The 72,089-nt window shown below is 40.4% G+C and overlaps 1 protein-coding gene across 1 annotated transcript; it reads left to right on the top strand.

Annotated features, from left to right (window-relative positions):
- Window positions 1-35,379: 35,379 nt before the first annotated feature.
- Window positions 35,380-37,967, top strand: LOC127574525 (transcription factor 21). The gene is made up of 2 exons (XM_052023567.1): window positions 35,380-35,817; window positions 37,881-37,967. Exons 1-2 carry the CDS (start codon window positions 35,380-35,382, stop codon window positions 37,965-37,967), a joined length of 525 nt encoding a protein of 174 aa, XP_051879527.1.
- The last annotated feature ends 34,122 nt before the right edge of the window (window positions 37,968-72,089 follow it).

The raw sequence follows: 72,089 nt of genomic DNA, 5'->3' as shown, positions 1-72,089 counted from the left end.
ATGTTAGAAATGGCAAATATGTATTAATAATATGTCCTTTGGACAGAATATCTTGAAGCATGATATAAGGTCAGAGGGCTAAGGCATACAGGAGAGAAGAAACATTGGGGACAGAGAGGAGTGACAGACTCATGGCATTGTTCATGGAAAGTGATTGTCATGCACAGACTTTAAAGGTCAATAAATCACCCTTTGATGATTCTGCTATTCTCTGGTTTCCCATAACCAATATCTTCCAGACATATGAACGGGAAATCTTCGGTGTAGGAACGAAAAGTTTGCATTTGATTTCCAAGGACAGTTATTCATTTTATACTGCCTATTTGTTTACCAGGTGAATATCAATCATTTTCTTGCATACTTTTCTTATTAGGTTAATGCATATTAAAAAGCAGTGTGAGAATTTTATTTTCTCTCAAGCCCTTAAAAGCTAAGTTTAGACAGATCTGTCGGGTGTTGCAGCGTTGGATCGGATGATAAATCTCCTGCAACCAATCTATTCAGCTCCGTGACTATACCTTCAATTTGTCCCAGAGTCTAAATTCTTTTTTTTTACTGGCTCCATTTTGCTAGTAATGTGGTTTCAGTTATTCTATTCCAAAATATAACTGTGGGAGAGTGATCTGTGATTATTTGTGGCTCAGTCCAAGAATTATGTTAAAGCTACAATAAAGAGCATTCTTATGTAGCTAATACATGAAGTTAATGTTAGAGTCATAATAAATAGATAGTCCTCTGAAATTGCATTGCCACCCCAGATCAGATTTCTTGTATATGCTGGGGAATATAATAAATATGTATTTTTTGTGGCATTCCCTTTGTTATGTAATTAGGAATGGACAGGTGAAACTCAAAGCAAGTTCTTAGACCTTGGTTTCAGTGAGAAAGTAACAAGACCCTAGAACCAGAATATATCACTTGGACAGAAGGCTTTGACACAAAACTGTTTAGAAAGTGTGTCTCATACTTAATCAATAATGTGATGGAAACATTTTAGAATGGAAGAAGACGCAGCTAAAAAACTGAGAATACTCTGACAAAGGATTTGAGTATCACTACTGAACTAGCCTCACAGAGACAGGCCCTTCCATCACATGCTCCACCATTGCAGATATTGTAAAGGGAATCAGATCATTATGAGGCCAAGCCCAGCCAAGGAAGTAAGAGGGGAGAAAGGTGTAGGAGAGGGGTCAGGATCGGAAGGAGGTTCAAGATTGCTTGGTAGTCAGGGAAGTAGGCAGGGTCTCCTCAAGTAGTGCAGAAGCAAGCCTCACAAAATTGTGAAGCCCTGATTCTGCACTAATGCCTTGCAAATATCATGGACCAGACCTCTGTGTACACGTTGCCAACTGTCCTGTGAGGCCTAGGACTTCCCAGTAAAGAAAGGAAAGTTTTCTGTCCCATGTGACTTTCATACAGGATATCAGTTTTCCTGGAACTCCATGGGAAGCTATGGGTTTGTGGTCAGAAGTCACCAGGCCAGCCCCATCTGCAGCAACTGGTGATGGTCACACAGTTTACTGAGAACTCAGGTGTGCTTGGACCAGTGTGCTGTGGAGGTTGCGGCTGTAGACCAAGGTAGGACTGCACATCCCCACTGTAAAGGCCATATCCCCAGGGGTCAGCCAATGCAGTCCTTGACCCTGGGGCTGGCATCGGAACCCATACTGGGCCTGGCACCAAGACCAGAGAACGGGGACCATGCTGAGTCTTGTCTTCAAGACCTGAGTCCAGGTCAAGTTCGATATCAGCTGAAGATGTGGGGCAGCCATTCTGTGGGCACAGACCTGTTGTTATAGATTTGGGTTACCTTGGTTCTGGAGGATAGTCACCATAGGTTGAATATTTTCCCATTAGTTATGAACATTAGCTCCATTCCGGTGGTAAGTTTATCGGAGGTAAGATGCGACGTTGCAGCAAGAAAAATTGAGAAAATTATTGGGGCAATGCACACCCTTTGTTGACAGTGCTCTTCACTGATTTGGCTCTACTGTATTCCCATTGATTCGTGTCATGGCTTGCATGCCATCATAGATCCAGTGTAGTATGTTTGTGTGTCACTGTATGACATGGGGCTACAATACTGCTGGGCACAGGTCTGTCACTGCATATTGATGAGTGAAAACTGGTAGATACAAACCTGTCACTGTATAACGATGGGGTACAGTACTGGTGGGCCCACATCTGTGATCATATTATAGTGGGGTACAGTACTGATGAATACAGATCTGTCATTGTACAATATTGAGATATATAGAGACCTGATGGGCACAGACCTGTCACCATATAACACTGGTGTAGGGTACTGATAGGAATAAAACTATCACAACACAGGGGTACACTACTTATAAGAACAAATCTGTCACTATATAGCACTGGTGTACAGTACTGATAGAAATAGATCTATCATTATATAATGCTGGAGTAGACCACTGATAAGAACAGATCTATCACTTATATCATACTGGTGTAGAGTGCTGGAGGACACAGGTCTCTTGCTAACACTAACTGCTGATTGCAATTCTCCTAAAGTGCGAAACAGGCAGAATGGGTTATAAACTTCTTTGGATTACCATTCCTGCTTCCATATTTTCACTGCTGCTGGAGACAGGCAGATGTGTGTAATCCTGAAAGACAAAGCTGGTACCATGAAGTACAACGATGATTAATGGTGAAGGTGGGGGATTGTGTCCAGCTTCCTGGTTTATTGAAGTGGGAAATGTTTGTCCTCTGAGAGGAAGATGTGAACAGCTAGCTTTTAAAATAAAATGTATAACTTTTATGGATTTTTTCTGAATGGCCTGGATGGTTGCCTTTGTAATCTCTGAATCTAATTGCACACACGTTGAGTTCTTTGCTTTTAAGAAGTGGCAAACTTCAAGAAAATGTAAATGGCAGATACTGTGTAATATTTTTCTTTCACTTTCATTTATTTAGTGTCATTTCATACATTTCGTAAAATGTCCTTGGTTACAGGAAGCAGTTTGGCTCATTGAATCTGTGCTGTTTCCAGTATTTTCAGTTTTACATTGGGACATGTTAAAGCTGGAGCCACATGTTCTGTGCACAATAATATGTCTCACCCTCAAACTCCACTCACGTCCTGTCCCTTACAGTTTGGATATAATTTTTGCAATCCTATGTGTGGATGAAAATCCTGTACCTCTGGGCTCATCCATGTGTTAGTGTATTAGGATCTGGAAGGAAAATCGTGGGCTTGGTGCAGCTCACTGCAAGTCAATGATTTATCAAAGCATTTACTTTTCATTGACAGATTGTATCATACACACAATTCCAGGCAGTGTTCTCCTAAAATAATGATTCTGATCTGTTTTTATAACAATCTAGTAGATCCACATTCACCGACCACTACCTTTATATTCCAGATTAGGTAATTAACTGAACGAATTCCCCAGCTGCTGGAGTGGGATTTGAGTTTCTATGTTTCATTAGGCTAGGTTTTCAGAAGAACAACTCAGTAGCAGGATCATTATGCTACTGCACTTAAATATTTTGATAAACTAAAAGGACATAAAACTGTATCATGCTGATTTGCATTTCTGAGTTTCTAGGAGTGACTGTGGCAAATAAACTCAAACGAGTGGATGTACCAAATGAGAATGGTTTTGCTAGGCTTTAGAGAGCAGTTTTAAGAATTTTCTTCCATTTTTAAACTGAATCATACCCTGCTTATCTTCATTTGGCTTTGAATTTCATCAGTTTTCTATGTTTTTTCACCTACCATTGCATTCAAAAAATTAAGAGCAACATTTTAACAGCCTTAAACTGCAGCTTGATTTTTTGTATTCAGTTGTTAAAAGATTATGTCACTCAATTCAAAGCGTCAACTCCTAATCTGGCCCGTCCTGTAGAATTCAGAAACCCTTGAGGTGCTGAACATTTCAGTCGAGATTATTCTTGGTAAATTAAGTGGTTAATCGGCTTCCTGAATTTCTTGCATGCTGTCTTGCCTTCTGATAATCTGCAGTCTATTGACTTACTTTTAAAGAGGATTCTTGGAAGAATAGCTTGAATATTAGATTCCTGGCCTATAATTGAAAATAAAATCACTGCCTAAATTAAAAAATGACCACTTTGCTACTTCAGTGCTCAGTGGGCACAGAAGAGGAAGGGGGACTAGTTGAATTGCTCCCAGATACAGTTGGACCAGACTTGAGGGGCTGACGGTGCTCCTTTTGCACTGCAGCCACCCTTTAGTTCTATTCATGAGTGTGCTTACATATAACTAATTCCTGTGCATTTTAAATTTGGCATATCTTTTTTAGAGAGGTTGTGGAATTATATCTTGGAGCCTGACTGTAGGAGCAAGTCTCTATTACAGCTGCACAAAAACAGATATAATTCTTAATATCAGGAGAAAATGTAATGATTCCACTGAAGTGAGGAGAGAGTTTGTGCATAACGAATGCAATCTCTTCTGTTCTCAGTATCAGTACTCCATTATAAGTTATTCTCACAGTGAAGATCATCAAATATTCACCGTGATAAATGAGGTTTGCAGGAATATCTGCTGAGAGCTAACGATGTTTATATCAGCTTACCATTGTGATTAGAAGTTTGCAAGAGAATCAGAAATGTAAGTGGGAGGTGAGCCAAATGCTTTAACAACCAGTACTTTTATAAGGTTTCAAAGAAATATTCCAGAATTTGCTTCACAAAAGCTAAAAATCAGAAAGAATTGTCATTGTCCTGTTACTGTGTTATTTCTCCCACATTGTTTATGTGAGACCAAACAGGAACTGCAATTAGGGAGGGTGCTTTAGAAGGAAACTTCAAGAAGTAGTTCTTTATTGAAAGATGGCAGGTTTTGCAAACCTCCAGCCTCTCTTTCCACCTTCACTCACTCCCCCACCCAACCTGCTCCTTCTGCCCATCATCCCTCACTTCTCCTTAGCCCACCTATTACCTACCATCTCCTGTCTCACTCCTCCCTCTCTCTTCTTCACCCGATATTTTCCCCCTCCACTCTGAGTCCTGATGCAGGGTCGCGACCCAAAACGTCAACAGTTCTTTTCCACTCACAGTTGCTGCTCAACCCACTGAGTTCCTCCAGCAGTTTGTTTCTTGCTCTAGATTCCAGCATTTGCAGTCTCTTGTGTCTGCATTGCCCATCCAGAAGGTTGAGCCATCTTCTTGAAATACAGCCATTGTTCTGTTGAAGTCACTGCCACAGTGCTACTGGGGAGTTAGCTCCAGGACTTAGACCCCGTGACATGAAAGGAATGGTTATATATTTTCAAGTCAGGGCTGTGTGCAACCTATTTGTTTATTTATTTGGGAACTAGGCACCACTGGCAATGCCAGCATTTATTGCCCTCCCTAACTGTTCTGGAGAAGGTGCTGGTGAACTGATCACTGAAGTCAGTCTGGTGAAGATACCCCCACAATTCTGTTGGACAGGGAGTTCCAGGATTGTGATCCATTGATAATGTCGAGCCGGTAATACCTTTACAAATCTAGGTGGTGTGCAACTTGGAGGGGAACCTGCAGGTTGCGGTATTCCGATGCATCTGCTGCCCTCTTAGTTCTTGGTAGGAGAGGTTGTGGATTTGGGAGATGCTGCTGGAGAAGACAAGCATTTTGTTGATGATACACACTGCAGTCTCTGTGCACTGCTGATGAATGAAATAAATGTTTAGGCTGGTGGAGGGAGCATCAAACTACCTGGCTATTTTGTACTGTATGGTGTCAAGTTTCTTTGGAGTTGTTAGAGCTGCTCTCATCCAGGCAAGTGGAGAGTACTCCCTTTGCCCTATCCATCTCTCCCCCAACCTCCTGCAGCTCGGGACTAACTAGTTTTGTCTTCTTACCAGTTCTGATAAAGGGTCTTTCCCTTGAAACATTAATTGCCTGACCTGCTGAGTGTTTCCTGCATTTTTGGTTTATAGTTCAGATTTCCAGCATCTGCAGTGTTTTGAATCTCAGTATTCTATCACACTCCTGACGTGTGCTTCATAGATAGTGGAAAGACTTTTGGAGTGAATCATTTGCTGCAAGATACCTAGCCTCTGACCAACTCTTGTATTCATGGTATTTATGTGGATGAACTAGTTGAGTTTCTGATCAATGGAAACTCTGCCGACATTGATGGTGGGATCTCGGCAATGGTAATATAGTTGAATGTCAAGAGCGGGTGGTTAGATTTTCTCTGCCTCACAGCACTAGAAATCTGGATTCAATCTTGACCTCAGGTGCTATCTGGAGTTTGCAGTTCTCCAGTGACTGCCTGAGTTTCCTCTGCGGGTCTGTTTTTCTCCCACGTCCCAAAGATATGCAGTTTGGGGGGGTAATTGCCTACTTTAAGTTCCCCCTAGTGTTCAGATGAGTGGTAGAACCAGGGGGAGGGGCTGCAGGGGTGTTGATGAAAATGTGAGGTGAATAAGAAAAGGGATTAATATAAGATTAGTGTACTTGGGTGGTCAATGGTTGGCGTGGACTTGGTGGGCCAAAAGACCTGTTTCTATGCCGTATCTTGATAACTCTGTTCATGATGGACATTGTCTAGCATTTTTATGGCATGAACGTTACTCGCCATTTTATGGCATGAACGTTACTTGCCATTTATCAGCCCGTGCCTGAATGTTAATTTGTTTTTTCTGCATGCAAGCATGGACAGCTTTATTTATTCAGGAGTCGTGAATGCAATTGTACATTGTGCTAACATCCCCACTTCTGACTTTATGATGGAAGGAAGGTCATTCATGAAACAGCTAAAAATAGTTGGGCCTAGGAAACACACTGAGGAATTCCTGCAGTGATGTCCTGACACTGGGATGATTGTTTTCCAACAACTACAACTATCATCCTTTGTGAGGGTTGTGACTCTAACCACTGGAGTATTGTTCCCCTGGGAGCCCCTTTCCTCCAGTTTTAGCAGCGCTCCTTGATGTCACACTCCTTCAAATGCTGCAATGTTGCCCAGGCAGTTACTCTATACTCTCAACCAACCTTTGGAATCCAGCTGTTTGCTTCTTGCTTGGGCCAAGGCTGTTATGAAATCTGAAGCCCAGTGGCCCTGATGAATTCAAAGTGGGCATCAGTGAGCAGGTTATTAGTAAGTAAGTGCCACTTTACAGCACTGTCAATGATGTCAGTGATTGAGAGTAAACTGATTTGGCTGTAATTAGCTGGAATGGATTTGTCCTGCTTTTTGGGAACAGGATTTTTTCACATTGTTGGTTAGATGCCAGTGTTATAACTGAACTGCAACAGCTTGGCTACAGGCAGAACTTGTTCTGGACCGTTAAGTCTTCAGTACAACTGCTGGGATGTCATCTTGCCCTATAGGTTTTGCTGTATCCAGTACTTTCAACTGATTCATGATATCATGCTGAATGATTGAAATTGGTTAAAGACTGCCTTCTGCGGTGGTGGGGATTTGAGGGGGGAACTGAGGTGGATCATGCACTTGGTACTTCTGGTTGGATGTGGTTGTCAATGACTCGGCTTTCACGATGTCTTGTGGATGGACTGATCTCCAAAGATGGTCCAGTAATCAGAGCCGGATTTGTAACTAAGATGGATGTGTGATGTGCATACAATAACAATGTGGGATCCTGAAAAAGCCATTGTGCACACCAGGTCTTTCAACTCCAGGCCTCTTTAAAATGACAGCAATGGAACTACTAGCTGAAGGCAGTTGGTAGGAGTGACACAGACGTTGTGAGGTGGGATTGGAATCAACCTCATATATTAATTTATGCCACTGAGGAGCATCTGATGGGAATTACGTGCAGGGATAGGTGGAGAAACATGAGGCAAGGAACATTTGGCGTATTCTTGTGCGATTAGAAGGAGCTCTTCCTGGCCATAGGTAAAAATTTAAAAAATGTAAAAATCACCTACTAGATCTTTTCTGCTGCTGAGACCTTCAGTTAAAATCCTGTTAGAATCCAAATGTGCCTTGAAAGCTGGCCTAGGTGCTTCTATAAACATGGGAGTAAATGGCAGCAGACTTGAATGCAAAATAAATACAATGGGTAGCAAAGGGTAAGGCACCATAGTAAACTCTTACTCCACCTTCTGACAGACCAGGCAGGGTTAAAATCAAGCTTGGATGTCCCTTGTGTCAAACTATATCTCTTATATTTCTTGCTCATTTACTCTCTCCTGCTTTCTCCCTCTTTTATTCTTTTTTTGCTTTCTAATTTTTTTTCTCAACTTTCTGACATACCATTAATCTTTGCAACTGCATGCCTTTTCTTTCAATTTAATACCATTTTAATTCACCATGGATGGATTATACTTCTCAGGAAGTCTTTATTTCTCATTGGAAAATATCATCATTGAAAATTATTACCTCAACTGTCTACCATTGCTTATTCATGCTTTCTTTTAGTATATTTTCCCAGTCCACTTTAACCATCTTTGCCTTCATACTTTCTTAATTCCCTTTACTTTCAGATCTGTGCTTCTCACTCTCAAACTGAAGTGCAAGTCTGTTGTGTTAAATTATTGCAACGCAAAAATAATTACAAATTGGCAAAGTGGTACCTAACTTTGTTTATTTTACAATGGTATGAAAGGAGCTTAAAAACTAGCTTCTCACATTTTATAATGACTAGAGATTTTCTCAATAGAACAGAAATAGAAAACCCTGGCTCATGACTCAATTTAACATAATGCAACATTGTAACACTTTACTAGTTGGTCATCAGGCTTCAGGGAGTGCCAAGTCATTCATTCCAAATAGAACCCAATATTCCATTTGACTGACAGCTTTCTGCATGTAATGGACAGTCATTTAAAAAGGCAAAGCTCAGATTACTGCTTCAGAGGAATTTATCAGTCTGAACTTTTCAAATCAGTGAGTTTGATTTAAGGAATTTTGCTTGGCCTGAAATGTCTGAACAGTATACTATAACTTCATCACCCTCTGCAAGAAGGAGTTCCTACACACCTCAGCCTTAAATGACTGGCTTCTTAAACACTGATAATTGGTGAGAAGAATTAATGAAGCAATTACATAAAAACTAATTATAGTCAGAATTTGTTTTGTGTAGAATTGATATTAATTTGTAATAATTTACACTTCAAAAGCCGATAGTTGATTGCCTGTACTGTTTAATAGCATAGAAGTTATTTAGACTTCATAGTCATGGACTCAACAACTTGGCCACTCTATGTGTCATCTGTGAACTTACTGATCATGCCACTTAAATCCACATCCAGATCATTCACATACATTATATTATGAACAGCAAGCGTCACAGCACTGATCCCTGTGGAACACCACTAGTAACAGGCATCCAATCACAAAAACAATCCTCTACCATCATCCACTGTCTCTTATGGCCAAGCCAATTTTGGACCCAATTTGCCAACTTGCCTTGGATCCCATGTGTCCTAATCTTTTGGAGCAGTCTCCCAGGTGGGACCTAACTGAAGTCAATGTAAACCACATCTACTGTTCTGCCCTCATCAATACACTTTGTTACCTACTCAAAAAATTCAATCAGATTGGTCAGACAAAATCTGCCCTTGACAAAGCCACGCTGGCCATCTCTGATTAGTTTCCGCTTGTACAAGTAGTTAGTAATCCTGTCTCCCCAGAATTTTTTTCCAATAGCTATCCTACTACTGATGTTAGGCTCGGAAGTCTGGAATTACCAAGCTTTTTCCTGCTACCCTTCTTGAAACGGGTGACCACACTTGTCATTCTCCAGTCATCTGGTACCTCACTTGCGGCCAGCGAAGATAAAAAAAGTCAAACCAGAGCCCCTTGTCTCCCATAATCTGGGATAAATTTCATCTGCCACTGGGGATTTGTCAACCTTTACATTTGCTCTCTTTAAACCTTTTACACAAAGATAATCCCAGTTAATGTTTGGGGAAATGAAATCCACTAGTACTATAACCCTACTTTTTATCACACCTCTCTTCTATTAGCCTACATATCTCTTCCTCTACCTCTGTTGACTGTTAGGAAGTTTGTAATATACTCTTGGTAAAGTGACAACACACATTTTGTTCCTAATCTCCACACATATGACCTCTTTAAGGATAATTTTAGGACATTCTTCCTCAATACTGAAGTAATTAATACTTGACTAACAGTGCAATACTACTTTCTTTTTTATACTTCACTCTTTCTCCCCTGAAGATTCAGTCCTGCCCGTCTTTCAACCATGTCTCAGTGATGGTAATGATATTGTAGACACCCTTGTTAATTGAATGTTTGAGTTCATCTACTTTACTGGTTAGACTCCTTGCATTAAAATTGATGCAACTTAGCTTTGTATTCCCCTCATGTTCATCTACCCTCTTGCTCTGCCTATTGCACTTACTGACTTTTGGTATTGGTATTGGTTTATTTTTGTCACTTGTACCGAGGTACAGTGAAAAACTTGTCTTGCATACCGTTCCTACAGATCAATTCATTACACAGTGCATTGAGGTAGTACAGGGTAAAAACAATAACAGAATACAGAGTGAAGTGTCACAGCTACAGGGAAGTGCATTGCAGATAGACAATAAGGTGCAAGGTCATAACAAGGAAGATTGTGAGGTCAAGAGGCCATCTCATTGTATAAGAGAACTGTTCAATAGTCTTATCACAGTGGGATAGAAGCTGTCCTTGATCCTGGTGGTATGTGACCTTAGGCTCCTGTATCTTCTGCCTGATGGGAGAGGGGAGAAGAGAGAATGACCTGGGTGGGTGGGGTCTTTGATTATGCTCGCTGCTTCACCAAGGCAGCAAGAGGTACAGACAGAGTCCATGGAGGGGAGGCTGGTTTTTATGTTGTGCTGGGCTGTGTCCACAACTCTCTGCAGTTTCTTGCAGTCCCAGGCAGAGCAGTTGCCATACCAAGCCATGATGCATCCAGATAGGATGATTTCTATGGTGTATCGATAAAAGTTGGTGAGTGTCAAAAGGGACATACCAGATTTCCCTAGCCTCCTGAGGAAGTAGAGGTGCCGGTGAGCTTTCTTGGCCGTCTACCTGGTTGGACCAGGACAGGCTATTGGTGATGTTCACTCCAAAGGAATTTGAAGTTCTCAACCCTCTCGACCTCAGCACCATTGATGCAGGCAGGTGCATGTACACCACTCCCTTTCCTGAAGTCAATGACCAGCTCTTTTGTTTTGCTGACATTGAGGGAAAGGTTGTTGTCATGACAGCATGTCACTAAACTCTCTATCTCCTTCCTGTACTCCGACTCATCATTATTTGAGATACGGCCTACTATGGTGGTAACATCTGCAAACTTGTAGATGGTGTTAGAGCAGAGTCTGGCCATGCAGTCATGAGTATATAGGGAGTAGAGTAGAGGGCTGAGGACGCAGTTTAAACTTACTCCCAATAGCACTAGCAGACTTCTCTGCTAGGATGTTCATCCCATTCCAATGTAGGTGCAATCTGTCCCTCTTATACAGGTGCTACCTTCACCAGAAATAGTCCCAATGACCCAGGAACCTCACCATCCCTTCAGCCGCACATTCATCTGACCTATCCTTCTACTCACTACCACGTGACACCAGAAATAATCCAGTGATTAGAAACTTTGAAGTTCTGTTCTTTAAATGGCTACCTAGCTCCCTAAACTCATGTGGTTCCTTAACGCTTCTCCTATCATCCTATCTGGATGCATCACAGCTTGATATGGCAACTGCTCCGCCCAAGACCGCAAGAAGCTGCAGAGAGTTGTGGACACAGCCCAGTGCATTACGGACACCAGTCTCCCCTCCTTGGACTCTGTCTTTACCTCTCGTTGTCTTGGTGTAGCAGCCAGCATAATCAAAGACCCCACCCACCTGGGACATTCTCTCTTCTGCCCTCTTCCATCAGGCAGAAGATACAGGAGCCTAAGGTCACATACCACCAGGCTCAAGGACAGCTTCTATCCCACTGTGATAAGACTATTGAACAGTTCCCTTATACGATGAGATGGACTATGACTTATGACCTCATGACCTCACGATCTACCTTGTTGTCACCTTGCACTTTATTGCACTGCACTTTCTCTGTAGCTGTGACACTTTACTCTGTACTGTTATTGTTTTTTTACTGTACTACATCAATGCACTCTGTACTAACTTAATGTAGCTGCACTGTGTAATGAATTGACCTGTAAGATCAGTTTGTGAGACAAGTTTTTCACTGTACCTCAGTACAAGTGACAATAATAAACCAATACCAATACCAATATGTTTTGGAGTTGTATGTACTAATTTCTAGTCCACTGATTATTAACAGCATTCTCTGTCATTATTTCAGAATTCCAGTTTCCATATAATTTTGCTTTTGTAATGCTGCCACTTTTTTCCAGAGTACCCAACTTGAAGAAGTTCTGGCTTTTCCACTGACAGGATTTCCATTTACGCCTTTTCCCTTTTTTCATCTTTGCTGTTTTCTTTTTGTCTTTTCTCCTTTGATCAGACTCCTACCAAAACTCACTTCTAAATCCCCTTCTTTTTCCTCAATGACTGCCTCTGGCTCTCCTTATTCCACGTGGATTCTGACTGGACTTCCATTCGGCATATTTCAGATCCATAGATTTCCAGATATTCAAAACTTTTTTTACCCTGAGTTCTGATGAAATGCCATCAGCTTGAGACTTCATCTCTGTTTCTCTCTTCACCAGTGCTGCCTCACCAGCTGAGTATTACCAGCATTTCTGTTTTATTTCAGATTTCTCACATTTGTATTCAAATTCTATCTCTTCTAATCAATCTTGACAATCTTGTCATGTGAACAACTGCATTATTTTCACTTGGTCGCGTCCATTAATATGTGATAAATGGCCATTGAGATGTCATGATCAGTAACCACATTATTTTGTGTGTGAATATACTAATGACAGTAAAAGAAAAGTCTTATGGAAACTGCTGTCATACATTAGGCACTCACATTAACCTCAATGGAAAACAAAATGGGCCACAATGTTAATTGGTCTGCTAATTCACATTTAGCCTGTTCAATGTTACTGACGTAGACCAATTATCCCACCAGGCAAATCCCTGGGGTAACTGCATCTAACAAATCCTGTAACTGATATGTGAATTCCTGATGGTGAAATTGGCACCGTCTAAGTCCAAAGTTGGAAAGAATTCCATTCCCTGACAAAATATATAAATAATTTATGTGCAACAGGACTGTCAATTAATAAATTGTGTTGGATATTGTAATAGTGGAAAAATAAGTAGCAGTTCCTCTAAAAAAACTTTATTTCCCTTGCTGCTCACCGAATCACAGGATGGTTACAGCACAAGAGGAGGCCATTTGGTCTCTCGAGTCCACATAGGCTGAACACAACAGCTTGAAATCATAATGGAATGCTGAAAAGATTCCCATAGAATATAGCACCAAACTCATATAAAGATATATTTTGTCTACTTGCACATCCCATGTGTAAATTTTCCCACGAGAGATAATGGGTCAATGGATATTATATCAAAGGTGTGATAAGGTTTGCTATCCATAATGAATAGAACATCCTACAGGAATTGTTGTCTTCTTATCCAATTTACAAAATATTGTTGTGACTTGCCAGGCTTTGAATCAAGAGCATAAATGCACAAAATTTACCTGATGGATTAACTAAATGAATCAAGGTGATAATTTATCAATTTCATCAAACCATCCAAGTATTGCTGATTCGAAACTTACATGAAAACTCCCTGGTCCAGTCTTTTCACTTAGTTGAAATGAGCCCAAGAGTTTGCAGCATTTTAAGTTCAATTGCATTCCATGCAGACTGAGTTTCCAGAATCTTTTGTGCTGCTCTGATAATGTCACACTGAAGCTGGTCTTGTCTATAATGATGTCTATTCTCCAGCTCAAATTAATCACCATTGGGAGTTTCCATCAATTGCTCACAGTCCTGGACCTCAGAAAGACTCTTCAAATTGTTTTTGTTTTAGGTACAAAAGGATCATAGACTCCTTTTAAAAGCTATTGATTTTACTTTACTAAAAAACTCACCCCTATACATCAAGATAACTACCAAATGATTTTGCATAATTTGTTGAAGTCATTTTATTTTGAAGCTGATTATTTGCAGGCAATGAGAAATCTTGTTTTTTGATTAAGCTATTTTCAGCTGTATTAGTAAAACTGCACCAAGCAGCCAATCTTAACGATATCAAGGAAAATTTTTATAGCAAAATCTTTTAAAATAAAAATTGCATTCTAAAATGCAGCCACACTGCACTGGTTCCTGGAGGATTTTGCGAGCAGTGATATTCAAACACGTTTGAGAAAAAATTCGAGGAAAAATAAACACTTCAGAATACCAGTGTAATCTTGAGAGCAGTTGGTGACTAGATCACTGATTGTGTCAAAAGTGGAAACTCTTGGCTCTATCATTCCTTAAATAAACGTTAAGGTTTCCTTGGTGCTACAACCATTCTAAATGTTTGCATTCTTAGTGTTTCCAATTATGAAAACCACTAGAAATATGTTTTTCTGAATTATATGTTTTTAGAAATGTATGTTCAGAAACAATCCAGAGGAAAGGATGAAGCAAAATGAATATTTTAGGAGAAATGATTGGACACAATCAGCTTTCTGTTCCTGTGTTCATTACAACATGATTAGAAACCTGGTCAGATTTCCCTAGGAATTCACTTTTCTAATTTAGTATGACTAACCTTTCCACTTGGATCACTTCTAAGTTTTTTTTCTTTCCAGTGTTCAGAAAACTCTCTCCAAAACATCCCTTGCTTTGCTTTGTGATTAAAAGACAACTGGCCACCACAAATGAAGAAAAACAAACAGTAAGTTCCTCAGAGATATTTTTGCCTTTGCTAACCAAATTGGGCAGATCACGCTGAAAGTAGCAGAGATAGAACATAGTTCAGAAGATGCACCAAATATTTTTGATTCAGATGGTTGAGAAAATGATATAGAAAAATGTATTGGGCTTACTGCTAGATTTTATAGAGACTGTAGAAGAACTCAATCTGATCAGTAATCACAATGGGCTAGAGGGAATTATTTGTAGAGTGACCAAGCTTGATAAGAATTAGGATTAACTTTAATTCCATCAGTATTTGTTTTAATTTTTCTTCTCCAGTAATTTCAAGCAAAGTCAATTTGTTTCTACTAATTATTCAAGTTTTGGGCATCATCCTGACTTCTTTATCATCTTCAAGATCCTTTATATACTTTAATACATCCAGGACCACTGAATGATCACCTAAAATAATTCACAAAGCAAAATGCAAAATGCAAAGGGCTAGGCCTATATGAGTGCAGCTAATTTAGCTCTCATACCATTAGGTCATACTAAATACAATACAATTTACATTTGGTTCAAGGCAAGCGTTCATCAAATACATTTATCATTTAAAATGCAACTGAAAATTGTGCATATCTAAATTACAAAGTCATTTTTATCTTGCTCTATCTTTTCTGTGGTATAACGTATCATTTCCCATTTGAGATTGTGAAAGATTGAAACTTGAGACCTTGTGTAACATGTCATTTCCCACTGCTTGCTGTTTGTTGAACTCGAGTAATTATTTCACTTGGAGCTGTTTGTGTGGTTCCATTTGTTACAGACCACCATAGCTTCAGTGCACTGCTGCAACCTACAATGTGCCAGTTACCAAAACAAGTAAATAAAAGAATGAATTTAATTGTTCATACAGATAAATCTCTTTATTCTAAATCAATAGAAAAAAAGCATATCAAGACCAAAGCAGTTGACTGACAAAGTGAACAGAATCTGAGTTTTAACACTGAGAGGTATCTATTACATGAGAACTTTCTTCTGGCGCCGGGAGGTATTTAGGCCGTTTTCTCTGCTATTCCACTGGGGAAAGTGTGCTGAAAGTTGTTGATACCTGAGCAACACAACCAGGTTTCAAAAAGTAAATGAGCTTGAACAATTATTATAAGTCATTTCCTCCAAGGTTATTGAATCTTGACTGTGTGGAAAACCAATGAATATTTTGACCAGAATTCTCTCCTGACATAAGATTGTTTTCTCAAGTGAAAGGGATAGAGAACAACTTTGAAAGTATGGCTCTATAAGTCAAAGGAGAATTATCTGTATGGAAAATAACACTGAGGAAATGCTTTGCAATTATTTCATTTGTTAATTTGAACATTGATAAATAATGCAGTTTCCATATTTTTTCAACTTAATCTTATAGCTGGCACAGCTGCTTCCACAGAATGATGTGATATAATCTTCTTTCTTGACTATCCTACCACCTTCCTGTCTACCTCAAAGAAGTCTCAATAGGATTTTCTACTTGAGTTACAAAGTTGTCAAAAACTACTTATAATTATAGAAAATTGATTCATTGGAAAAAAGGTTTTGTGATGTTTAACTATTTAGGTTATCCATTAGGAGAGAAGTTCAGTTCTCTTTGTTAGATTCCTACATTTAAAAAATGTTTGAGTTATGAAATGGGCTGGTTATACTTCACAGCTAGTACTGATGTAAAAGTGAGCACATTGTGTAGTACAAACCAGGCATGGAGTCACACTGAATTTAGACAAGGAATATATGACTGGGGTAATCTAACACTTGTTTCTCTTCACAATAAACTAGAGCACAATATGAAACAACAACAAAAAATTATTTTCAAAAAATTCTTATTTTGTAAATAAATTTTAAATATTCTTATTTCTCTTTTATATCACAAAAATGGCTTTCTACAAAAAAATTGAAAATTAATCTGTCACTTGAATAATTATCAGGTTATGAAGAACTTTATCTTCCCACAAAAGAAAATGACAATTATCTGGTCAAAATATTCATTGGTTTCCACACAGTCAAAATTCAACAACCTTGGAGGAAATGAATTATAATACTTGTTCAAGCTCATTTACAAAGTTGTCACGTCAACACAAGTTGGTTGGCCCAACATTATCTAAGCATTTTGTTATGGATTTGTATTTTTATACCAAATATCCACACGGCATCAGCATTTCCAGCTCTTTCCACTGGTGAGCTTCATTGGGACAGTGATCCAAATGTGTACTTTTTCTTGACCAAAATCTAATAAAGCATAGAAAACCCTTAGATCATAACAGAAACTCTTACTTTGTACAGTGGGTACCGGCATGTGATTTGGAAAATGACTGAATATACATTCTTAACAAATCAAAACTAGGCTTTGAACAAATGGTTTAAAATACATTTTTCTGAGGAATGAACAATAAATGGCACAACAGTTTTTCTCTTCCATACATAAAATAAAGTTTCTGGTCGAGGCTCTTCCAGATGAAGGGTCTTGACCCAAAACGCCAGCTGTCCATTTCCTTCCACAGATACTGCCTGGCCCATTGCGTTCCTCCAGCATCTTGTTGCTTCAGATTCCACCATCTTCAATCTTTTGTGACTCCAGGAAATAAAAGTAATAGTTTATTTCCCAATATGGCCACTAAACAATATATGCAGGAGGAATATAACCCTTCCTTCTCTAAGATTTCATCAGAGCTGTCAGTTAAGCTCACAACTTTAGATCAGGCCTTCATCCACGGGTTAAACTGGACCAAGATGACCTCACATATTTGTCATTTTCAGTAACCCATAAATTAACATACAGTCTGGCTAGCTAAATTAAGTAGCAAGATGCCATGAAGTGCTTTTAGGCACAATATATTGGAAAATTCTACAAAATTATATTAAAATACTTCCATTTGCAGAAAATACCAACCAAAAGTGATGAGCTTAACTCTGATCTATTTCAACCCTATATGTTGGTTCTACATTAAAAATCTATCAAAATGTAAAAAGGGACTAAAAATACTGTTCTTTAAGTAATGTTCTGAGGGGCAACTTTTCAAAAGGCACACTTGTTAGGAGCCTAATCCACAAAGGCAATTTTGGATACATGTCCCTCATAATTTTCCATATCTGGAATTTCCAGCAAGAAACGTTGCTTGAGGAGAGTGTGATTTTGTAAAATTCCTTTTATGGTATAATGATCTTAAAATACCTACTTTGCAGTTTCACTCATGTACAATATTATAAATGATTGCATAGTTGGCTTTACTATTAAACCATTATCCACAACACAAATCTATAAAGGAGAGTGTTTAAAAAATCCTTAAACAAAATTTGTGTAACAAATTAAGAAACAAATATTTAATGTTATTACCTTCAGCCTGAATTCCTTTATAACTGTATAAACAACCTCTTAAGAAACATTAGCAAGTTGTTACGAAAATGATGAGTTCTCTTAATCATATCTATTATGTACTTTTTTTATTTGGAGTTAGATATATTTTGTAGTAACATATATACTTTCACTGTGTATGGACCATAAGTGTTATCTTTCCCACAGGGTCATACTGAAAGTCCATCTATCCTTTTCAGCCATGTGCTTATTGCATTGGAACATGATCCTAACATTTAATTCTCAGAGTTGCTGTGGGGGGATATACCCTTAATAATTTTCTATATTTATTCAGCTGAGCCAGCTCAGTGGCCTTAGCTCATCAACAGGCATCATTCTATCCAATAAAGTCAGATCTAAGGCAGTAGCCTTGCGACCTTGGGTACTTGATCAATGTGCTTGCATTGGTTCAACAAAATCATAGTTAAATGCCTACTTAGAGAACATAAACAAATCAGAATGGCAGCACAAAACACATTGGTCATCCTAATGTTGACATCATGGAGTGGCAAAAGCAGAAATGACCTCATGACTCTCCACACAGTGATCGCACCCTTTTCCTGTAGCTGGGCAGAAGAAATATGAGAAGCTTGTTAGGAAATTAGAGGGAGAACGGAATTGTTCTGAGAGCTGGTCTAGACTCAACTAGCTGAATGGCATCCTTCTATCTCATAAGGAAACATGAAAGTAAAACCTTTCATTGGAGAATGGGATACATTTGCACATAAGAGATCCTGAGTGATTTTCTGTGATTATTGGCAGCTAGCTACAAAGGACAACAGACCTTTCTGGTTCCATGTCCTCAATCAGAAATAATGTGTGTGGTAGAGAGATGAAAAAAGAGGGAAGAAATTTCAAAATATTAGTAGTCAGAAAATAACTTCAGCACAATGTTAATAAAACAAAATCAGTGGCACGAAATACACAAAATCATTATGGTTACCATTCATAAAGTGACCAGAGTTTTAATCCTTTCAAGAGTCTGGAAATTCACTGGCAATTTCAGAGATATGATTGTCCCTGTGCAGTGTATGTACAACAGTTTTGGCTCTAGTCTACTATTTCTAAATTCAGTGCAATACCATCCAGGGCTAATGCAATGAGTTCTATGGAATTGGCCTTTCAAGAAGAAAGGCGTTTCCTTCTCATGCTGCCCCTGTGCAGAGGAAGCCATGGAAAATGGATAATTCTGAGCAGTCAGTGCAGGACGTCTCCCAATTCAGAACAGGGATTGGTCAAGATTGGACACTGCTGATCAGTGGCAGAGGCAGAGGGGTTGGCCTCCACGATTGTAGTTGCAGAGGTGATGAATCAGGGGCATACAATCAGCAACCTGAGGTAGAATTTTGGTGATTTTGGAAAGTCTGGACAGGTGCCGGGGTCTTGAGAGAATTGGAGCTGGTCAGGTGATCAAAGCCTGGGGTTTGGACGAGCAGTATGTGTGGGGAGCGTAAGCTGGCTGTGGGTGGAGATCAGAAACATGCCAGGAGGATGGGTTTAAGAGCCCGAAAACAGATAAGTAAATAATTGAAAGGACTCACTAAGTAGGGATCTCATCAATGGTTAAGACATCCTGAGGGAGAATCCCTTTAAAATTGGTCAGCTGCAGAGCAACCAGTTCACTTAAAACCTGATTGGGCTAAGAGTGCCAATGATAAGCCTGTCTTGGAACAAGGTGATCTAATTTGGACAGGAAAAAACATGATTACTTATGGGTTAAACATGGTAAATTGTTGATCCATTCAAGTGTAACTTGCATGAGGAAATGCAAAATTGAATTTTCAGAGTTGTAACAACCAGAGACCAGCTTAATCCCATTCCGTTTGAGCAAACATCAATTTTCTTAAGCACAGCAAATATAATTGCAGAGCTATGTAACAAAATTGTCTGTTGTTTAAACATGAACAAACTATTAATGCTGTACACAATGTAACTCATTCTGAAATTTGTTCACTGCTTTAACATGCATCAAGGATAACCCAATAAACAATCAGGTAAATATTAGAATTTCTGTCACTTAAATGGATGGAATGTCAATGTTTGAAGCTGTTTTTCAGCCCAAAACCATGTGAATTCCACTTCCAAAAGAAGTAGTGCGATGCATAAGAGTCAGAAAGATGGTGAGAAACATGTTGATTAAGAGAAAACATATCAGAATGTTGAATAGATTAACAAAATTGTTGTAATTATATATCGTATGCTAATATCTGAAAGCATCATTCTTGTCATTCGGGGATTCATATCAATGCTATACTGCTTAAACTAAACAAGAGAATTTTTCTGGAGCAACAAGCAATCTGCTGGATGAACTCAGCAGGTCAAGTAGCATCTGTGGGGGGAAAGTTTCGGGTCAAAACTCCGCATCAGAAAGAGAATTTTTCTGTTCACATGCTACTATTTTATTAGCCTAGATCAGTACAAAATTAATAAACAACACAATATTTCCTACATAGATGCGCCAAGAGAGGCGTGTAATCAGATTGCAATGTAAATACCTGGCATAACAGATCAATGAATTTTGAGCACAAATGCATTAAGCTCCTGGGCACTATGGTGCAGCAGTTAGTGGTGCTGCCTCACAATTTCAGGGTCCCAGGTTTAATCCTCCTCAGGTGCTGTCTGTGTGAACTTTGTGTGTTCTCCCTGTGACCACTTGAGTTTCCTCCAGGTGCTCTGGATTCCATTCACATCCCAAAGACATACTGGCAGATTAATTAGCTATTGTAAGTTACAACTTAACGTAGGTTAATGTCAAAACCAATCAAGAAGAGGGTTGATGGACACCTATGAATGAGAATAAGTTGTAGGGGTACAGGGAAATAAGTGACGGACTGATGGAATAACTTGCCTAGGAGCTGGCATGAACCTTATGAGCTGAATGGATTCCTTCTGTGTTGTTATAAGTTTAAGATAAGTTAATTACACCATGTCTGACTGTTTTTGTTGTTTTGTGCCCATCTGTTTCTAAATACAGTTGGGCTCAATATAGATCACTTTTTTCCAAAGCTGGAAAGGAGTAAACATAAATTCATGAAATTAGGTTGATTCAAAAAAAGATTAAAATCAAACACAGCATTTTAGATAAAGTAGTGAACTAAATATTTGTGATTGTGTTACAATGTTACATTTTGTGTTACCCATTTAAAAACAATTCTCACTGAGACTGACGCTATGTTTTCTACCTCTTTAAATGCATGTTCTAGAATCAGCATCAGTGGCATTAAAATTGAAAAGCTTTATGATTTTGTGTTTTAAATATGTTAATCAGACAAGGACAATCCTCAGACTGGATTATAACATAGATGCAGGTCAACAATTAAATGTCTTCTTCCCTGATGCTTTTATAACAGATAATGCTGCAAATGTGCAGCAAGTCCTTTGGAACCCTAAAAACAATGTGAACATTACAGCCACGAAATTGTTTCAGAAGTGGATCTGAAAATGAAATCTGCTTTTATCTCGCAGTTCCTAGAACTGTATCCGTCTTTTCTGATCCTAAAAGAGATAATATGGATTTCCATTAATTTCTGTTTGTACTTTATAAAGCAATTGCAAAATACTTAATTTTAATACCTCTGCTTAAAAAATATGAATAAACTGTCCTAGTAAAACTTAGTTCATCTGTCTAAGCAAGAGAGGACAAAAGAAGCATAGGGCTGAATCTTAGCTTCTAAAGTGTGTGGGTGGAATTGTGGCAAAGAGTAAATTTCCATAAATTTGTTGATGAGGAACCAAATACTCCTTGAATATGTCCACTTCTAGTTTTAAAAGATGCAGGACAAAGGGAAGACAGACAATCCATGTGGTGCCTGCCTTCATTTTTACAGTCATCCCAGGCCTAGGTAAAGAACATTCCTCCACAGACCCTGATCCTTCTGCACCACCCAAACCACCACTGGAATCTGTACCTTCCATCGGATTGCCATGACCACCAACTGCTCACTCATTCTTCGAGATCATTGATCTCCCTGACAACCGTCAGACCCATGCAACCACAATCCGTCAACCAAATCAGATCACCCGTTCTCCAAGAACTGAGATTCACGACTACCATTGGATCCTCCAGTGATCCAGATGCCCCTTCCCTATGATCAAATCTCACCCCACCATGACCAGGAGACTCACTCTCACACCCTGACCCCGGGGATTTCCATATGTTCCTCACATTTCCTTACACCAACCCCAAAGCACCTAACAGCTCTCACAGGCTTCCATCCTTTCACCTCATGTTTGCAGCCTCAATGCCATATTTTACCCAAGGTGAATGCTGGCCTATATATCCATGCCATTTTCATTGACATATTGGTCTATATATCCATGCTATTTTCATTGACATATTGGTCTATATATCCATGCTATTTTCATTGACATGTTGGTCTATTTATCCAAGCCATTTCCATTGACATGGCAATTTCATATTCAAGTTCAAATGTCGGGTTTTGTTACTGAATTCCTTCATCAACCAGTCAACGTGAAAATCTATTGAAAAGGTCACTGCCTGAGTCCAGCCGCCTTCCGCCCACCCCTCCTTGTACACCCACCACCTCAAATTCATCAGGTTCTGCAGCCCTTATCCATAACTTTGTTACTTCTACGCTTAAATATTCCAACATTTCCCCCTATTTTAACCTCTATATTTGATAGCTCCAAACTCTGCTCCAGGTGTCCTATCATCCGCTGTTGGTTTTTTTTTTCAATCCTGCATTTGCTGACTTATATTAGCCACTTAATAACTTTAATTTTAAATTCTCATCATAGTTTTCAAATCCACTTATAGCTTCAAAACCTTCTGTTCCTGTTTTAGTCATCTCCTTCGATCTCCCAGTTTTTGTGTTGCTCCAGAACCAGCCTTTCAATCGTACTTCATATTAGTCATTTTAATTATTGGGTTCTGGAATTCCCTTGAAAATTCTCTCTTTTTCTCACTCTCCTCCTTTAAAATGTTGCTTAAAATCTAAATTTTTGACTTTGCTTTTGAAAATATTCCTCTGAATTATATTGGGCTTATTTTTCACTGATATGACTTCAAAAATACAGTTTATTGTTATTGTTGTAGATATCATTTTTAAAAAATTGAACAAAGAGAATGTATACTTTTTGTCAAAATGTATTTTAAAGAGAAAACAAAAGATTAACATTTACCATCAGACAAATCTAGAAGGCTTTTTAAAGCAGTAAGAAGTTTGCAGAATTTCCAGCACTTACCCATAAAGTCTTATATACATTAGTTTCATCAACATTACAGAAAACTCTGTAGGCCCAGTTGTGCATGAAGTGTTACTAAAGCTTAAAATGGCAGAGAGAAAGCCAAGTTACATCTAAATATTGTGTAAGTGAAAACTAGTGTTCTTTTTTTCTCTATAAAGCTGTTACATTACTTGGAATATTTAAAGATTACTGAATATGTACCATTTCATTTCACCTGTTTTTTTCTATTGATCAGCTATATAGATGAGAATTAATTGACTTTGCCCTTGATAATTATACTCTGCAAATCAACAATTACAGGGATGGACTGGCCATCTGGCAAACTCAGAAATTTCTCAAGCACGTACATGGTTCTATAGTACTGTAATGTCAGTGCCTCATTTTCTCATCAGAATTCCAAGGAATCCTCTGGGGGAGCTAGCCCACCCTTGAACAGTTGACTTATCCATGCATCAGAGTCAAGATGAATAACCTCCACCACCACCCCCCCCCCCCATCCCTCCAGCTGAAGATTATATCCGACCCTTCAGTCTTATTGAGGTTTCTTCAAAGATGGTGACTGATATTTTGGTAAACAGTGATATTAATTTAATAATATCTACCTAAACATGTACCATAGATAATTAACAATGTTTTGTGTCATGCAGCTACAAAGAGCCACAATTTAAAAAGGCATACCAAAGATTAATCTTTAGTACACTTCACCTTTTTAAAATGGCTACATACCTCTGAACCAATTAAAAAAACAACAAAGAAAGTTGCACTGTTGTTTATACTAATAAATCTAGTGCAGCTGTAATTCCTGTTTCAGTTAAACAAATTGAAAAGTTTGGACTAGTAGTGTTGGCTGGAGCACTGGGAGAGCTTGAGTTCTTCAGATTTTCTTTGATCAATAAATGCCATTTAACCATTGCCTTTTAAAGGAGATAATGGAAATGTGAGCCTTTGCCTCAATCCCGTGTCGAAAGATTGCATAAATTCCATCTCATTATCTTGCACTCTTTAAACTGACTACATACTTAAAAACTTTGAAGCTTTAGGATGGATATCCAGATTGCCTTAAAATAAACTGGGCAACATTATGTTATCATTGTTTAATGCCCAGGCCCATAAACAATAAATGGTATAGCAGGAGTATTAGTGGCACTGAAATAAAATTATAAGGTATTAACAATCTTATTGGCTCTTTTGCTAAATGGCACTCTAATTCTACTATCAATTTGGTATTAAAATTAAATTATTTCAGGTGTTGGATTGGATTATAACTCTGGGACCACTTCCAATAGCTGTGCTGGGTCTTACATCAGGTGATTTCATACAATTTGAAAAATGTGCCAAGCACAGTGTTACTTCTGGATATGCAGAACTGTGTTTTCAGAGTGCTCATGGGAAGTTCTTCGTGTTTAGATAGGGTAGAATCTCCAACTCCTACTCTAGTAACATTAAAAACAAGCCAGTTGAGAGTGGAGGTTTGCACATGTCTCCATTCCTAAAAGCACACAGTTGTTTGAGCCATAGAGTCATATAGCGTGGAAACAGGCCCTTTGGCCCAACTGGTCCATACGAACCAAGATGCACATCTAAGCTAGTCCCACTTGCCCATGCTTGGCCCATATCCCTCTAAACCTTTCCTATCCATGTACTTAAATATTTTTAAGTGTTTGAAATGCTTTTGTTTGTTAATAATTGTTTCATTGAGTTTTAACAATTTTTGCATGTTTTTGAATGTCAGTGACATTCAGAAACATTTGATTTTTGACAGCTTGCTGCGGTAGCATGTGGTTTTGCTACTGAGCATCATGTTGGTGTGGGAGTAAAAGTTGATAATGGTGGATCTGCGAAAAGTAAATTTGTACTTACCCCATAGGTCAACAGCGAATACAAATAACCCACTGTCCACAGTGAAATCAAGTACAATAAAAGAAACAACAACTTGCATTTATTTAGTGAAAATTTCTTGAAATTCTTCATGTGCATAATCAAAGAAAATTGATGCCAAGGCACAGTCTAAGTGTAGAGAGTCTTAGAGGTGGAAAGGAGGTAGGAAGGCAGATTTTTGAAGGACATTTCTGCACTGAGACCCTTGATCACTGGTTGCTAATGGACGAGAATTAAGAGATACACCAGAAGTTCATTTTTAAGATCTACAGTAAATCCCTAACCATTGCAAATTCTGACAATGTAGATCAGAGGTTAATGTGTCTCAAGCAAAAAAATGCAGGAAATTTATCTTCAGCTGCTGAATTATGTAAGTCCTGACATATGACCAAATTCTATGTACTGATGGCACCAGGTTACTCCACTGTCAATCTACATTGGTAATCTATCCAAGCTAAACCTGTATTATTTACTCCTACGCTTGTCCAAACTCCAGCATAATAAGATTCTGATAACTAAAGGCTCTTAAACTTACTATCAATTAAATGTATCCCTTTCAAGGCCATACTAATCTTAATGCTATAGTCCCAAGCTAAGGTAAGCATTGTATTTTAAATTGAGGTTATTTTATTATCTGAGCTATAAATCATTGCACTTTTCCACCAGCTTTGAATATTAAACAAGAGCACACATTGACTCAAGAAATTGTCTCCTACTTAAACCTTTTAAGCATACAATGCCACATAATGTGGAAAGACCTGAAATGGTTCCTGGCTGCACTTGCTTGCATTGAAACACATGGTCAATACATATATTCCCAATGTATTTTTCAATCCATCTGCCAACTCTTTTACATAAAGTCCACACATCCAAAAGTATCTTTGTTTAATCAACCAGTAGTTGGACTACCTCCCAATTACTTCATTCAGATCATTTTGTAGATGTTTAAAACAAAAGGACCTAATATAGAGCCAGCTTATCATCATATTCTATCTAATCATTGTGCCAAACATCTACTCAGTAATCCACAAGGCACAGTCATAAACAAGGCTTTATACCATGAAACTTTTGAATATTTGCTGTTGTTTGTCCTCCAAGTTCAAAAATGACAATAATATAAATTGGTTCATTTTTGTAACCACTGGATTTGCATCTTGCAAGGCCTGGCCTCAGCACAGGCATTTACTACTGAGGATTAGGCTGACTTGAGAGCACCAGTCGACAATGGCGAATACACAAAAGATAAATTCATGTCTACGTCATAAATCAGCGACAACCTGGTGAAGGATCATGCACAAGGTACCAGGTGATGCCTTAGTCCTTTGGAGTTAGTCAATGAGCTGAGGAAATATTCTGAGGTAGGGCAGAAGCACAAGTAGTGTAAATCTTGCAACTATGCAAGCAGAACCTCTTGTTCAAATTGTCACAGATAGCTTGCCACTGACTCATGAGGTAGGCGTGAATTTACCTTTTGCATATCCCCAAACTCTGGACGAGTTAAGGGAGTGTCTGTAACATGTCTTCTGGATGTGGCCTTCTCATCATATTTGCGATTTCTCATTAGCCAGGCTCAGAATATTTGGCCACTTAAGAACCTCATACACTTTGCCTACCTAGCTTCTTTCATCAATAAACAATGGGCCTGACTCAAAAGGTCAGGTTGAAGATTTCAGGCTTCCTGTGTCAGAAACTAAGCTGAGCATCTCGTCATGTAACACCATGCAAATTATATATTGAACAAATTGTTAACCTACTGGCTGATAATATCCTTGTTCTAATTAACTGGCCTTCTTGAATATAGAAAGACTTGTACATGTTGCTCCTTTACGAACCTCAGGATGTTCAAAAGCACTTTGCAGCCAGTTAAATATTCTGTTTTAAATTGTGGGAAATGTACCAGGAAATTTGTTCACAGCAAGGTCCTAGAAACCACCACATTTAAATAATGACAGGATACAATGACTTATCAATGATGTTGGCTGAGAGAAATATATTGGGCAGGGCATTATGAGAGTTCTAATACTTTTCTTTAAATGTGTCATGAGATCCTCTACATCCAACTGAAGATAGGTAGGGGCTTATTTCAAGATCTTAGTCATCACTGTATTGCTCAATCACTATAAAACTGAAGTATCTGCCCAGATTTTGAACACGCAAATCTTTGAACTCATTTGCAAAAGTTTTAATAACTAAACCATTGCTGACAACATATTGTACCACATTGGCAAATTTCTAATCCATGAGAACAGTCTCAAACCTCAGTATCAATTCAATGTTTGTGATTTTTTTTAACAGCATAAAGTAAATCCTAAAAAGTCAAGCATTATCTGTTATTGCATATTCAATGTTAGCATAATTTCTGTGCAACACAACTGGTGCTTTAGTACCTATTGTTGTAAAGAAAACATTCCCGGAAGACCTACAAAATGCAAATACCATTGTAATTTTGGATCTGTAGATTGATTTGCATGTATCCAAATTGCTTTTGTTTTATTTAGCACTGTCTCTTTCCCCTTCTCTCTCTTGATCAAATAAATTCTTGCAACACATCAGAAAAACAAGAGTGCTTACTTGTCAGTGCTCCGTGTGTGAAATTCTGTCATTTCTAAAGTGGATTGTGATTATTACAATTTCTTGATTAACTTATATCTCCCTGAAAATCTGACGTGGCACATCTGATCACACACTGTGCTTCTGTGGATGAAATGATTTATGAGTCAGATGTGCATGGATGTCATAATTCCCAAACAAGGTTTAATTAGGTTACATTATTCTGAGTTGCACCTGTTGTGGGGAAAATTCAAACCATCTTTTAATAGTTCAGCTCCCTAAGGAAGTCCCAGTCTGGTACTTGGAATCTACTCAGATAGCTTCCTTCACCCACTTCCTTCCTCTCCCTCCAAACTACTGACACTACTCATCAATTGCTCTTGAACCCCGATCCCTGACCAACCCCCATCTCCCCCATCATTAACAACTTTGGCCCAGAGAGAAGTTCCAGCTCCAGTCCTGATCCTTGATTACTGGCCCCTCTCCTTTGAACCTCTAGTCACAGTCTCAGGCTTACTTGATTCTTTTCTCCATTTCTCGGCAATGGCACAACCTGCAAAAGCTAATTCAGAAGGTCCGTTCAGTAGTGCTTGATGCCTCAAGTCTCAGAAGCCGCTGAATTTTACTGTGCTAGGCTCATGAACAATTCCATACCTTGCAGTAAGCCTCCTTCAACCCATGTCTTCCACTTTTGTCTTATTCTCAACCTTGGAAACCTAATGATTTCTTCATGTATCAATCTGACTGAATCTTTGGTGCTCACATCTCTTAATTTTTGGTTATCTTCAAGCATCTGATGCCCTTTAAAAGAAATTTATGAATTCAGTTCAAAATAGATTTGCAGCAGATTCTAATATTTCAATACATTCCACCTGTTCCATTTTAAAGGTAGTTCTTTCTGAACTTTCATAGAATCCAAGAATCAGAATTGTTATGGCACAGATGGAGTCCATTTGCCAGCTCCTGGTAGAGCAAACCCGTCAGTCCCATTCCCCCACTGTTTTCTCCATTGTGCTGAAAATTATTTCCTCTCCAGTTCCCCTTTAAAAGCCCTGACTGCTTCTGCTTTCACCACCCTCACAGGCAGCGTTTTCCAGATCATAACTATTCTCTGTGTTAAAAAAAAACTTTCCCTTACATTACCCTTGTATATTTTGCCCAAAATGGCTAATTTATGCCCCAGTCCATGATCCATCTGCGGTGGGAACAGATTCCCTTCTAAAACAGTCATGAACTTATTTATTTTTTCTTTGTTATTATAAATTTGACTGTGTCTTTCTAATGGAAATAAATTATTAATATTGTAATTGTAATTGAAATCTTCTTTTCTTCTGTTTGAAAACTGGTTCAAGTTTCTCTTTATCACTGACATTCCTTATCCTCAGTAACATAGAAACATAGAAAACCTACAGCACGTACAGGCCCTTCAGCCCACAAGGCTATGCCGAACATGTCCCTACCTTAGAAATTACTAGGCTTACCCATAGCCCTCTATTTTTCTCAGCTCCATGTACCTATCCAAAAGTCTCTTAAAAGACCCTGTCGTATCCACCTCCACCACCGTTGCCGACAGCCCATTCCACGCACTCACCACTCCGAGTAGAAAACTTACCCCTGACATCTCCTCTGTACCTACTCCCCAGCTCCTTAAACCTGTGTCCTCTTGTGACAACCATTTCAGCCCTGGGAAAAAGCCTCTGACTATCTACCCGATCAATGCCTCTCATCATCTTATATACCTCTATCAGGTCCCCCCTGATCCTCCGTCACTCCAAGGAGAAAAGGCTGAGTTCACTCAACCTGTTTTCATAAGGCATGCTCCCCAATCCAGGCAACATCCTTGTAAATCTCCTCTGCACCCTCTCTATGGCTTCCTGTGCCCCTGTGCGTACATGTACTTGTGCATGTGACAATAAACTCGACTTTGACATCTGACATCCCGGGTGGATACTGCAGTAAAATGCAATGAAATTCAATGACTTACCTTCCTCCTCCTGGTTGCCCCTTTAGCTCCCGGCACAGATTCACAGACCACGCCTATTGCTTCCCTTGTGACCTGCGTCCAACATCTGAATGAACCTATGCTATGTCTAGGCTTTTTATTCCTAATGTTATCCCTTCAAAGATGTGCTTTATTCTCTACAGATACAACAACTACAGCTTAACTCAATGCATGGACTAATTTCACATCACATCCTTATTTTTACACTCTATACACCTAAGCACAATATCAGGGATTCAGGTCTATCCCCCACCCTGTCCCCCTTTATGTTTCACCCACAATGTTCTACACAAGGTTCTTCGTGCCTCCTTCATTTACAATAATCCCAATTACTTCCTCTCCCTTTTTCTACCTACCAGGTGTAATATCACCCTTCATGTTGCCCATCCTGCTGGCTGCATCTTATCAATTGTCAGACCCCTGCTTTCGCATTATCAGGCATAAACGGTTTTACGTCTTCCATTTCCAATGCAACAAAGTGTGAAACCGTATCCCATTCTACAAAACACCTATCAGCATTAGAAAATGATTAAGGCCATTAAGATTTTAAATCTTGGAACATGACAAAAAAACATAGATGCTGCAAATGGAGAAGAAAATTGAAAATGCTGGAAACACTGAGCATCTGTGGAAAAAGAAGCAGATTTAACATTTCAGGATGAAACCCTTTCATCAGAAGCTTCCTTCAGAAAGCTCGAAGCGTTCACTCTGTTCCTCCACCCACAGATGTTGCCTGACCTGCTGAGTGTTTTTGGCATTTTCTGTTCTTATTTCAACTTCTCAACATAAGAAAAATAGAAAAACCTACAGCACAATTCAGGCCCTTCAGCCCACAAAGCTGTGCTGAACATGTCCCTACCCTAGAAATTACTAGGCTTACACATAGCCCTCTATTTTTCTCAGCTCCATGTACCTATCCAACAGTCTCTTAAAAGACCTTATCGTATCCGCCTCCACCACCATTGCCAGCAGCCCATTCCACGCACTCACCACTCTCTGAGTGAAAAACTTACCACTGACATCTCCTCTATATCTACTCCCCAGCACCTTAAACCTATGTCCTCTTGTGGCCACCATTTCAGCCCTGGGGAAAAGCCTCTGACTATCCACCCGATCAATGCCTCTTATCATCTTATATACCTTTATCAGGTCCCCCCCATCCTCTGTCTCTCCAAGGAGAAAAGGCCGAGTTCCCTCAACCTGCTTTCATAAAGCATACTCTGCATTCCAGGCAGCATCCTTGTAAATCTCCTCTGCACCCTTTCTATGGCTTCCACATCCTTCCTGTAGTGAGGCAACCAGAACTGAGTACTCCAAGTGGGGTCTGACCAGGGTCCTATATAGCTGCAACAATACCTCCTGGCTGCTAAATTCAGTTCCACGATTGATGAAGGATGATACATCATATGCCTTCTTAACCACAGAGTCAACCTGTGCAGCCACTTTGAGCATCCTATGGACATGGACCCCAAGATCCCTCCGATCCTCCACACTGCCAAGAGTCCTACCATTAATACTATATTCTGCCATCATATTTGACCTACCAAAATGAGCCACTTCACACTTATCTGGGTTGAACTGCATCTGCCACTTCTCAGCCCAACTTTGCATCCTATCTATGTCCTGCTGTAACCTCTGACTGCCCTCTATACTATCCACAACACATCCAACCTTTGTTTCATCCACACATAATCCCTTTTGCATCTTTTCCCCACTATTAGCCTTGGAATATGAGTTCTAGTAAGGACAAAATGTATTTCCAATCTGAAGTTATATTTTTCAGTGTTCCCCAGTAAACCCTGTGGTTATCTTCCGTTCCCTCTGAAATGTTACCGTACATCGCAAGTTCAAACAATAGGTAGGGACATGGTGGGCACAGCTTTGTGGGCCGAAGGGGCTGAATTGTGCTGTAATTGTTCTATGTTCTAAAAAGTAGCAATGGTTCAAATTGAGGGAAAATCGATTAGATGTAGGAAGTGACTAAAATTAGTTTACGTTGTAAGTATTAACTAATGAAGCTCTTTAAGTCAAAAGCTTCACGTTTAAAGACGAGCAACATTAGTAAAGATTTAAAATGGAAAACGTTTTAATTGCCAGACTGTTACATTCCATTGCTGGAGGGATACTCCTGCTTCTGCCCCTTACCCAAGAATCGTTTCCCCCTCGGGTTGAGTGCTGTGCGTGTGGGCGCAGAAGGTTTGCAGAAGATTCCAACCAGGTTGTTTTTCTACTTGACGTACTTGTGATGTTTCCATTATTTTCCAGTGCGATATACGCAGGGCTTGCTTTCACACCGACTGCTTCGCTGGATAACTGAGAGCAGAAGAATATCTGCGGTTTTTAGTTCCAATAAAAATAATCTTTTGCCTGTTTCCTCCAGTAATTATGCGTTACTGTTGTTGTCCTGTTCTTTTTCACTTGCTTGTGTTCACCTTTTGCAGACCTGCCGAGCTGTGTTCCATTTCCATATTGCGCTGCTTTATCGAGATATTCGAAGCGACGAAGAGCACCCAGACCCTGTCTCTGTGATAATGCGTCTTTTTTTAAAACCAAATCAGTAACCCTAGTAGCCTTTAGTATCTAAGTCAATGCGTTGCTTTTGTTTGGCCATGGAATTAAACGTCACGTTCAAATTAGAGTATTTTGTTAAGACGTGGATAGCACAGTTTTCTCATGGGTTTGAGGATAGACAGCGTTTCATGGAACACATCACAGCCAATTCAAAATTAAGCCTACATGATAAGTTATTTCTGTCCTCATAACACCTGCATACAATTACAAAACACATCTCTATTTCAACACAAGGTAAGTTCACACTGTAGTTTTAGATTACCGAAGCACATTTGAAACGAAATGTATTTTATTTGTTACACATTTACACCAGATATAGTTAATTTGCTGTGTTTCCTTCTAAACGCAATAAGATCGCTATTTTCACATTAAGCAGCAACACTTTACAGTTCCAACCCCGCCTGATTAATTCTAGTGCAGTGGGGAATAACAAATCGATATATTATACTGAAATATTTCACATTTGACCATCCTTAAAAACAATGAATACGCTGTGTTTTGTGCGTTGTTTAAAGGATTAACTTGGGCGTCGTTGTCGTGAAATGCAACAGGAGAAATTGCTCTGCTATAATTTATTCAACAATCGTTATTATTTAATTTGTAATTCGAAATAGCTTAACGCGTTTGAGACAGGTTTTAAAAGCAGGTTTCCAGTCCGCATGGAGCAGGTTAGGATGCCCGTGTATAATTAAAGACCAGCGGTTTGTTTATAAGTTCGCCTTTGGGGTATTTAACAATACTCTCGGCCTTGGAAAAGCGAGTCTGACCTCACTAGGAACCCCGAGCCGATCGATTTTCTGCTTTCATAAGACTTTGTCTCGGTAGATGTAACTAGATCTGAAAAACGTGGGGCAGAAGCAGCATCGAGCATTTTTCCATATTAAGCCATTTAAACAGGTTCGATTTCCTTGGTCAACTGAGAGTTCTTGCTTTGCAGTCTTCCTAAATTCTGATCTTTTAATCTCCTCCCCTTCCCGGTAAAATTTTAAAATCTTGACTTGACTTGAAATTTAGCCATGCATCTAGTAAAGTCTCCGCTGGCATTAATTACACGGTGACATAAATAATTTTACCTTGGTGTCTGTACTCAAAGAATTGAAATTTCGTGATTTGTTTTACAAACATTCAGACCGTGTTCCTGACATTCAAGTATAATCATCCTTACAAAGTCTCTCTCAATAACAAAATGTCAAAAGTATGTTATTGTATGAGATTCTTCAGTGGGAACCCTATGTATTATCCACAGGGTGAATGATTACTACCATGTAACGTGCACGATAGTCTTCCCTCTTATTTCCGTATATTTAAAATGGGTACAATGTGTTTAAAGGCTATTTATAGAGATAATTGAACATTTGAACGCCCTCAACCCCCCCCCCCCCAAAACGCAGCCTAATATCTCTGTTGTAATAGAAGTGATCATTTTTAGAAGATATCTTACTTCTGAGTACTTGTGGACTTGGACAGGATCTGGAAATGTTGGGGGGTATTCAAGGTTTCCTTTACTTTGGGAGGACAGCACTTTCCATTCGAACACGATGATTTATTGAGGTTACGAGTGCTGCCACTTCTGACAGACCAGTGTGATGACACTTCTTGGTTCCGTTCCACGACAGAGATGTGACTGGAGTCAACTTCTTTCCTGTAAAGTCTCCGCGACCCGATTGCAGAAGAAAGACCCAGATACGAAAATAAGGCCTGAATTCGTTCTGGGGTCGATAGGATCTCTACAATGTTTACAAAATCAATCAATTCTACCATAAATCTTCAAGAGGAGCTCGCTTCAAAACGCACCTGCACAAACAATCAGAAGGGTTGCCAATTTTTCCAAATTTTCAGAGATAAGTGCTATATATTTTCTTAACAAAATATTTTGCGAAGCTCAATGCAATTCGATGTAAGCGTAGAAAAGCTATCTCCACCTTCACATTTGTTGTTTTATATGTAGTAATGGTGCACATGCTTCCGACAAGTAATGGGAATACGTCTGGCATTTAAAAGGAGCCTCAGATCATTTATAAAGGATCTTAATTTATCCGATTTCACTGAGTGGGACTAAATGAGTTTGGCAACTTCTCAACTAGTCTTTAGCGTTTTAGAAAGCTGTAAGACGGCAATAAAGGAACATAAGAAGTTCTGCAAGGTGCGAAACCACAGGACATAAACAGCAGCGATCCAAAATAGGATTTTGGCCAGATAAGTAAACAGAGATGGAGAAGCGAAATTGTAAACAAGTCAGGGTTTAAAATATTGTATTTACTTTAAACTTGTTTCATATTCGTAGTCCTTGACTGTATTTATTCAAAGAGCATAATTAACTCAAAAGTAATCTTTTTCGGAAAAATACAGGAAATTATCTATCAGACAATATAAATGATGCCATTTAGGAGCAAAGAGAACACATCGTATTATATAACTTTACAACTGATAATTGAAGATAATTATACCAATGTATGTATATATACTTCACCTTAATAAAACTAAATTGCCTCTGTCATTTCATTTACTGGCTGTGGTAATTATTACACACTATTCAAAAGCTCATGTATTTGGGGAGGTCTGCGTTTTTCTTTAAAAGACTGCAGTAGCACTCACCTCTTCGTTAACCGAATGAGCTGTTTAATTACTGTTTGTTTTAACAGCGATTGATTGAAGGCTTCCAACTCAAATCCCAGTTTACATGGGATGTACCATTGGGGGACTGATAAAACCTTAGAACGTTGATCAAATGTTCAGACTCGAAGTGAATGTAAGGTACAGACATGTTTTAACATGTCCTCAATAACATCGAAACATGGAAATAGGAGAAATAACCTCTTTTCTCGCCCATTTTACTTGGGGACACTGTTGTCAGTGTTAGAGTTAGTCACTGCCATCCTGAAATGGTTAGATCCACATAGACCAAACACTTCCTGTTTAAAAGTGATAGTAGGAGCCGTCAAAACCACTAGAGGTGGGGTTTCTTCTCGACAAAGGAAGTCTTTCGCGTATGTTTTTTTTTCCTGGTATTTAACAAATTTGTAGAGGGAGACCTTTTCACTTGTGGTTCAGTTCAATTTTCCAGAGGTACCATGTCTACTGGATCTCCCAGTGACACCGAGGACATTCAGGAAATGGAATTACAGGGGCTCCATCTCAAATGTAACGGTCTGAAGCACGAGTCGAACGAGGCGGAATTCTATATCTCCGCTGAAAACACGGACGAATCGAGCTCTGACTGCAGCACCAAGAGGAAGAGGCGAGGGGCTGTCAGGAGAAAACAACTGCCCAGGCTGGGCAAAGAGGGCAAGCAATCGCAGAGAAACGCTGCCAATGCCCGAGAGAGAGCCAGGATGCGAGTCCTGAGCAAAGCCTTTTCCAGGTTAAAAACCAGCCTGCCCTGGGTGCCCTCAGACACCAAACTCTCCAAACTTGACACCCTCAGACTGGCAGCTAGCTACATCGCACATTTAAGGCAAATCTTAGCAAATGATAAATATGAAAATGGATACGTCCATCCGGTAAATCTGGTAAGAGTTGCCGATATTGCACAGCTCGATAACCCGAGAGAACCAAAGCCCACCACGGCGTCTAGGCACGAGGTGTAATTGGTATCGAGAAATGGAGTGTTGTAGTGCATTTGGATATTTTTATTTATCGAAGATACGATATCTTTATTAGTCACATGTACATCGAAGCACACAGTGAAATACATCTTTTGCGTAGAGTGTTCTGGGGCAGCTGGATGCTGCTATAACTTAATAGTTTTAAATGTTTATGGAGGCAACGTGGTCACGGCGCGCTGCAATGCAAGGGTACTTTCAGTGTAGATTACACGCGTTATTTCATGATTCAACATACAACTGCTGTTCTAATAATAATTAGTGAATATCGTATCCACTTTTGTGCATAAACTTCTGCATTCCACCACTGACCAATATTTCAGCTGATGGCAACCTCAGAAAACAGGCAGGTGCATCTTCATCAGCTGCACTGCATTCTTTTATTTAAAATTAAATATCTTGTGTATAAATATTTATTAAATACAATTCTCGTAAGCTTTTGGTAGCATATGTAACGAGGCATTAGTTTTACATGTCGTGATTTCTCCGCGTGCGTGCACACACGGGTTTTGGGGAAGGGTGGCGATTGAATATTAAAAGCTATTGCGCAATGTTAGGACGAAACCTGAGCCTCCCACTTAAAACGTTCCCGTAAAAACTCACGAACCCACAAAGTCAGACCGCTTCTTGTTTAAACAGTAGATTACTCAGGGTAGATTTGTTTTTCCACAACGATTAAATGATAATTCCTTCTGTGGGGAAATTTGAATAAAAGAACAGACTTCGTTCAAATGCCAATTCGTGGATAAGGTAAAATCAATGCATCCTTCTCTAAAAACACCCAAGATGTCTTAGATCGGCAGATTCCGCCAGCTGCCAAATCAGAAAATGGCAAACTTTAAGACAAAAGGAGCTAAATGATTTATGATATGTTATAATAGCATCAAGAGAACTTTTTACCGTAATAGTCAACGCAACTTCTAAACTGATTCTGAGAGAAAAAGCCTTTCCTTTACACTGACGGTTTAGATATTTCAACTCAAATAACTTTTATTTCTTTTATTTCTGCAAATGCAAACCTGCTGCTAATTTCTAAATGTAAATATGTCAGATAATTCCGTAGAAGTGGCACTATAATCTATGTATTGAACTGCGCGGCTGTTAGCTGTGCTTGTCTCGGGCTACTCACGGATCTAACTTTTGTAACGTTTTGTAAGCTTGTTTTGGGAGTTACTTGACTCAGACGGTCAACTCAAATAGTTTTTACATATTTCTCAAAAACTAGAATACACGTAGATTTATGTGCAGAACCCTTCAGATCTGCTGCTTTCGAATAATAATAATATCGCAGAATGTTAAGTCCTACAACAGTAAGTGGACCACATTTCTGAAATGCTTTACAGGAAGAAATTCCATCTGAATCTTACATGCAATCTGGGCCCATTAAAAGATCAGGTGTTTTTTTTTTAGTTAAATTGCTTCAACAACAAGCCCAGATAATTACAGAATTTCTTGTTAAGATCCAAATAAAAATGTATGCCAGATCTATTTCGTTAAAACCAGTAAGGTACATTTTCCCTTCAGGACATCTTAATGCAATTGAAAATGTACGAAATTATTTGTTCATCTATATTTGGATTAGGACTGATTGTTTTAAATTAATTATCTTGGGATTCAGGGAAAATGCTGACAAGCATGGGCGTTGTAATAGGCTCTCTTCAGTGCTGGTCCAGATAGTAACAAACCTTCGGTCTCTTTATTAGAACAGGTCACAAAGCTGCTGTTTGCTATTCTGTCACTAATTCCCACTTTATATTGAAAATGATTGCATGTCGTCTCATATAGATTACCGAGTAACAATATGAGTTTCCGCGGATGTTGCATGATGCTGTTAATGAGTTCAAAATTTGAGGTAAGATGGCGAGAAGAAATCTTTACTTCCTAATTCATAGAACCAGTACGCGGATATTTCAACCATCTCATTAAGGGCCGGTGGATTATTATTCTAACTACTCTGTTTCAAATTTCAGACCTGGCCATTTGTGGTTTCAGGAAGATCTGAAGTAGATAGCAAAGATCTTGCCACCACGTCCAGATTGTGTGGGACTACTGCTTAGCAATACAAGCACCTTCCACTTCAACTCCCTCATCAGCAGCAGCCACTATTCTAACGCTTGGTCAGACTGATAAAGTGGATGCTCCTTCGGAATGGTGCAGGATAGCATCCTTACTATTTTTCCTTCTTTTCTTAAAAGAAAAACGTGTTTTAAATGCATGCTTTGCAGGACAAAGCTATTACTTGCCGCAAAAACGTTTTGACGAGGGTGTGGGACAACTTATAATGCACTGTAAGTCTGCTTCTTCAGGACCTTCCCGAAGATTGTCCGGTCCTGCTCCAATTCTGGATGTCCTTTTTTATTTACACAGCGTGGGATACGATACCAGCTGCCCTCCACGCACTGAAAGCACATTCAACATTTTAAATGAGTTGAAGACGTAGCAGTATTAACCAGCGGTATATAAATTGCGAAATAATGACGACAATACGCAAGAGAAAGAACAAGCCACTTAATGCATAGTAGTTATTTTTGTATTCTTGTATATTGCAGCTCGGATGAAGGTGCCACCATTGCCTCCAGTATTTTGTTAGAACTTGGTATTTTGAGTAGTACTCAATCACGTAACCTTATCTTGTGTGGTTATCGCTTACTCTTTAAAATGTACAGTTTCGATTTTTTATATAAAAAGGATTTTCACTGTAGTTTTATTTTTTAAAAAAGTAACTTTATAAGAAGAAACAATAGCACTTTACATGTTGGTCATCAAAAAATTTGTTCTGTAAGATTTTCACATTAAAAGCAATGACTTTGAAATTCAGTGGAAATAAATTCAAAACTCCAGTGGAAATTTAAACCTGTATGTTAGGAATTTCAGACATCCAGCCAGTAGATTTGTTCTTAAGCAGGTGGATCCAGTCATGAAACTAGCTTTCAGCTTCGGAGCATGACTGACGACTTGTGTGTGTGAGTGTGTGTTTTATGGACTGGTTATGATGTAAATAATTAATGCAACAATATTGTGCTGTGGTTCTATGGCACAGTGTCCCAAAGATGCACTGTGGCAACATGCCAATGCTTCTTCAGCAACGTCTCACAAAGTAACAACTTTTTCCACCTAGGAGGTCAAGGCCAGCAGCTGCATGGGGAAGTTAGCACCTCTAAGTTCCCATGAAGTCACACAGCAGCCTGACATGTCATAGACTTTTCATTGCTGCTGCTTCAAAATCCTCGAACTCTCTACCAAATACACTGTAGGAGTCCCTTCACCACTTGGACTATAATGGTGCAAGATGATGGTCGACTCCAGCTTTCTTAATGTCAACTAGGGATAAATTTTAAAATGTGTTTTTTTTCTGGTGCCACCCACACCCTGAGAAGATTGAACAATTCCTGCCTTCTCGAAACTCACCCACAGTGCGTGCCCTGGCACATATTATCTTGCTTCTGTTGTATGGAATGGGCAAATGTGTAACTGTGAGCTCATCTCAACAGGACAGCAATGTGTGTTAACTCTATAATCGAAGCAGGTGGAATAACCCCCCTGTGATAAACAGGCTCACTAAAAGTGGTTTTTGTGGCCAGTTGTGCCATTGTTAATGTTTTACTGTGTGAAAGGAGCTAAATAGCTTTCGAGTTTTAAAACAAAATTATTAAAATCAACTGGCACCAAGAGACCAAAAAGTCCTAATTCCACTATTCACAGAGCTGGTAGTTTTTTGTTCAAGCCTCAATTAAAATAATACAATATTGATTTGTGGAGTATAATCAGCGATTCTAACACTGCTGTCAATATAATATCCCATAAAAATTCTTTCTCACCACAATTTATTTAGATGCCAAACATCAGCATAAATGGAATAAGCTAATTAAAGTGTTGACATTTGCTGCCTACTTATTTTATTGAGCAGTAATTTTAATCAATTTTTTAATAAAAACATATTATTTCACAATGGAATCCTGAATCAATTTCTTTTCAATGTTTCTGTATAATAAACCTAAAATATTGGTCACAAATTTCAGATAACAAATATGCTTCTGAACAACAGTGTTTGTTAGTTTACCTTAATAACTATTTGTGGTAGTAAATTGCCTAATTTAATCACTGGATGGTATGCTGTTTCTTTTAGTAAATTGTTCCAAGGCACTACATTGGATGGAATGTTATAATATAGCAGGATACAGGTAACAAGAGTCATAGAGTAATACAGCACAGAAACAGGCCCTTCGGCCTAACTGGTCCATGCCGACCGCAGCATCCTCTCTATTAGTCCCAGTTGACCACGTTCAGCCTATCACCCTCCAAGCCACTCCCCTCCATGTACCTATCCAATTGCCTCTTAAATGTTGCAATTGTACCCGCCTCGACCACTTTCTCAGGCAGCTCATTCCAGGTAGTCAGTACCCTCTGTCTAAAGTAGTTACATCTCAGGTCTCTTTTAAATCTCTCCCTTCTTATCTGTATCCGTGCCCTCTAGTTATGGACTCCCCAACCCTGGGAAAAAGACTATGACCATGCACTTATCCACACCCCTCATGATTTCATAAACTTCTATGAGGTCACCCCTCATTCTCCTACGCTCCAAGGAATAAAGATGCAGCATGGCCAACCCCTCCCTATAACTCAGCCCTCTAGTCCAGGCGGCATCCTCATAAGTCTCTTCTGCACCCTCTCCAGCTTGACAATGTCTTTCCTATAACAGGGTGACTAAAACTGCACACAATACTCCAAGTGCAGCCTCACCAATGACTTATATAACTGCAACATAACGTCCCTACTCCTAAACTCCATGCCCTGACTGATGAAGACCAGCATGCTGAACACCTTCTTCACCACCCTGTCTACTTGCACAACCACTTTAAGCAAACTGTGCACTTGTACTCCCAGGTCTCTCATCAGTGACCTGCCATTCATTGTATAAGTTGTACCATGGTTTGAATGTCCAAAATGCATCACCTCACACTTATCTAAGTTGAAATCCATTTGCCATCCCTCAGCCCATCTCCCTAACTGATCAAGATCTCTCTGCCATTCATTATAACCTGCTTCACTATCAACAAGACCCCCTAATTTAGTATCATCAGCAAACTTGCTAATCGTGCCATGTACATTCATATCCAAATCATTTACATACACAATGAATAACAGAAGTCCTAACTCTGACCCCTGGGGCACCCCACTAGTCACAGGCCTCCAGTCGGAGAATCAACCTTCAACCATCGCCCTCTGCTTCCTATAATCAAGCCATTTCTGAATCCACCTCGCTAGCTCCCCCTGAATCCCATGCATCCTAATCTTTCAGATCAGCCAGCCATGCGGGACCTTGTCAAAGGCCTTACTAAAGTCCTTATAGACAATATCCACCACCCTACCTTCATCCATCCCTTTAGTTACCGCTTTGAAAAACTCCAAAAGATTTGTCTAACATGACTTCCCACACACAAAAAAATGCTAACTATTCCTGATCAGGCCTTGACTATGCAAGTGATAGTAGATCTTGACCCTCAGAATTCCCTCCAGTAACTTCCCTACAACTGAAGTCAGGTTCACTGGCCTGTAGTTCCCTAGCCTGTCCTTGGAGCAATTTTTGCCATCCTCCAGTCTTCTGGAACTTAATCAATGGCTAATGACAAAGCAATTATCTCTACAAGGGCCTCTGCGATTTCTTCCCTGGCCTCCCATAAGGTCTGGGGGATGCACTTGGTCAGGCCCTGGGGATTTGCCCATCTTAATGCACTTCAAGTCTGCAAATACCTCTTTCTTCATAATAAGTATATGATCCAAGACCTCCTACTTATTCCCCTCATTTCTTTGACATCCATGATATTCTCCATAGTAAACACTGAGGAGAAATAGACATTAAGAATCTCAGCATCTCCTGCGGCTCCACACATAGGGGGCCCTGATGGTCTTTAAGAGGATTTAGCCTCTCCCTAGTTACCCTTTTACTGTTAATATAACTGAAGAACCTCTTGGTATTATCTTTAAACCTGCCTGCCAAATACACAAGTACTATGAAGTTATATTATAAAGCAGTAAAATATACACTTAAAGATGAAAGTGTACTTTGCTGCATTGCAATTCATTTTCTAAGATTTCAATGTATCTCAAGAACTAACACAACAGAAACTGTAGGAGCTGTTTAATAGTTATGGTAGCTTTATGATTTGTCAAATACTTAATTAAAGGAGTGTGCCCCATCTGGGAACGGTTTAAACTAATTTGGCAGGGGGAAGGAAACCAGGATGTTAGGATAGAGGAAGAGGTATATAGGAGCAAGTCCAAGACAGTGTGCAGTGAAGATGGAAAGAAGGACAGGCAGGTGAAAAGACAGGCTAATTTCCTGAACAATAGAAATACAGAAATATCAGCAGCAGATACTGGTCTGAATGAACTATATTTAAACTCACGTAGCATTAGAAATAATGTGGATGACCTAGTGGCACAGTTACAGGTTAAAAAATATGATATTGTGGCAATCACCGAGTCATGGTTTAAGGAAGGCTGTAAGTGGGAACTAAATGTCCAGGGGTACGCAGTGTATAGGAAAGATAGGCAGGTAGGCAGAGGGGGTGGTGTGACCCTGATGGTTAGCAATGATATAAATTCAATAGAGAGAAGGGACATGGGGTCAGAAGAAGTGGAATCATTATGGGTGGAGCTAAGAAATGGCAAGGGTAAAAGGATAATAATAGCAGTGATATACAGGCCACCTAACAGCAGCCGGGATGTGGACTATAAATTACAGCTAGAAATACAAAAAACGTGTCAGAGGGACAACGTCAAGATAATTATGGGGGATTTTAAAGTGAAGGTGGATTGGGAAAGCCAGGAAGGCAGTGGATCTCAGGAGAGCGAGTTTGTGGAAGGTCTACAGGATGGCTTTTTGGAGCAACTTGCTGATGAGCCCACCAGGGGATCGGCTGTTTTGGATTGGGTGCTGTGTAACGAACCAGAGGTGATTAGGGAACTAAAGGTAAAGGAACCATTAGGAACTAGCGATCACAATATGATTGAGTTCAGTTTCAGATTTGAAAAGGAGAAGCTGATATCAGATGGGTCAATATTTCAGTGGAACAAAGGAAGTTACAGTGGCATGAGAGAGGAACTGGCCCAGATTAAATGGAAAAGTAAGCTAGTTGGAGAGACAGCAGAGCAGAAATGGAAGGAATTTCTACGAGAAATAAGGAAAATGCAGGATAGATATATTCCAAGAAAAAAGAACGTTATGAATGGAAAAGTGGCACAAATGTGGATAATGAGTGAGGTGAAGGCTAAAATAAAAGCAAAAGGGAGGGCATACAAGGAAGCAAAAATTAGTGGGAAAACAGAAGACTGGGAAACTTTTAAAAACTTACAGAAAGAAACTAAGAAGGTCATTAGGAAAGAAAAGATGAATTATGAAAGGAAGTTGGCAGATAACATTCAAAAAGATACCAAGAGTTTTTTTAAATATATGAAGAGTCAAGGAGAGACATAGGACCAATCGATAACAGTGCGGGAGAGATTATAATGGATAACAAAGAGATGGCAGAGGAACTAAATGAGTATTTTGCATCAGTCTTCACTGTGGAGGACATCAGAAATATACCAGATAGTCAGGGATCTCAGGGGATAGAACTGAATTCAGTTAAGACTACCAGAGAGAAAGTGCTCAGGAAGCTAAATGGACTAAAGGCAGATAAGTCTCCCGGACCGGATGAGGTGCACCCCCGGGTTCTGAAGGAGGTGGTTTCAGAGATTGTGGAGGCATTGGTGATAATTTTCCAGGAATTAATAGATGCCGCCATGGTTCCAGAGGACTGGAAGGTCACAAATGTAGTTCCGCTGTATAAGAAGGGTGGGAGGCAGCATAAAGGAAATTACAGACCTATTAGTTTGACATCGGTGGTGGGTAAGTTATTGGAATCGATCCTCAAGGATGGGGTTATGGAATACTAGAGGTGCAAGGCAAGATAGGCCCAAGCCAGCATGGTTTCATGAAGGGAAGATCCTGCCTGACCAACCTATTGGAGTTTTTTGAGGAAATCTCAGGTAAGGTGGATAAGGGAGAGGCTGTGGATGTTGTGTATTTAGACTTTCAAAAGGCCTTCGACAAGGTGCTGCACAAGAGACTGATTAATAAGATGAGAGCTCATGGAATTACAGGTAGGATATTGGAATGGGTGGAGCATTGGCTGGTAGGCAGAAAGCAAAGGATGGGAATAAAAGGATCCTGTTCTGGTTGGCTACCGGTTACTAGTGGTGTTCCGCAGGGGTCAGTGTTGGGGCCGCTTCTTTTTACTTTGTACATTAATGATTTGGATAATGGAGTAAATGGTTTTGTGGCTAAGTTTGCAGATGACACCAAGATAGGTGGAGGAGTAGGGAGTATTGAAGAAATAGGAAGGTTGCAGAGCGACTTAGATAGTTTAGGAGAATGGGCAAAGAAATGGCAGATGAGATTCAATGTTGAGAAATGTGCCATTGTACACTTTGGAAAAAGAAATAAACGGGCAGATTATTATCTAGATGGGGAGAAAATTCAAAGTACAGAAGTACAAAGGGACTTGGGGGTACTCGTGCAGGATACCCTAAAGGTTAACCACCAGGTGGGATTGGCGGTAAAGAAAGCAAATGCCATGTTAGCATTTATCTTGAGAGGTATAAAGTATAGAAGTAAGGAAGTGTTGCTGAGGCTCCATAGGGCACTGGTGAGGCCTCATTTGGAGTACTGTGCACAGTTTTGGGCCCCTTATCTTAGGAAGGATGTACTGATGTTGGAGAGGGTTCAGAAAAGATTTACGAGGATGATTCCTGGAATGAAAGGGCTTACTTATGATGAGCGTTTGTCGGCTCTTGGACTGTATTCATTGGAGTAAAGAAGAATGAGAGGGGACCTCATAGAAACATTTAGAATGTTGAAAGGACTGGACAGAGTAGATGCAGTTAAGCTGTTTCCCCTGGTGGGTGAGTCCAGGACTAGAGGGCACAATCTTAAAATTAGAGGGTACCGGTTTAAAACAGAAATGAGAAGAAATTTCTTTAGCCAGAGGCTAGTGAAATTATGGAATTCTTTGCCACATACAGCTGTGGAGGCCTAATCATTGGGGGTGTTTAAGGAGGAGATTGATAGGTATCTAATTAGTCAAGGTATCAAGGGATATGGGGATAAGGCCGGAAATTGGGGCTAGATAGGAATAGTATTAGTTTAGCTCATGGAGCAGACTGGATGGGCTAAATGGCCTACTTCTGCTCCTTTGTCTTGTGATCTTGTGATCTCCATTCTTATCATTCTGGGCTATCCTATAAGTAAGTGGTTGAGAAAGTAATTATCACAATTAGTAATTCTAATATGTGACATCTTAAGTTGTAAGTTCAAATGCCACAGACTTTGCAGTTAAAAGAGAAAATAGCTGTCTGTAAGGAGTTTGTACGTTCCCCCGTGTCTGCGTGGGTTTCCTCCGGGTGCTCCGGTTTCCTCCCACATTGCAAAGATGTACGGGTAGGTTAATTTGGGTTTAAAATGGGCGGTGTGGACTCATTGGGCCGAAAGGGCCTGTTACAACACTGTAAATAAAATTTTTAAAAAATTAAAAAAAAAGTTTCTTTTGACAGTTCTTATAATGGAAATACAGATAATTACCTTAAAAAGAAATTTTAACTATCATAGGTTGTGAATCCGACAGTAACCAAGAAATTAGTAGTAAGAAAAGCAAATATTAATCCAATATTGTTAATAGTGATGGTGAATGGTGAAGAGGACAATGAAAGAAGTATTAAGCTATAATTAACACCTCCTCAACTTGAACTGTTGCAAAATTATAGGCCGGATGTAACCGTCAGTGATGAATGAATGGTGCCAGCCATTTGCTACACTTGCACTTTCCCACAGACTTTCTGAGAGCTTTTGCACAAGTTAACATCACAGCCAAAGAAGTGCAGCAACCTCAGCAGAGCATCTGTGTCTGTGTAAACAGGGTGAACAACTGTGCGCCTCCTTAACAAATCATGTTGAAGAATCATATGCATAAAATCCTCTGTATTGGGTCACCTATGTTAAATCCTTAAAGCCAATATACAATAGCAAACATTGATACTTTGCTGCATTTTACATCCTGTGTTAGTTTTTTTAGGCAATGGAGTGAACCATTTTTGTGTTTTATACATCTATTATCACATTGTTGCTAGTTCCTTCATTTTAAATGCAGTAAACAGGATTAGAAATCTTTTTGAATTTCAGTAGTGGTCTACAATCTGGGTGAAGATGATAGATTTGGAGCCCACAATTTAAAAAAGGAGGGAGGGAGAGGGAACTACAGACCAGTTGGCCTAACATTGTCACCTGACTTGCTGTGCATGTCCTACAGCACTGCATTTCACAACCTTTTGCTCTCCTTTGTTTGTATTCTCACTCTCTTTTTCTCCCTATCAACCAGGTGATCTCTATAGTCCAGAGGACTGTAGAGGTCATCTACTAGAGGAACAGCACCTCATGTCCCATCTGTGCAGCCCAAACCTGGTGGTATGAACAGTGAATTCTCCAACTTCCGGTAACTGCTCCCCCCTCCCTTTTCTCTCCCCTCCTGATCTACCTGGCCCCCACCTTCATGTCTCTTTCCCCTCCTACCCCCTTTCTATTTGCCCATCACCCATACACTTCTCCCACTGATTCCCCTCCCCCATTACTCCCCCTGCCCTCCCCACCTCCCTCCCTTTACTCCATGCTCCACCTTTCTCCCCTATTAGATAACATCATCTTCACCCTCCTGTCACTTCCACCTATCTCCTCCCAGCTTCTGGCACCAATCCCACTCTGCCCTCTCCCATCTGCCTATCAAACCCCTCCCTCACCTGGATCCACCTATCCCCTGCCAGCTCTTACTCCATTCCTTCCCTCTACCTATTTATATTAGCTATCTCCCTTCTATCTTTCTGTCCAGATGAAATGGATGCTGCCTGACCAGCTGAGTTCCTCCAGCATCTCATGTGTTGCTCCAGATTCCAGCATCTGCAGTCTCGACCTCTACAGTTTATTCCCATGGCACCCCTGACCCTGCCCTATCAAGGATATTCCCTTTGTTTAACCATACCCCCCAGCCTGGAAATTTCCAGGAAGGGGAGAGCTGTGCAGCCAGAGCTTCCATCACATCCAGTGGGAGGTGATGAGAGAAACAGTAGGATTCCGGTGGTCCGCCAGTCTCCTGCAGCCCTGAGCCTCGCATCACTGAGCTGAGTGGCCACATTGCTCCCTCCAGCCAGTCCAACTCCAGCCCCGACTGACAGCCTCTCCACTGCAGCCTCTCCCTCGCTAGCATGGACAATTCACTGCTGTGGGAGCACCAGTGCATGGCGGGAGTTCGTCCCAGATTCTTGTCAAAGCAGTGGGGAGGGCAGGAGGGAAGAGGCACCCAGGTCCTTGTTACAGTAGCTCACAAACAAAGTGGATGTCTTTTTTAAAGTATTGTGGTGGGGGTTGGGGGGGAGGTAAGATAAGACAAGATATTTATTTATTAGTCACATGTACATCGAAACACACAGTGAAATGCATCTTTTTGCGTTACTAAGAACGTGCTGGGGGCAGCCCGCAAGCGTTGCCACTCTTCCGGTGCCAACATAACATGCCCACAGCTCTAAACCTGTACATCTTTGGAATATGGGTGGAAACTGGAGCACCCAGAGGAAACCCACTCAGACACATGGGGAGAACATATAAACTCTTTACAGACAGCGGCGTGAATTGGACCCGTGTCGTTGGTGCTAGAATGGTGTTACGCTAACCACTGTGCTACTGTGCTACTTTCTAGTGGGACATCAGACTGGAGGAGAAAAAGCACTCTGACCATGAGTCAGTGCTTTGTGGGGTGGTGCTATCTGAGGCATTGGTGTACCAGAACACTAATGGGACTAAAGGCTGACAAGTCCCCTCCACCTGATGGCATGCATCTTAAGTCTTAAAGGAAGTAGCCACAGGGATAGTAGGTATGTTGGATGAAATCTACCAAAATCCCTGGATATTGGAAATGTCCCAGAGGATTGGAAAACCACTATTCAAGAAAGAAGGGAGACATAAAGCAGGAAATTATTGTCCAGTTAGCCTAACATTTACCATTAGGAAAATGCTAGAATCCATTTTTATGAAAGTAAGAGCAAATATTTAGAAAATCAAAAGCCAATCAAGTAGAGTCAACTTGATTTCATAAAAATGAAATGGTGTTTGACAAATTTGTTCAAGTTCTTTGTGGATGTAACATGTGGCATGGAGACAGGGGAATCAGTAGATGTAGTGCATTTGGATTTCTGGAAGACATTTGATAAGCTGCTATACAAAAGGCTACTGCACAAGCTGAACAAGCTAAGAGAGCACAGAGTTGGGGGTAATATACTGGCATGGATTGGGGATCATCTAACCAACAGAAAACCAAGAGGCGGAATAAATGAGTCATTGTCGGACTGGCAATCAGTAACTAGCGGCCTGCCACAGGGATCAGTTCTAGAGCCTGAACTCTTTATACCTGATATTAATGACTTGAATGAATGTACTGTAGCCACATTTGTTGATAATGCACACATATGTGGGTTAGCAAGTTGTAAAGAGGGCATAGAAAGCATGCAAAAAAATAGAATAAGTGTACGGGCAAGAAGTTTGTAAATGGAGTATAATGTGGGGAAATCTGTGGCTTTCCTCCTTGGAAGGATTAAAAAGCAAATTATTATTTAACTAGAATGTGAGTACAAAATATTGCCATGCAAAGAAATCTCGGGATCCTAGTGCACGAAACACAGAGGTTTGGCATGCCGTTACAGCAAGTAATTAGACTGACAAATGGAATGTGGGTCTTAATTGCAATGATTGCAAAGCATAAAAGAAGATAAGTTTGAATGCAAATTTACAGGGTGCTAGTGAGACCAGACCTGGAGTACCAGGTTCAGTTTTGATTTCTATATGTATGATAGGATGTTCTTGCGATGGATGTTGTGCACAGGAGGTTCATTAAGTTGATTCTTGGGATGAGTGGGTTGATGTATGAAGAGAGGTCGAATCAGCTGGGCCTCATTGGAGTTTAAACGAATGAGAGGGGATCTTATTGAAACAATGAAGATTCTGAAGAGCAACACACAAAGGAGCTCAACAGGTCAGACAGCACCTATGGACAGAAATGGGCAGTCGACGTTTCGGGTCGAGACCCTTCATCTGGACTGAAAGATAGAGGGGAGATAGCAGTAGAACAAGGTGGAGGGAAGGGGTTGGACAAGAGCTGGTGGGTGACAGGTGGATCCAGGTGAGGGGAAGGATAGGCAGATGAGGAAGGATGGAGAGTGGGAATGGCATCAAAATTCGGAGGTGATAGGTGGAAGTGCCAAAGAGCTGAAGATGATGCAATCTGATAGGAGAGGAAGGTGGAACATGAAATAAAGAGTGGGAGGTGGGGAGAGGAACTAATGGGAGGAGTGTGTGGGTGATGGGCAGATGGAGAGGATGGGGGAGAGAAAAGAGATAGGGTGATCGAGGCCAGATGGATCTGGAGGAGAGAGAAAAGAGAACAGGGACAGAGGGGGAGCAGTTACCAGCAGTTGGAGAACTCAATGTTTATTCTGCCAGGTCGGAGACTATCCAGGTGGGATATGATTTCTCTAATTTGCATTTAGCCTCAACTTGACTGTAGAGAACACCGGGGACAGACAAGTCGGTGGGAATGGAAAGGAGGATTAAAATGGCTGACCGCCAGGAGATCCCGGCTGGCATGGCAGACAGAGCAAAAGTGCAGGGTGAAGTGACCACCCAATCTGTGTCCAGTCTCACCGATGTAGAGGAGACCACAATAGGAGCACCAGATACAATAAATAACGCTGGGGGATTTGCATGTGAAAGACGACCTCACCTGGAAAGGCCATTTAGGGCCCTGGATGATAGTGTAGGGGCAGGTGTTACACTTTTTGTGGTTACAGGGGTGAATGCCTGGGGAAGGAGGGAAGGTATTGGACGGAGAGGGATGACCGGACCGGGGAGTTATGGAGAGAGTGATTCCAGAGAAGAGGGGGAAGATGTGGCTGGCGGTGGAATCCTATCGTAGATGGCAGAAGTCGCAAAGAATGACATGTTGGATGCATAGGCTGGTGGGGTGGAAGGTGAGGACTGGGTCATCTCTATCCTTGTTTTGCCTTGGGGGGGTGGTATGGGATGACGGTAGAAGTGTGGGAAATAAAGGAGATGTGGATGAGGGCTCTATCAATAACAGTGGGGAGGAAACCCCCATTTCTGAAAAAGGAGGACATCTTGGATGTCCTGGAGTGGAAGGCCTCATCTTGAGAACAGATGCGGTGGAGACAGAGGAACCAAGAGAAAGGAACAGTGTCCTTGCAAGTGACAGGGTGGGAGGAGGTGTAGTCAAGGTAGCTGTGGAAGTCAGTTAGTTTGTAATAGATGTTGGTGGATAATCTAGAGAAACAAAGGACTGCAGATGCTGGAATCTAGATGAATAATCTAGTCTAGTCACAGAATAATCTAGTCACAGATTATCAGTGGATAATCTGTCTCCATAGATGATGCCTGACCTGCTGAATTCTTCTAGCTTTTTGTGTGTTGCTCCAGATTCCAGCATCTGCAGTCTCTTATGTCTCCAAGATTCTGAGGAGGATTAACAAGGTGGATCCCGATACAATGTTTGCTCCAGTGGAGATATCTAGAATCAGGGGCCACAGGATCAGAATAAGTGGTCACTCACTTAAGGTGATGAGGAGTAATTTCTCCTCTCAGAGGGTTATGGAATTCTTTACCCCAGAGAGCTGTGGAGATGGAGTCACTGAATATATTCAAGGCAATGATTGACAGAATTTGAACTCCAAGGGAGTCAAGGAATATGTGGACAGGAAGGGTAAGTTAAGTTAGGCCAAGATTAGATCAGCCATGATCTCATTGAATGAAACAGGTTTGAGGGGCTGAGTGAAGTGTTCCTGCTCCTGTTTGTTATGTTCTTATGTTCACATCACCTGCATTCAACAAGACTGTGTTACTTATAAGCATCCAAAAAACACGTCCAAGAGATAAATCAACTATTTGCCTTTGCTCATTACCTTGTTGCTTGTTTTCCATCTGCATAAGTCTTAGTACTGTTACACGGTTTCCCAGCAATCCCCCCTGCCCCCCTTCCCCCAGAATGGCTGCTATAGCTAGTGAAAGACTTCAGTGAAGGATACAAGTGGCTGCTTAGGTCAACCATGTGCAACTCTGGGCCTGGAAGACCTGGCTTTGGAGTGAACCCTCTGGTTGACAGGCAATATCAAGTGTACTGGCGAGGGTGGAGTCCTGGTGTGGGGGAGCTCGATGCTTTCATTCTAAGAGAGGGCACCAGGTTTATGATCCCTGAAGCCACAGTGTATCACTAATATATCAATATTGGAGAACAGCTTGCTGGACTGATGTGACAGACACAAAGCCTTGCTCAGAGCCCTGGCTTCTGCTGGCTAAGCTTCAATTAAGGCTCAGGTAGAGTTTGGCTTCTGCTTGTGCTGCAACAGAAGCCGAGAGATGGATCGTCAGATGGTGTGTGATGGTTGTGTCTTGAAATAGAACCACCTCTGCTCTGTGCTGGTAAACAAGAGATGTTGAGCTGTCTCCGTTCAATGTTATTGGACATAGACTGCTTCTCACTATTAGATTTGGACTGCTCCATGCTATTGGATGTGGATCACTCCATACTCTTTCACATTCCACTTATATTCTGTGTCAAATATGGCAACACCCCAAGCAACTAACTGTCTCTAACCAAGAGCCTTCCTCCAATGTAAGTCTTATCATGGGCCTCAACTGAGCATTTTTTAACACAAGTGTTGAACCTCATCTTCAGGGAAGCTGCCACCTGGGCCACAGTATTCCCAGCTCAGTTACAGCCTGTTAATGTCCCATGATTAATCACTGACTGATCTCACCCTAATCTGATCTCATTGCATTACTGTCCGAGCTGGTGTGTATTAGATTGCAATAGATTGGATAGGGGTGACGGTCATCTGCTTTGCTTTCTGTAACTACAAAAGTATTAGTGCTGGTGATGATCAGAGGAGGGGAGGGAAATGGGCCACTATAGGGACATGCATACATTATCTGCAGCCTGTAAATCAAAAGAGAGTATACGATTTGAGGAAGTGGAATAGAGAGATGGAGGATTAGTCTGAAGCCTACCATCATCATCTATGGCCTTTACGTCTCCTGAAATTAAGGGCTTCTGCAATGACTCTCCATTGGTATTGGGTAGTTTCTCCTCCAGGGCACTTACCTTAGGTATCCAGAGCTGCCTTCTCCCACTAGCAATTGACCAAATGCCTTAATGGCTTCTTGTCCTCTGTTCTTCTCACCCTTTTGTAGGTAGAGGATGTCTCTCCTTCTTTTCACCTCAGGAACCTCTAAAGGGGCATTTGAGAAACAAAACTCCTCTTGCTGCAATTTTTTCTCAACTATAGAATGACTTGAAGCCATCATGCACCTCCCCTTTAAGAGGTGCAAGCTTGGTTCCAATTGTTGCTGGTTCCTTCCAACTGGCATAGCAGACACTCAGGTGAAAGTAGTTTACAGGCTCTCCAGATGCTGTCAAAGAGGAAGAATGCTGCCATGCATTTTGCAGATGATACTCATTGGAGGAAAACTCCAGGCTGGTGAATAGATTGCCATGTAAGATGGCTGATGTCAAGTTGTTTGAGTGGTGTTGGAGCTGCACTCATCCAGGCAAGTGGAGAATATTCCATCAAGCTCTTGATATCCCTTTAATTAGTACTGTTGGATAGTTTAGAAACTGTTTCTGCGCATGTCATTTTTTAACCAATCTAATGAATCCACTTTAAAAATTTCCACCAGTCTTGCATCAACAAATAATATTATTATTGGATTGCATTCTATCTAGCAAGATATATCAGTTTAAATCTTTGAATCTTCCAACTATTTATTCATTCTAACAACTCTTTTAATTATTTACACATTGTTTTTGTCATGTTCCAATGTTCCTTCAATGTCAAATCACTTGATTTTCTTCTTTAATTGTGCATAGCAAATTTGTGTACGTCAGCACTGTCAGATTAAATGTTATGTACAATTACCTACAAGCCATCCTCGGGTTCCAGACACCCGTATGTCCGAGTGAGCTCCCATAATGTTATTAAGTACAAAAATCTGCTGTAAATTCATACATTTGTTCCTACAAACAACAGAACTAGTTTCCCCCTCTCTCTCTACTTTTAGTAATTGTTCTTTCTTATCAGTCTTTCGTGTTTTTGATGCCATTCATTACAATACTGTGGAGGAATGGTTACTATATTGACTGATTTTTGAGCATTTTCGGACTTGCGGACAAAATTAATGTAAATACATATGTGAAAATGGAACCTGTTCATTACCTAGGGATGGCCTGCAAATTGGAAGATGAAGTTAACTAAGAAAAAATTACAGAGTGGATAAGTTCTGAATTGCATATCATTATCAACCTGTTGCACTGTCTCAAACATTTTGTGGTTAATCATAATCTACTCCAGTTTGGCTATTGGGTCAAGCCTTAATCCTTTAATGTGATTTTGCAGTTCAAACAACCTCCGCACTTCATGAGCTTTATCTTAATTTCTTTCATGTCATCACTGGTAACATGAAAATGTTAAGATTTGAATCAATAATTTTACCAAATACATATCAGGCTATTGCCCACTACTAATTCCTGTTAATAAATATTCCTTATTCCTGAAAACAATACCCATTAGGGCAGTAAGTAACTGCACACCATCCTTTCAAATTAAGTAGAAATAACTCAACACTGAAGTTAGAATTTACTGAGAAATTAACCACATTTATGAACTGGAAAGTGAAAGCCTTCGCCCCTCCATTGTTCATTGTCAACAGTTCGTTTTATTACGTCAATCATCAGCATGGCATAGAGTTGTTCTGAAGACTTTCTTTCATGAACTGGTTTGAAAAATCAAAAGACGTCATTTCAGTGCATTAGACACAGTCCCTCTAAATGTCACCAATGTCATTTTAAGAGTTTAGCCTCACTCAGTCTCATTGGCTGCATGCTTCCACCACTCTTTTTGTTCTTTCCACTAATAACAGATACCCCTGGGTTCTATGGCATAAGGATTTATGGTTCAACATGATAATACAAAGTCAAAAGCTAGTGAATGTTGACACAGCTTAAATAACTTGCCTTATATAGTGTCAACAATGGAAAACTAGTTCTCATAGTATGATTAATCAATGAAATGGCTGTTCTTGAGAACACTGTTTAAATCAATTCTGTCTACACTACTATTTTATCTCTGGTAGAAGTAAAAATAATGTTAAAAAAAATGATATCCTTAAACTCATTATTGGAATTTTCTTTGTGAATCTTTCTGCAGAAAGCAGCTGCAGAAGACAGACTTAGATTATTCAATATGTCAGCACCTTTTTAAAGGCTACAGCTCACCATAAAGAGAGAGAGGTATTTTTGCTTGCATGGCATAGCAGCAAAAGAGGCACAATCATTGTTCTGAGTACAGAGAGCAAATGTATCATTAAAAAATGGACAATGTGAATAGTATACAAAATTCCTTTAATGTTATGGGAGTTATGAGAGATCCTGCTCCTTTCCATGGAGCATAAGTGTAGATCTTAGCTTAGTACTGTGGTGTGGGTGATAGGCCAGAATGACTTGTAGGTAAGAGTCAGAGTAGGCAACATGGCATCTCAGTGTTGTTCCCCCATCCAATAAGATCATGGCTGACGTGATCATTGTCCTCAAGGTCCCTTTCCCATCAAACCATTGTCATCCCTGATTCTCCTATCATCCAAAAGTATATCTACTTCAGCCTTAAATATATGGTTTGGAATATTAGTCACAGCTCTCACCATTGAAAAACCTGTCACCCTTAAATACTTAATGGGCCACAGCTCTGGGCTAGAGAATTCCAAAGATTCACAACTCCCTAAGTGAAGAAATACATCATTTGTATCTCAGTTTGAAATGGTGAACTCTTATCCTGTGATCTGTTCTATAATCCTGCCAAGGAAAATATTCTGGCAGCATCTACTGTATTTTGATACTCAAAATCTTACCTATTTCAATGAAATTACTTCTAAATTCCAGAGAATTTTGAGTCCATTCTACTCAACCTTTCCTCGAAGGATAACCACCTCATCACATGAATCAATCCAGCGAACTTTATTCTTTAAATAAGGTGACTAAATCTATATTCAGTACTCCGGGGTAGTCTCACCAAAGCACTGTACAGTTTTAAAATTAAAAATGGAAAATATTGAAAATATTCAGCAGACCAGTGGAGAGAGCAACAGAGTAAACATTACAGATTTATGACCTTTCATCAGAAACTGAGAAACTAGTTTGCATGGTTTTATTTTGTTTGTTTACTGTATGCAATACAATGTAACTAAGATCCTCACTAATTCTGTCTGTTGCTTGGATCATTTGTATCGCCAGGAATCAAGTCCATTGAACGTGATACACCTAGGTGGATTCCCATCCAAGTACTGACCAATTTGAGTCTGCTCAGTTGTATATTGATGGTGAGCACATCAAGAATACTGATCCTTTGCTCCTCCTGACCATAGTAAGACATCGTTATTCTTGTAATCTAATGCCTTTTAATTAAAGGTCTCATTTCTATTTGACTTCTTAATTACTTCCAATTTCACCATAAAAACTTTCAGTGAGTTTTGTGCGATGAAATTCAAATCTTTTTAAACAACAGAATTTAGTCGTCTTGTTCCATTTAGTGAATACTGTTTCACTGTTTCCTAGTTAAGTGGATAACCTCACATTTCACCTCATTTGTTATTTTCCAATCAATTGGGACCTTTCCAGTACTTGGGAATTTTGGAAGGTAACAACCAATGGATCCATTATCTCCACAGCCACCTCTTTCAGAACCTTAGGTTGCAGGCCATCCCATGCAAGGGGAGATTGTCTGAAGTATGTCTACTATTTGTATCACTCCATGAAGGTGCTTAAAACCAATTTGATTACATAATAAGGATGAAGTAGGGAAGATGATGATGAGATGTGTCTTTGGTCAAGTCTCCTTACTGGTTTTAACCAAGAGCTAAAACTAAGACCTGTTTTGATCTGATTAATTCTCTTTGATGTAAAATAACAATCACAGGTCAGCTGGGACAATAGATATCCAAAATGTCTCTCGAATTGATAACTCTGTACATAAGAAGCACAGTATCCTTTTCTGGTGAATGGTGCTTTGGGAACTTGAACAGCTGCAACATCAACTAAAGCTTATTCCCTGTTGGGCTATCTAACTGCCCTGAGCTTGAACTGAATAAAACTGGAAGAGAGCGTCTGCTTAATCCAGTATTTATTTGCAGCTGGTTGGGTTTTGGTTAATGTGCTCCAGAATAAAACTAACATTATACTGTTGATATGGTTCTTTCCAATGGCCTTAAGCATGATCTGCTACTGTGCAGTAAAATTTAAAGAGATGAAGTTGAATTTCAGAAATAAAAAAATCCAGAAACCAAAATAATATATGGCAAAGTAATAATTAAGCTCTACTACAGAGAAGATTTTCAAATCAAATGAATCAATCAATCAAACGATGAGGATATGTAAAAGATCTGGTCATGACCTTATTGATGTTTCTAGACCCTTGCTGTTCGCAAATTAATTGCAGCATTTCCTACAATAGTGGTTATGACTCAAAAATATTTAATTGGCTATTGGTTGTTTTAGGACATTCTAAGATATATGGAACGAGCTGCCATAGAAAGTAGTTGAGGCAGGTACAGCAACGATATTTAAGAGACATTTGGATAACTATTTGAATAGGAAAGGTTTAGAAAGATATGGGCCAAACGTGGGCAAATGGGATTAATTTAGGTGGGCACATTAGTCGGTGTGGATGAGTTGGGCTGAAGGGCCTGTTTCTGTGCTGTATTGCTCTATCATTCTATGTTATTCTAAGTGCAGTCTGCAACCAGAATGGGAATACTTTAGCAATGTAAATTGTACATAGATAATTATCACCACCTACAATTTCAATGCTGTCTTTCCTATACCATCAGAATTATTTTGTTATTTTGTAATAAATACTAACCTTTCAAGTGATGTCAATATTATGAACACCTATTTCAAAACAAAAATTAGTCCAAGGAAACTGTTTGCTAGATATGCCCAAGCTCATTCCAGTAGTACAGATTTAATATCTACTGTATGACTGGGGAGAAATATTCAGAGTATTTTGACAAACGTGAAAAAAAGAAATGATTTTGATGTTCAGGATTGAAGGACATGCAACAAATTGTACTGGAACATAGAAACAGCTGCAAATCATTCAGCTGTGAACCTTTCAGCTAGATCATGGCTGATTGGTATCTCAGTTCCATTTACCCATCTGAGCTCCACATCTTTTGATGTGCCTGCCTAACTAAAATCTCAGTGTGGAAAGCTCATATTTTCCCAGTCCCAGCAGCCATATCCCATAAGGAGGAAGAATTCCAAATTTCAATGACATTTTGTACAAAACAGTGTTTCCTTATCTCAATCCTAAATAACCTACCACCAGAGAACCTGGAGATCACACTGAGGGTGTGGTTGGATGAGTTAGGGATGATAGGGATTGGGGGAATCAGACACCCGGGTTTCGGTTAGAGATAGTGGGTGAGGGATCTGTGATAAAGAGGTTAGGGTGTTGGAGATGAGGATGGTGGGAACGCTTGGTGGTGGGGATAGACTGCAAATGAGTGAAGTTCAGAGGATTCTAGGTGTTCTAATGCATGGATCACAAAAAAGTTAGCAGACGTGTCCAATACGTAAGTAAGAAGGCAAGCAACATTTTGGCCTTTATTGTGAAGGGGTTGAAGGTTAAAATTAGGGAGGTTTTGTTACAGTTGTACAGGGTGTTGGTAAAGCCAGCTGGGTCCTCTTAACTAAAAAAAAGGATATATTAGCATTGGAAGCATTCCAAAGGAGGTTCACCAGGCTAATTCCTGGGTTGAGAGGGTTGTCCTATCAAAAGAAGTTAGGCTGTTTAGGTCTGTATTCCTCAGAGTTTAAAAGAATGAATGGTGACCTTATTCAAACATTTAAGATCCTAAAGGGGCTTGATGGTGTAGATGTTGAGGTGTTTTCACATATGGGGGAGTTACAAAAAAATGGACGTATCTGCAAAATAAGGGGCCAGTCATTTAAAACTGAGATGTGTGGAATTTCTTCCCTCAGATGGTAGTGAATCTTTGAAATTCTCTGCTCCTGAGGGTGGTGGAGGACAGATCATTAGACATATTTAAGGTGGAGGTAGATACACATTTGAAAGATCAAGGGTTATGGGGAATGGGCACAGGAGAGGAGCTGAGGCCAGAATAGATCAGCCATGATCATATTAAATGGTGGGCCAGGCCTGAGGGGTCTGGTGGCCTACTTCTGCTCCTATTTTCTCATGTTTTTGTGTTTGTGTTTTTGAGTTCAAAATTGGGAGGCAGGGGAATGGGAGACAGGGCTTGGGGAGTCAGCTCTCACAGTGATGGAGAAGAGACTGGGAAGGATGGAGTATCCAAGATCAGGTTTGCACAAGTCAGAGACCAGAAGGATTGGAGATGGCAGAGGTGTGGGAGCGGGCACAGATGTTGGTGATCAGGATAAGTGCTTGCGACCCCATTAGGTGAGAAGTTTGTGGGAGTTATGCATTTCAGGAATGGGGAGGGGATTAGGTTTTGGTGAGGATAAATATTTGCAGAGTGAGCACGAGGAACGAAAAGTTTAGGGAGTCTGTTATCACAGGAAGTTTGGAGTTGAAGATTGTTGGGGTGGGGGAATCAGTCAGCTGGTGAAGTGGTTGAAAATTGGAGGATTGGAGATAGAAGGGTGGGAAAAGTTGAAGACGGGTGGGAAGGGTGGGAAAAATGGAGTTGAATTGGGGGATTGATAGTCATGGGAAATCAGTGAGTGAGTGTCCTGAGATCAGTTGGGATTGAAGTTGCAGGTCAGTGTGGGGACGAGTAGGGAAGGTTGGAGGGAATTCAGAGATGGGGCGGGGGTACAGGGGTGTGAGCACCTGGAGGTTGGAGTAGAGTTGGAAATTGTAGTGGTCTGTTTGGAGCATGGGAGTGCCTATGGGAATTGGAGAAATGGAGGGAGTCAAAGATCATGGGTTCATAAACTGTAGATTGAGGTATGCACTGTAAGAGATCAGAGGTGTAGGGGGAGTCACAGATTGCTGGGCCTGATCAACTGATCTGTAAAGAAGTATATCTGGCCATGCAACACATTCCACTTTTCCTGCATTTGTCATACTGGACTTCTGAGTGGATACACTTAATCATTCCATCCAATGTTAGCTCCACTCAAACAGGTCGGAATTGAAGCGGCATGGTAGCAGAGTGGTTAGCATAATGCTATTACAGCGCCAGTGACCTGGGTTCGATTCCGGCCACTGTCTGTAAGGAGTTTGTGCGTTCTCCCCATGCCTGTATGGGTTTCCTCCGGGTGCTCCGATTTCCTCCCACATTCCAAAGATGTAAGGGTTAGGAAGTTGTGGGCACGCTATGTTGGTGTCAGAAGCATGGCGACACTTGCAGGCTGCCCCCAGGACACTCTATGCAAAAGATGCATTTCACTGTGTGTTTCGATGTACATGAGACTAATAAAGAAATCTTATCGTAATTAACTGCACCGACTGCACCGACAGACCACACTGACACCCTGAAAAAATGGCCACAAAGAGCAAAGATAAAAGTTTCATTAAAATGGATGTATTTAGCCTCCTTCAAAAACTTTCATTGTGTACCTATAAAAGTAAGTATCTGAATACTAAAGAAGTGCTATATAGAGTACCTTTGTAGAATGCTGGAAGTATTCTTATATGTGTACCAAAGTATTTTTGTGTTTCTATTCCTAACTTTTAATAATCAAGGATCAACTGTACATTTTGCTTATATTTGCAATATACTATGTCTATTTAATTGTTTAATGCTAACTGCAAGGATAAAATTCTGCCTTAATGGATTGATTGATCAGTTTGGTCAATGAAAACCAATGTTTGACCAAATAATGCTGCTGGTACTTAGCATATTGTTAATGGATCAACTGGTGAAAAACCAAAGCTCTTTTTGGAACTTTTCTCTGCAGTGTGAGGAATCCAAATACGTATCTGCAGTAACAAATTTATTTTGAATCATGAGAGTGGAAACTTGGAAATAATTGGTATGTGGAATGTAGTACTACATGTGTGATTCGTTTTCCAGTTGTAATGGGAGATCTGAATCACTGTACATATCTTAACAACATTTGGAACCAGTTATCTGTCAGTTGACACAGCATAACTCCAGATACTGATACAGATCCTAAACTCATGAAACACATATAGATAAAGCTAGTTAAAAAATGATTCTTTTATAAAACAAGAGTTTGACCTGTAAGCATCATATGAATGGATGAGGCATTTATGATTCTTTCCTTCTGCTTAATGGGAGACTGGTTTAGACATCTTGCACAGATGTCAGTGTGTCTGTTCTGTGGTCCACCAAGTTTTGGGATTATAAATTATTATTGACACAATCATCAGGAAAGGCATGAATAGAATACATTGATCTCTGTGTCTGACTGCCTGATCTCTATTCTCAATGAGCAAAGCTCTGCATCCAGAATGCTTGTGTTCATCCTAGGTTAAGCCTTGAGATTACTTAGGTTTTGGAATCTCTATCAGCAAACAAAACCAAGCATATACTTGTATCTTCATCACTGAAGAGGTTATTTTAGAAGTAAACACTGAATTCCAAACTCAAAAACAGAGAATACTGGAAGAATACATCAAGCTATCTTTATTGGCAATTCCTGACATTTCAGCAATGTAAACCTTGAAAAGAAATCCAAGATGTCAGTTTTAACTTCTTTTCTTAGAACATATTTTTCTATCAAACCAGCAGAAAAAATTATTTGCATCCAATGGGAACCAAATTAACCCTCCCCTCAAAAGATGAGGTAGATCAGAAGGGTTGGGTTAATAGTGAAAAATTGGGGAGTGTCCCATCTTGGAATGACAAAACACTTTATTGTAACTTTTTTAATCAGGCTCCTATAGTGCACTTCAGAGCTTGCTATAAACTCAACAGCTGTAGGCTGGGTTTTTCAGAGCTTGGGAACCCCAGCAGCCAAATGAAAAGAGGAGCAGCTGGCTGCAGCTGGTAAATGTTTTTTAGCGCACAGTTGTGAACTTGAAGGAGCTGTAGGATTCTCTCCTTCCTTTTGCTAACAGTGATATCTGCTGCAGTTACCCACCCACCCACCCCCACCTCCCACCAACCATTCCACACCCTCGCTCTCACCATTCAAATACTATTGATCCCAGGATCATCAGGGATCATCAGCTGTGGCTTCCCACTCAAATCTGGGAGGCAGAAGAAAATGATATTGAAGTCACCAGAACCTCTTGGGCTCCCTGTATTTCTGGGCATCTCTCATACATTTGTGCTCCTTCACTCTAGTGTTGGAGTTACTCCATTGTTTCAAAACCACTCCCCACAATTTCTCCTCAAGTGACAGTGGTCTACTTATATGTGAAAATCCTGGAAACCTGGTGTACGTTCTATCATTTGCACATCATGGCAGCCAGGGTCTAAAATTATCACTGGTATTCAAAGTTGCGATGGGAGAAGCAAGATGCCACCTAAAATATAAACATCCCTAAAGGCTTTATAATTAATCAAAAATTACCAATAGCATATAGATAGACAACAAATTGAAAAATAAAATTAAGTTTGTTGTGTTTTTATTTTAAAACTATTTTGGTATGTTTTCCACTCTCCAGTAAGGACCTCTAGTGGTGAACAAGCACATTTAGAATATTAAAAAATCAACCATTTGTTTGTAGATTGTATGGGGACATGATGAAGTAGATTATAAAGGCTTGGAAATTCAAAGGCATATTTTTATTCACTATACTACTAAACTGAGCCATAAAATCAAATGAAAAATGTGATTGTGACTTTTACCACATAGAGCTCATTATGTAAATTTAAATGGCACATTTCCTTGCACGTGACATATCAACACACATATGGGTGATGTCAATCCCCAAGTAAAGCTCAATTGATGTTTTCCTTGAGGAACTGTTTTGCGATATATAACTAAGATTCTGTGTGGACCACCCTCAGGAAAACAGCTTTCAGTAGCACAGGTTAGCCAGAAACGCCAAATCCTTACAGAAAAGAAAGGAGGCCATTTGGACCATCGGGGCTTGCCACTTCTCTGTACAGCAATCCATTCACTTCCTTTCAGCTGCTTTTTCCCCATAGCCCCATAAATTATTTTATCTTCAATATTAATCCAATTCCCTTTTCAAATTCACAATTGAGTCTGCATCCACTGAACTTTCAGCCAGTGAATTCCAGATAATCATCACTCACCATGTAAAGCTTTACTGTTTGTTACCCTTGATATTTTGTCCAAAATATGTGTTCTCAGGATCTGGATGCCTCTTCTATTGACCCGAACTAAACACAAAGATATTTTGTATGTCTCTATCAAATCTCTTCTTAACTTTCTCTGCACCAGCAAGAACAACACTGGATTTCTAGTCTATCCCATTGTGGAGATTATCAACTAATGACAAATTTATTGGGACTGACTTGGAAGAACGTTCATTGCTTTCTGAAGCTGAAGGCTACAGACGAAGGTTTTCGAGTGCGTTTGGGAGCAGTGTAATTCTAGGTTGCCTTTTACCACTGCATAGTGTGCCTCATTATTTTCTTCACTGGTCCTCCAACACAACCAGGAGCAAGAAGAGAGGAATCAAAGGCAAAGCCAACTTGCCAGCAGCCACAAGAGTCAGTAGGACTCTAGCTTGGAGGACCACTCTCCCGACTGTACTCATGGAGCCAGGCTCCTAGCTCCAACAGTCTGAGGAACAACAAATCCAGAGGCTCGGTTTTCTCAGGCAGTGTCGGCAGAGATCTGTCACCTGTTGCAGGCAGAATGACACCCATACCTGGACTGCAGAGGGAAAGATCACTATAACCCTGAATTTCATAAGCTCTGCATCATTCCACATGGCGATGGGGCTGGTACATGGAACATGGTAATTCACTGCTCCATGAGCCTCTCTACTTAGTGAGAAGGCAATTCATCTTCTTTTTGTGGGGATACCAAGATGTGGCATGGGAAGGAATGAATTGTTGCAATTGGGCAAGGTCCTGGACTTTACATGTGAACTAGAGCTCTTTACCAACAGCGAAAGCCTGCTCGCTCTGAAAGCACCATCACTGGCATGCTACCTGGTAACATGACATACTAGCCTGATACCCTTGCAATGACCAACTCCTGCAACAAATCTGACCTGCTGTGTAATGTCTGACTCCCACAAGAGCTATCCTGCAACACAGATATGTTGAAGGATTTCAGGTTTACTGGCCTTCAGAGGCACCTGCATCTTTGTGTTGAGCATGAGAATGTGTGCACACATTCATAACCTCACTTTTCTTAAAGATGATCATTGGGGACGTTTATCCCCCTGCTTGTCCTCCACATCAGGACCCAACATCAAGAACACACACACCCTCCACAATGCTGGACTTGTCTCCACTCCATCCCCCAGTTGCCCTCCTTGCCAACAGTCAACCCGGTTATCTGTTTGGCAACAATTGGCATGTCCAGGGGAAATTCCACATTTCTGGAATTCTACTCATCCTCCCCACCTCCTTCCATTTAGCAGTTATTACCTAAGCAATAGACAGATAAATGAGCTGATAGGTGTTTGATGGGATTTAATGTGGATGAATACATTTTGGGAGAAAATGCATGGACTAGAAATATGTAGTCAATGAACCACAGAGAAGAATGGAATTTCTCAGAGCGCTGGAGATCCAGGCAATTGATCCATAGTTCCCTGAAGTGTAGGTGCAGATAGAAAAAGCCATGAAACAAATGGCTTCAAACTTCTTAGGTGGTATTGATAGCATCATGACATAGAGGCATAAAGAAATAATAATAAATTTGTGCCAATTTTGGGCCAGTAACAAGTAAGGAACCAGGGGATCTTGATCAGCTAGGTAAGTAGGCCAAGGATTGACAAATGGCTTTCGATTCAGATAAGTGAGAAGTGTTGCATTTTGGCAAGTCAAACCAGGGTAGGACTTATACAGTGAATGGTCAGGCACTGGTGAGTGTTGTGGAATAAATGGAGCAAGGAATACAAGTACATAACTCACTGAAAGCAGAGCCACAGGTAGACAGGGTGGTGAAGAAGGTGTTTAGCATGCTGGCCTTCATCAGTGAGGGCATCAAGTTTAGGAGTTGGGACGTTAAATTGCAGTTGTACAAGACATTGGTGAGGCCACACTTGGAGTATTGTGTACAGCTTTGGTGGCCCTGTTACAGGAAAGACATCATTAAACTGGAAAGAGTGCAGAAAAGATCCACAGTACAAGGATGCTGACAAGACTCAGGGGATTGAGTTATAGGGAGAGGTTGGACAGGCTAGGACTTTATTTCGTGGAACATAGGAGATTGTGGGGTGACCTTATAGAGCTGTATAAGATCATGGGGTACACAGACGGTGAACGAACATAGTCTTTTTCCAAAGGAAGGAGAACTAAAAACTAGAGGACATTAGTTTAAGGTGAGAGGAGAAAGATTTAAAAGGGACCTGAGGGGTAACTTCTTCACACAGAGGGTGGTGATAATATGGAATGAGCTGCCAGAGAAAGTGGTTGAGGCAGGTACAATAACAACATTCAAAAGACATTTGGATAAGTACATGGATGTGAGCGGTTTACAGGGATATGGGCCAAACGCAGGCAAATGGGACTAGCATGGGACTAGTGCCAATATCGGCATGGACCAAAGGGCCTGTTTCCATACTGTGTTACTCTATGACTCTAGTCTTGATGAAAAAGACATTAAATACATGGCTAATGCAAGATGGGTAACTACAATTATGAAAAGAGATGAAAGACAACTGGACTATTCCCACAGCAAACTGAAAAGCTGAGAGGAAATTTAATGCAGATTTTTAAAATAGTGAAAGGTGAATGGGAAGGAAAGTGCTGTTTCCCTTGATTGGACAGCCTGTCAAAAGAAAGTATTGATTTGACTTTATATCAAGAGAGTGAGCAGGAAGATTAAGAGTTGTCTATCCATGCAAAGGATTTTTGGGAGTTGGAATTTTTTGCCACAGGGAAGACAACACTAGTCAATGTCAGATGCTGATTTGATGCTGCTGTAGCCACTTTCTCCCTTTAATTCCAGCCTTATTCCTGGTTTAAACATGCAGCTAACCGTAACATTAAATATATTATATTGTGAAGAAAGGAGCACTCCCACCCAACTCCATCCCACCCCTTCCTTCAACCAGCACCATTTGGGGCATTCAAGTTGGTTCCTGGAATAATTCTTTTGACTGCTGGTGTAATCTTGAAATTTTTCTATACTTAACAAATGTGAAAACAAGATAGATTTGGCTGCTCTTGAAGTGATTTTTTTGTTCATTTAATATCTTCTGAAAAATGTTGCTTACGATGATGGCACCTCATCAATCCTACTGCACAGACTGATGAATTGCTATGCTGCCCTGGAATCTGGTATCCAGAGCCAAGATCACAGCAGTTAGAGCTTCTAATTCAGCACTCAGATATTCGATGGAAATTGTTTTTGCTGCAGTTGGAACAAGTTGTGTTACACTGAATCTATGATATTGCATCTTGGGGAGTCCACAGTGGTGCTGATGCAGGCAATCTCATATCCCAAGTTGAAAAGGATGCATTTTGATTTCTTTGCAAACCACTCTGCCAAATTGAGCTGAACTCCTGTGCTCCTTGACAGTGAGTACTGGCTTTTTACCAGGCCTCATCAAAACTTTGGTTACGTAAACCTATTAGCTTTCTATAATCCAGACCGCCAAGTTCTTCCTTGAATTCCTTTGCAAAAGCACCGTTTTGCGAGTTGCTCCACCTAAGCTGGTATCTGCACCATGTTTGACCTCTACTATGTCTCCTTCTCTGGGGCCTGTTGCCTCATCATATGCAGACTCCTCTTTTACAGTAGCCTCTACAACGTGTGCAGTGTCAGATCCAAGTTATGATTACTTTTTCACTGTTGTCTTTGTCTTCTTACTGTGAAGGCTAAAGTCATTGAGTATCTGAAAAGGGAAAGGAACAAAGGTTGGGTTTTGGTGAGTGAAGAAGTGAAATCTATGTACATCTACAGTTTGTGAGTCAGAAGAGAATATGGGATGAGGGAGAAGTGGGAAGAGGGGATTAGGTACACAGATACCCTTATCATCAATCTCTCCAGCACTGTCTATGGCCCTGGCCTCAGCAATGCCCTTCCCCATGATGTGCAACAATGTCTCCTCCTTGGGGTTTAATACTTACTTGTGTGCTTCTTTCCCTCCAATTTCTCTTGCTAAATCAAAATAATCAGCAATTTTTCCTAAAAGAAAAAGGAAAATGCAAAGCTTTTGAGTGATATCTCTTAGTGCATGTGTGTGTGTATGTGTGTATGAGTGAGAGAGAGAGAGAGAGAGAGAGAGAGAGAGAGAGAGAAAGAGAGGCAGCCAGGTAGAGAGACAGATGTGTTGTATGCATGAGGTTTGCAACAGTTCTAAGTGTGTGAAAGTTGCTGTTTGAATATTGAATTCATTCTACAACTGGTCAGATCATTAACTGTCCCTTCTTCCTCTATTGTTGCTGCAATACCTCCAGTGCATTGACAGAAACCTTGGTGCTGGCTCTCCTGTACGTGTGGCCATTCCTTAAATTTTCAGTCTGCAGCACCTGCTCATAAAGAATTAGTATCACTTCTTCCAGGCACGATCCATGTTCTCCTTAAGGGGTGCAGGATGCCTTTAAGTAGCATCAGCTACCTAGGATATTGAGATTTCTGCTGATACATGCAGCCAATGTGTAGCATAGGTTGTATTTATAAAATCTGCCAATTTGTAGTTTGTTTTGCCTTCAATATTTATCTTTAACCCAAGGGACGTATTGGTGATTACAAACACAATGGGTATAGGTACATTGTTTATAGGGGCAAAAGATTTATTAAGTAATTCGCATGCAATTAAAAGAAGTAATACTTAACAAAGACAATAGTCAGAGTCTGTTCCTCAGACCTCAGAGTGACAGCAGTGCAGACATTTCCCCTTGTTGCGTCCTGCTGACTACTGGCTTTCTTATCTCTGGTCAGACTTTCTTGCTCTCTCTCTCTCCCTCTCTCCCTCTCTCTCTCTCTCTCTTTCTCTCATTTACTTTATCAGCTTTTTCTCTTTAATCTCACATTCTAACTACAAATTTCCTGAGCTCCCTGTTTTTGTTTCAAAGATATAACTTATGTTTCTTTATTGACCATCACACTTACAGCACTTTAATAGAGTTGATGCATATTATACTTGCTTTGCTGTTTTTATCTTAATGTTAATCATCTTTACAAACCTCTTCCATTACAGCAATGATATTACAACATTGAGATGCATCAGGAATACTTTTAGGCTTATACGTTTAAAACATTTCATTGTTTGTTTAAACTACCTCTTAAATAATAGTTACAGGAAACAATCATTTAAAATAACAGGCAGCAAACATTTAACATAGTGCCTGCATCATAATAAGCAGGTGTGGACTAATCATGCTAAATAATCCCTACATCCATTTTCCAGAGTTAACTAATTTAATTCCTCACATTTCTAAATGATGCATTTTTGTCCACATTTTTCTTCAACCGCACTGTTCAGATCAATCTCTTTAGCTTGTTCTTACGTTCCACTAAACCCTGCCTTCCCAAAACTATAAGTTTCTAGCTGTGTTTTCTTGCCATCATAATATTAACATAGCACGATGTCACTGCCGGGAATGCCAATGTCTTTATGTTAATCTTTTGTACCCACATCTGCTTGCCCTGAGTATGTATTCCTTGACGAATTGTTTCATGTAACAATCCAATATTGCTCTTGTGATAATATTTATTTCCTAATTTGGATATTTCTGTCAATGCTGTAACTCTGTATAATTCTATGGTTCATCTATTTGACAGCAGAGTTCTTGGGTTCAATTCTATCTCTGTTATACTTATGCATAGCCCAAGTAGACTTCAGTGTCTGAAGCCCTTGAACATTTCTACAGATGTATGGCGGAGAGCATTCTGACTGGTTGCATCACCGCCTGGTATGGAGGCTTCAATGTGCAGGATTGAAAGAGGCTGCAGAGGGTTGTAGACTCAGCCAGCTCCATTATGGACACAACCCTTCCCGCCACTGAAGACATCTTCAAGAGGTGGTGCCTCAAGAAGGTGGCATCCATCATTAAGGACCCTCACCATCTGGGACATACCCTCTTCATGTTACTACCTTTGGGGAGGAGGAACAGGAGCCTGAAGATCCGCACTCAACTTTCCAGGAACAGCTTCTTCCCCTCCGCCATCAGATTTCTGAATGGCCCATGAACCCACGAAACACTACCTCGTTATTTCTCTTTTGCACTATTTATTTTTGTAAATTATAGTAATTTTTATGTCTTGCACTGTACTGCTGTCGCAAAAAAAACCAAATTTCTTGATATATGTCAGTGATAATAAACCTGATTCTGACTCCCTTTCCACAGAGCTGCTGCCTTATTTAGGAAGGAAAAAAAAGATCAGCATGTCAGCCTAGAAATCAGATCATTGAGCAGCCACTTTTTACACACAAATCATGGACATTTTGAAATAGATGGGGTGTAGATAGAGTTAGCGATTGTGGTCAGGGTGAAATTGCACCCTTTGTAAAATGGGACTGAACACTTGATCGTACGATTGATGTTAACATGCTGCTGCTTCTCTTGTGTCTGGCACATTAGTAGTTGCACAATATCCATTTCCTCTCCAAAATGATATAAAAGTTGCAACCTATAACCCTTTGTCAAACTAGCTCATTGGGCTACTTTGTTGTCACTATTGCTATTTAAAACAATATTCTGCTGACAACAGGAGACCAGACTGGGTTGCTTCAAATGTCTTCCAAGGTCCACAGAGTGGGCTTAAGCTACCTGGAAGTGCCTTATCCAGCATTTAGTTGCTAAGATACTCTTGCAAAATGCTCTTGCTGCTCCCACAGTTCCTGATAGCCAATGACAGACCTCATGTACCCTCCCCTTAATAACCTGGACATTTTCATCAACATGAAAGTTTCCATTCCCTCAATGTGCGTTTGGTTGGGGATCATCAAGAGGATTTCCTTGTGCTTGATCCCATGTTTCCAGGAAACAGGCATAACACTGTCATCTTCACGGAATCCATTCAACTGGACGTTTTGGTATTGGTATTGGCTTATTATTGTCATTTGTATCGAGGTACAGTGAAAACCTTGTCTTGCGTACCATTCCTACTGATCAATTCATTACGAAGTACAGGGTAAAAACAATAACAGAATACAGAGTGAAGTGTCACAGCTACAGGGAAGTGCATTGCAGGTAGACAGTAAGGTGCAACGTCATAACAAGGAAGATTGTGAGGTCAGGAGTCCATCACCGCTTGGAGCAATGGATTCTGGGGGACCTGGGCTGCCTTCTACTTCCGTGGCTCCTCGCGCTAATGCCCTCTCCAATCACAGCGGCTGAGCTTAGATACAATAAGAGCTGCACGAGTAGCAGAATGATTGCCATTAGTCTTTAAAAATGAAATTCCATTGTCTGCAGCTGTTCAGTGCCTCCCTGCAGTACACGCTGCATCATTGTGTGCCGATGCTATAACATCCTGCAAACAGAGGGCAGCAGCTGGTGCTGGAGGAAGAGCAGCAAGGGCAGCCAGTGCCCAAGAGCCAAGAGGGAGAGCTTGAATACCAGCAGGAGCAGGACAAGTAGGATGAAGAAGGATACTATGGGATGGTTCATGGTCACCATGCACCACCTCAATCCACAGCTGAGAAAAGGAGGCAAGCATTTTTGGCATGGGATATAAAGACTCACTAATAGATACTTCCCAAACTGAGATCGCCAAATCATAGTCTGCAAAGCAAACAGTGACCTCATCCAGTCTCCAACTGTTACTACTAAAGCAGCACGTCAATAATGAGCACCTTCGCTCCGTCCGCCACAACAGCCAGGATCTTCCGCTGGCCAGCCATTGTGAGTCCACTTCCCATTCCCACACTGACGTGCCTGCCCGCGGCCTCCACTACTGCCACATTGAGGCCAGATGTGGGTTGGAGGAGCAACACCTCATATTCCGTCTTGGTAGTCTATAACCTGACGGCATCAACATCGATTTCTCTGTTTTCCTTCCTCCCCACCTTTGTTTTCCCTCATTTCTGCGGCCCCTTCACCCCTTTTCTTTCCCTTCCCCTGCCCTCATGACCTACCCACCTCCTTCCTTTCATTCCATGGTCTACTGTCCCCTCCTATCAAATTCCTTCTTCTTCAGCCCTTTGCCTCTTCCACCTATCACCTCTCAGCTTCTTACATCATTCCCTTTCATCCCCCCCTCCCCACCCACCTACCTTCCATCTCTCGCCTGGACTCACCTATCACCTGCCAACCTTTGCTCCTCCCCCTCCCCCACCCTTTTATTCTGGCTTCTGCCCTCTTCCTTTCCAGTCCTGATGAAGGGTCTTGACCCAAAACATCAACTGTTCATTTCCCTCCATCATTGTTGCCTGGCCTCCTTAGTTCCTCCAGCATTTTGCGTGCATTGTTCCAGATTTCCAGCATCTGCAGTCTCTCTTGTGACATCAATAATAAGGTAGCGGAGGTGGCATTTAACCAACCCTCAATGGTACTTTGCAGGTCCCTGTAATGTAACTTGTATGTTTCGATGTACATGTGACTAATAAATAAATATCTTGGAACACAGAACATAGAACACTACAACACAGCACAGGCCCTTTGGCCCAAAATGTTGTGCCAACATTTATCCTGCTCTAAGATCTATCTAACCCTTCCCTCCCACATAGCTCCCCATTTCTCTATCATTCATGTGTTTATCTAAGAGTCACTTAAATATCCCTAATGTATCTGCCCCCACCACCTCTGCAGGCAGTGTATTCCATGAACCCACCACTCTGTTTAAAAAGCTTACCCCTGACATCCCCCCTTATACCTTCTTCCAATCACCTTAAAATTTTGTCCCCTTGTGTTAGCCATTGTCACCCTGGGAAAAAGTTTCTGACTGTCCACTCAATCTATCTTATCTTCTCTTATCTTATGTTATCTTATGTTATCTTATCTTGTCTTGTCTTGTCTTGTCTTATCTTATTATAAGACATGAACAAATGAAATTTTTTCTCAGTGATCTGCAGCTCATCCTGCCAGCTCATGGAGTTTAGTCATGTATCGCTTACTTGAATGTGGATTCTAATACCTGGAGGACAGAACTTCCAGTATTTGGAAGGAACTATTCCCTTTGTGACTCCCTGGTCCACTCTTATGTCCCCACCAACCACTCCCTTATAACTTTACTTCCCCTTTCCAACTGCAGGAGATGCCACACATTCTTTCACCTCTTCCCTCCCTACCATCCAGCGATCCAAATGAAACAGTGGTTCACTTGCACTCCTTCCAGTCTAGTGTACTGCATTCGGTGTTCACTATGTGGTCTCCCCTGCAGCGGAGAAAACAAACGCAGATTTTGTGAAGCACCCACATTCAGACTGCAGGGGTGACTTTGAACTTCCTGTTGCTTGTCACTTTAATTCTCCATCCAATTCCGATTCTCACCTATCTGTCTGTGGCCTGCACTGTTACAATGAGGCCCAATGAAAGCTGGAGGAACAGCACCTCGTCTTCCTTCTGGCGATGTTGCAACATTTTGGACTCAATATTAAATTCTATAACTTTACGTAGCTCTCTTTCTCTGGTTGATTGCTGTGGCAGTTGTGCATTTAAGGGCTGTCACTCTTCTCAGGAAAGAGTCTGAAGTTGCAATAGCCTGATTTACTGCTTCTTTTGTGCATGCAAACATCATAGTGCGATTTCAAACATCCTTTTAGCCAAGTTCATGTTTTATTTTTGAGGGGGACCTGAATTGTCATTAGGTCTTCAAGTAATGATGGTTTAGCACACTAAAAGAGCGTGAAATCCAATCTCTGAACTATTATTTCTCAGATGCTGCATAGCTGGACAGAAAATCTACCCCAATGTACACCATCCTCTGGTGAATGAATGTGTTATTGAATGTTCTATGAGCACCATCTTGTGGCAACAAATTATAAGATGTTGCTGCAAGATGACATGACAAAGCTCAGCAGCAGGTGGCACTCCTTAA

The sequence above is a fragment of the Pristis pectinata genome, chromosome 9 (assembly GCF_009764475.1).
Source record: "Pristis pectinata isolate sPriPec2 chromosome 9, sPriPec2.1.pri, whole genome shotgun sequence".
NCBI lineage: Eukaryota > Metazoa > Chordata > Chondrichthyes > Rhinopristiformes > Pristidae > Pristis > Pristis pectinata.
Note: the sequence above shows the minus strand (reverse complement) of the source record. Positions and strands in the feature narration are given on the sequence as shown.

Excerpts from the sequence above, each read along its gene's own strand:
- LOC127574525 (XM_052023567.1), top strand. The coding sequence starts at position 35,380 with ATGTCTACTGGATCTCCCAGTGACACCGAGGACATTCAGGAAATGGAA. Across the intron at positions 35,818-37,880 it reads ACGTCCATCCGGTAAATCTG|ACCTGGCCATTTGTGGTTTC; the intron begins GTAAGAGTTGCC and ends TTCAAATTTCAG.